Genomic DNA, 71151 nt, shown 5'->3' on the forward strand with positions numbered 1-71151 from the left:
TTGTTCAACAGGCTAAAAGAGTTATTAAAACATACACATATTTAAAATATATAGGCATAGTTAGTAAAATTGGGAAAATTAATGATTGTGGTATTGCTTTTATTGGGTCTGTGACCACATAATAAAAATCTATCAAAAAATCTATCTAACATAGAGCCATTTCAGGTTTACCAAACCTGAAAACTGCATTTTACACCCTATATTGTTTAACACAGAAGATCCAGATTGAGCAAACAGGAGCAACAAACACAGAGTTTTAAATGGAAGTGCTGCCATGTGCTCTAAAGCAAAGGTGGGCAAAAAGTAGATTGCTAGATGTTTTGGACTTCAGTTCCCAGGATTCCTGACCACTTGCCAGATTGGCAGGGGATCCCTGCTCTAAAAAATCTAGTAGCTAACACAAGGAGCTTTTTGATGCACACAGAATTCAAAGGACATGTATGTAGGAAATGGAAGGAGGGGACCTCTACTGAGAATGAATAGGAGGAGGGTTAAAGCTCAGAATGAGCTTAAGCGGGCAAGGAATGTTAAAAATAACAAAAGGAGCTGGGCTAAGCTTAGAGGAAAAGGAAGAACAATGAAATGAATGAATTCACTTTCGGGGCCTGATGAATTACATCCTAGTGTATTAAAGGAACTTGTAGATATAATCTCAGAGCCTCCATGAAAACATTTGGAAATTCACGGAGAACTGATGAAGTACCACAGCACTACCGGCAGGCAAATGTTGCTTTCCTCTTCAAAGAGGGGGTGGGGAAGGCAAGGACCTAGGCAACTACTTATTTAGCTTGAAATTGATACCTGGAAAGGATCTAGAATGAATTAAACAATCAGGCTGTGATCATTTAGAGGGAAATGCTGTGAACACAAAGAACTAGCAAGGCTTTCCTCAAGAACAAGCCATTCCAGTCTAGCTGTATAGAATTATTATTATTATTCTAGACGAACATGATGGGCTTTGCCAAATCATGCTGTCTTTTAAAGATTCAGGAATTTCCTGACAATTGAGCATATTTTAAGTATGACTGCTTTCTGGATGTTGGTGTGAATATATTTTGGTAGGTCCAGTTTTTGAAGGTTTTCTTTATAGTTTTTTGATGTGATGCCGGTAACTGATATGACTAACAGAATAATTGTGCCATTTTCCTATTACCATACTTCTTTGACTTCCATGGCCAGTGGTCTATATTTTCCTCTCTTTTCCTCTTCCTTTTCAACAACATTTTTGTCATTCGGTATTTCTATGTGTCAATGAGGTATGTGTTCTTTTCTTCTTCTTTTTGTCTATTACCGTTATGTGTGGTCTGTTGCAAGGTATTGTTTTGTCAGAATGAATTGTTCTGTCCCAGTATATTTTATGATCTGCATTTTCCAAGATTGTTTTGGGTGAGTATAGTATGGTGTAGGTTGTTTGATAAGCTTGAATTTGATGTCCAGTTGTTGGTGAATTATTTTTGCAGCTGTATTGTGTCTGTCCATACAGTCCATTCCTGCCAGAATTTTACATCCTCCTGTTACATGGTTTATTGTTTCTTGAAATTGGTGGCATTTCCTGCATAGGACTGTTGTTACATTGTTATCTTTTATGATGTATTTTTGGTAGTTCTTGGTTGCTATAACTTGATCCTATATAGCTATTAGGAATCCTTCTGTTTCTGGAAATAGCTCACCCTTCCTGAGCCATTTGTACAATTGTTCTTTGTTTATTTGTGGGTTCTATATAATCTTGTAGTACTTCCCATGGAGTACTTTTTGTGCCCATTGTTGTTATTATTTTATAGAAATACTAGCCTTCTAGATCAGGGGAAAGATGTAGATGTGGTATATATTGATTTCAGCAAGGCTTTTGACACAATTCCCCATGATATTCTTGCTGACATAGTGGTAAAATGTGGGCTAGATGATGCTACTGTTAGGTGGATTTGTGGGGGCTGATGGCCCAGTCCTGAAAATTGCTCATCAAAGCCACCTCATCAATCTGGAGGGAAGTGACAAGTGGGCCCCCGCAGGGTTCTGTCCTTGACCCAGTGTTAATATCTTCATTAATGACTTGGACAAAGGAGTAGAAGGGATGCTCATCAAATTAGCAGATGACACCAAACTGTGTGGCGTCGCCAGTACCTTAGAAGACAGAAACAGGATTCAAAATGATCTTGGCAGGATGGAGAACTGCCCCCAAAAGAATAGAATCTCTATTTATTTCAATAGAGATAAATGTAAAGTTCTGTATTTAGGTAGGAAGAATTAGATACACATATATAGGATGGTTCCACACAGTACATGTGAAAAGGATCTAGTTGTTTTTGGTGATCACTAGCTAAACATGAACCAGTAGTGCAATGCAGCAACTAAAATGGTTAATGTAGTGCTAAGTTGCGTCAACAGAAAGCGTGTCCAGATTGTAAGAAGTAATGGTACTTCTTTATTCTGCTTTGCTCAGACCTCATGTACTATGCACCACAATTTAAGAAGAGTAACCCACAAAGTGGAATGTGTCCAGAGGAGGGTGATGAAGATGACGAGGGGTCTGGAGACCAATGCTATGAGGAAAGGTTGAAGGAGTTGGGCATGTTTAGATTGGAGAAGAGGCAAGAGAAGATGTGCTAGCCGTCCTCAAATATTTGAAGGGCTGTCACATAGATACTGGAGCAAAAATTGTTTTATGCTGCTCACACAACTATCAGTTGCTGGGGTCCATGGGTGGGAGGGTGCTGTTGTACTCATGTCATTTGTGGGTTCCCTGTGGGCAGCTGGTTGGCCACCGTGTAAACAGAGTGCTGGGCTAGATGGGCCCTTGGTCTGATCCAATACACCTCTTATTGTCCTTGAGGCAATCTCCCTTTGCTCTAAAATTATGCCTCCTTGACTTATATTCATGCCTTCACAGCTTAGCCGCTACCTTTTCACATAAGGCCTTTGCATTATAGTAATAAATGACAGCATCTACTTTAAAAACCTGGTTGTTTTTATGCCTTTGCATTTGGTTTCTGTACGCTTTTACATTTTTACCATTTAAAACTGTGTGTTGATCTCATGAACTGCTTTAGGAGGCTGTATTGAACACTACATAAAACTAGTGACATAATTAGTGATAACCTATCCATACTATTTCATGAATTTAGGACATATTTATTGCTTTACAATTCAGAAAAATATATAGAGGTTAAGTCCTCCTTTACTTTAGTACTCAAATCATTTATATAGCACCTTTTCCATGTTCAGTGTGCTTCACATTCACTATTCCACATAGTCCTTGGAAAAGGGAGGCATATACAACAGCATCCCATTATTTCATGGCTCCCCCACCGTTTACCTCTCTGAATAATGTGTGCTGCTCTTCTCCAGCATTTGTTTAATGGATGGGAGAAGACAGCAATATGTTATTTCCCCACACTATGACTCTCCTTCCTTACCCCTCTGGCCAACAAGAAAGCTACTTCTATCCATCTATTGAATAGGATACTATGCAGCAGAACAAGCCTGGGACTAGTGCAGAGTTAGGACGGAAATCTGTTCCAGGGGCCAGGGAAGGCAGAGGTCATACGCCATGATATAGACTATACTGACCTAGGTCACATTGTAGCTTTGACTTCCTATAAAACTTGCATTAAAATTTATTTATTTTATTTATTACATTTTTATACCGCCCAATAGCCGAAGCTCTCTGGGCGGTTCACAATGTTTAAATGTTTAATGTGCTTTACAAGCTCCAGCAAGGCTAAGCATCCACAGGCTGTTAGTCACAGTAAGTTGGGCAGCTGAACTTTTATGCATTTTGCATACACACCCACCCCATGGCGAAGTTACGTTTTAAGATAGATGAAGGTACGATATAAGAACCATGATACAGCTGCAGCTCAGTGCAACATCATATACACTGGAAGACTCAAGTTAATTATTTTCTTCAATGAGTAATGTCTGGTCTGTAATACATTTATGCTTCCATGCAATTTAAGACACAGATGCCAGTGGCAAAAGTACATCTTGAGGTATACTCACAAACATATTTATAAACTATATTGTAATTATGAATGTGGCACACAACAGTGATTTTGAAGGAGGTCCTTTTATTCCTGGAATTCCATTTGCAGGAAAGGCAGAAGAGAGAAACAGTTCCAGAAACACTCTTGAGTAGGCAATGAATGTTGATAGTAACATGCCCAATTTCCAACTCTTCTAGTGGGTATATCTGCATTGTACATCTCATACTATCACCATTATAGATAATCTTTCTTCATGCATCTGTTCACTGCTGCTAAGCAGAGACAAATGAACAGGGGTTTGACTGCAGAAGCTGGAAAGAGTACAGAGCTCCTCATAAGTGCTAATAGAGAGCAGAACAGACCCATTAAGGCAGCAGAAACTTAAGAATAGATATAAGATTAAACAGGGAGGAGGCGAAATAAGCACAGGAAAAAGACTGGGATAAAAAGGGGAAGAAGAAAAAAGAGTCAAGACAGGAATGTAGGCCCAAGTCCTCAAGAGGCAGGGAGAACAAAGAAGTGACCCAGGTCAACAAATCAGGCAGGAGTTTGGGCAACTGCAAAGGAAAAACCTGGCAGAGAACACAGAACAGAATCCAAATGCTCCTTAGAAGCACACTGCTCCAACCATAGTTTTGGCAAGGCAGGAAATGGCAGAAATCATAAAGAGAGAGGAACCCTCTCTCTCAGCTCTCAAATATTTAAACCAGAGTTTAACTGAGTAGGCTTTTCAAGGTCAGATAAATATTTGGTTCCAAATTCATTGGAGAGGGGCTGCCAACAAGGGGCCTTAGGTCATTGGCAGCACATGCAGAAGGTCCCACCTTCAATCCCTGGCATCTCTAGCTAAAAAGATACAGTCATAAGTGATGGGAAAGACCTCTGCCTAAGACACTGGGAAGGTACTGCCACTCAGCGTGAACAATAATGGGCAAGGCGGACAAACAGGAAACTGCCTTACAACAGCTGAGACCAAGTTCCTACCAAGGACCTATCACCAGACAGGTCACAGCGACACAATGAATGCCCTGCTCCAGTTTTGATGAAAAAATGTTTCCAGTTTATATTCAAAGCTAAAAAAAAACCAAAATTTGTCACTTAGGGCAACTTTACTGTGCTTTTCTGTCTAACACTTGGAATGACACTTAAAGATTTATTTCTAAAACGTCTGTAGTACTGATGGAACTTTTTTTTTATAAAATAATACTAATACTAATCTGTTTTGATTATGAGATCGGAATATTCCAAATTCCAAAATTTGATGGAAGTATAAATAAAAATGGCATTTCTTTCTAGCAACAAGTGGTAGATTTTATTAAACGCTCCCTTTCACTGGTGTGTTTGCAGTATGTACATTTAACAAATCTTAGGGATAAAAATACAGAAGGGACTTGAGTTTAAATGGCAAAATCACAGGTATCACTGTCAAGTCTGAGATTCCTTCCATATCACACTGAACTGGGACCTACAACCATGTTACAAGTAAACTGACCATACTCTATTCGGAGTTGCAGTGGGTTCTCCATTTTTAAACGGTACTTTTCAAACTGGGTCTACAGCTCTGAATCAGCTCTAGGACATTGTTTGGGACCAGGTCACCTTAATTCATACATGGTATATTTTCAGCCAAGTTTTTAGCCTTGGATGACCAGAATTTTGTTTTTAAGTCTTTGGAAGAGGAACTGAGTTAAATTAAAAATTAAAAAAGGGGAAAAGGCACACATATCGAGGAAGTCTGTAAATAGCATATCATGTTCAACTAGAATCCCCAAGGAAAGAAAGGGTAAGAAAGGTACACTGAAGTATGATGGAGAAGTTGAATGACAGTTTGGCAGAAGCATGAGAAGGTGCAGCGACCAGCCAAGGGTGGAAGGCAGTAACAAACTCTCTATCAGCCACATGGAAAGCAGTGAAGAGGAGCTGCTCTTTCTAATTTGGGGCAGGCTGGCTGATGCCCTCCACTCAGCTAGAGCATTGGCATGAAACTGCTCAGGACCTGGCGATGTCTGCACTGCATCAAGTTCTGCACTACAGCAGTGACTAGTCAGTACTTTCAATTAAGAACCGAATTCAAAAGTGTTTCAGTATTACCAAGAGCAGTGCAATACTAACATGAGGTACCACAGTTGAACTGAGAAATGAGGTTAACTGTTCTGCAGCAAGGCAGCACCCCAAACACACACACACACGCACGCGCACACACACGCACATGCACACACAGAGCACATGAGTTTGGAAATAACTGCTGGGAGACTGAAGACATGCATATTAGACATGGAATGAGGGAAAGGATAACACTGGAAAGCATTAGTCCAGGCAGTGAGTAGAACTGGAAGAGGTCTGCTCAGCAGAGCGTCATGAAGGCATCAGTGCAGCTCTGGGCGGGCCGTGGGCTCCTCGCCATGGAGGTCCATAGAAGAGGGAACCAGGGCCTTGGACCAAGCCACATGGGATGTCAGGAATATGGGGCAAAATTGTCCCATGGTCTCACTTCTACTATGCGCTTTATCAACAAGCGGCACTAATTTGGTCCCCCCCCTCCCCAAAGCTGCTATTTGCCTCATTAAAAATTCAGGTACTCACATTGTCCCCACCCCCTCCATTGGGGAACTAATAGCACCTTCAGGGCACAATTTAGATTGGGAAAATTGTGCAAGGGGAAAAGGTTGACCCCATGCCTTCAGTGCTGCCACTCCAAATTCAGAGGCCCAGCAGCTGCTTTACAATAAAAATGAAGATTTGACGCCAGATCTTCCCACTTCTCATGTGGTTTGACCCTTGGCCAAGAACGCAGAGGGCTCCTCATCCCAGACTTGAGTGGTGGGCCTGCTCCCACATGAGCACTGCTGGCAGGTGATCCCTTTGCAAAACATTCCTTGGACAGTCAACAGCATTACTTTGTTACTTGAGAGGCATAGTGGTAGACAGAAGGGAAGAAGATGCTCAGTTCCTTATAGGGGCTCCCAACAGAAGACATAAACACCTCCAGTTCTCCTAGTCAATTCATATCATAAGAAAAATTAAAGCTAGAAAACAGTGTGCTACCACCAGCAGTAATGGAACTGCCTTTGCTACTGCAGCGTTCCAGGACTTCCTTAATTCCCATTAAGTCTTGTCCCAAAAAAAGCCCACAGCCTGCCATCCCAGAAAAACCAGTGGGTGTTGCCTAGACATAGTCTACAAGTCTAGCGGGAGTCTTGAATTGTTGCCATCACTGTTACAGTGCATTGGGGGTAACACTGCAAGTCAACTGGGGTGGGATGGTTAGCAAAGAGATGGGCAGGCACAGGGTGCCCTGAAAGTTTCCTATGGACTAGCGACAGCTGCTCTTGCATTTCAGCTGCCACACCTTAGCTTCTCCCAGCCCCCATCTCCACTAGCAGACTGGACGGATATTTCACAGGGGGCTGGGATCCACTGCTTGGGGCGGGATGGGAAGGGGGAGAGCTGCTTGCTTGTTTCTTCACTAGGTTGGAGCAAGGATGTTGGAGTATGGAAGAGAGAGGAGAAAAATGCAGAAGGACCCCGCTCCTCAACCATTAAAAATGTACATATGCTATATACATACATTCATAGATATATCGTTATAAATATATAAAACAAACTCCAGTAGGTGAGCAGATGGGAGGGCCAAAGGCCGGGGCCAGGGCCAGCCCTGGAATGTTCCACTAGCTCCCGGCATCCACTTTCTGCTTTGGCAGAGGTGTGGCAGGAAGGATGATCCTTCGGCAGTACACTGAAGGTCTTTGCAGAGTCGCCTCCTGTCCCTGTTCCTGGAGCACTTCCTCTGTAGGGTGGGAGTCTGCTGCTTCCCTGAAATGACGAGCCCATCCACATACAGACAGCGTGTGCAGCAAGACTGTGAGCCAAGCCAGGGCTAGGCCTGTCCCATCTCTTTTGTTGAGTCAGCTCACGGCTTGGCCAGGCTTATAGAAAGAATGGATTGGCTGGACCTAGAGGCGAGTGGGCTCCTCTTCACTTTCACTGCAGTTCCCACAACAGTCCTAGAAAGTGAAGGGAGGGAAGGAGGGAGGAAGGGGGGGGAGTAAAGCAGAGGGAAAAGGGGAGCACACAGCAAGCAGAGAGTGAGTACAGTTATTATTTCAACACGCAGGCAGGCATAGGATTCTATTCCCACCCACCCCCTTAGAAAAAGGACACCATCGCTCAGAAATAAACTCTTGGGCCCAGCACCAAACATGTTAGTCTGCTAGTAGAATTGTTCCCAAGATAGGCCAAACTACATGAACGGAGAGAGCATCCTGCTGGATCTTCTACCACGCTTCCTATTCACAGCCAGGCTGTCCGTTTTTTTCCACACCCTTTCAATGCATACTTCTGGACAGTGGCCAGGAGTGGCCCAGTGCACAGCCAGGAGCTGGTAGTTACTCCACAAAGGTGGGATCTTATGTAGGTCTAACAAAACCACAGCAGGAAGAAGGTGCACAACATGGAACTATGAGCCATGGAACATCTGCAGTATGACAGGCCTAACGCTACAAAGCAGGAAGCGCCCATAACGTGAGCAAGCTCAGAAAGTGCTTAGGGTCTTTAGGTGCAGGATGAAGAGGGGCGGGGAACACCCTTTGGCTTATCAATAGGAGGGCCACATAAAAGAGGCTTGGCAGCAGGACAAGAGGTGTGTTTTAAAAGATCCTACGGCCGCCATGCCAGAAGCAGGTGGCAGGGAGTTGGATTAGTGGCTTGAGGGACTTATTAATGCACACAAGCAGCATATTCTTGAGGGGGGAGGGAGGAGGGGGAGGGAGGCACTGAAGAGGTAGAGTCCTCATCCCCATATCTTGCCATGTCCGCAGGGGAGTTTGGGGCACCAGGTAGTCATGTTCCTGAGCAGAGCAGCCGGGAGGAAAGAGGTTTGCTCACCTCTGGAAAGAGAAAACATGCTGTGAGAGCCCCAGCCAGAGATAGCCAAGGTTCTCTCGAACGGCTTCTCCTGACCTACAGAGATAGCTACTGTCACGAGTGCAAAGAGCATCTTCCTCCGTGGCCATAAGCCCCAATGAGGAACCAAGGGTGTGAAACCCCTGTGCTCTGTTTGCTCTGGAGGTCTGTGGCATTTTTCTTGGATAGGTCCAGGTGCACCTGAGAACACCACCTCCATCCAAACGTTTTCCGGCGTAGGCTCCCTCTTTGGCCAAGAGGGGAGTTAACTGAAGACTCGTATGTTGTGGGTGAATTTTGAAGGTGGAATTCATCATCAGGGGCAAAGATCGGGTGGGCCGACTTGCTTCTGTCATATTGCACAATTGTTATACTGGTCTATACATCCAGTTGAGGGACAAGGGGAGTGCCAATCTTTTGGCGTGAATTCTCCCCCCTCCGGGTGGGCAGGATCCAGAGGGGCACTGTCCTGAGACTCATCTGGCAGAGACTGCATACACCAACAGAGGCAACTGTATAAAACAGTGGCATGGTAACCAGGAGCCAAGAAGCTCCTTAGGAGCCACGCTACCAGCTGAGGGGCAAGGAGGGGGCTGTTTCTGGCATGAATCTCTTCTTGACCACTGAAAGCAAGAGGCGGTCCAGGAAGCTCATTGGTGCGACTCAATGGGGTTGTGCTACTGATCAGAAGGAGAGTGAGAGGGGCGTCTCTGGTGTGACTCACTTCCTTGCCCATTGAAAACAAGAGGTGATCCAATGAGCTCTGTTTCCCACTTCCTGATTGGCTGGGCTTGCACAATAGCGTTCTTGCCCTCAGAGGGTTCGTGTGTAACCCTGTGAGTGTTGAAACTAAGATTTCTTTGACCAGAGGGGGTGTGAGACTCTCTGTAAAATACTTGTGCTTGCTTTTCGTGTAATGTTATATTCATTGCTATTCCCCTTCCCCCATTCCCCTGAATAAATCCTTTTGCTTGCTTCACAAACTGTCTGTGTTCTTGCTTGTTTCACAAACTGGTTACGTTTCCTGTCTCCCTCTCATAAGATCCAAGCTGTTCCAGCCTGATCAACCGGACAGCTTAGGGGGGTTATTCAAATCCACCAAACAGAGCCATCAGGGCAGGGCCCAGGGGAACTATGGAAGTGAGCGATGTTGGAAAGTGACGGGCCCAGCTAGAGGGGGACGATGCTATTTCAGACGGGCTGTCATTGCTATGCAGAAATATTGCAAACATAAACAAATAATGCACACAGGATTCAGGTAGAAGGGGAATAACGCTTCTTCCTAAAAGACCCTGGGGGTAATGATGCCTCTTCCTAAATGATCCTGCACCAAGCACAGGTGCTGTGCCCAGGTTACACTTTACAATCATAGAGACAAGAGTGAGAGTGACAAGCTTCAGAAAAGAGCAAATCAAACTTCCCCAAACATTCCCAGCTCTTGTCTCACTGCTGGTGTAGAGCTTCCCAAAGCCAAACAGACAGTCTGGTCATGATAAGAGGCCTTTGGGCAGGTGGGGGATGGCCTTTTCCTTACATGCCCAGAGCCACAGGACTAGTACAACCAGAAAAAAAGGGCTCTGCTGCCAGCCATTACACTCCGCTGCCAGTGCAACACAAACAACTTCCAAGTATCAGACACCCAAGATTGGGACCTGTTGGGTAAAAGAACTCCAAGACGAGCCTCTGAGGATGCAGGGTGTGTGGATTTGCTTTGGATATTAGGTTCTCACATCTGGAGCACTTATGGAGCTTGTTAGTTGACTGAACTACCTGAGCTCTGGTAGGATGCTATAGTAGAGGCTATCCTTCCAGGCAATTTACCTGTCGGCTGAAGAGACGTTGGAGTAGGCCCTTTTTGGGCACGGCAGGCAGCTGTCCCTTCCAGTCAAGGTCAGGAGGTACGGCTCCATCTGGACCAAAGACATTCAGCTCCTTGAAACACTCCGTATCTATCATCTAGGGGGAAAAGAAAAACATGGAGGACTCACCACTGGCCTTCTCTGCAGAGAGACCCTACAGGCACGATGCCCCTATGGCACTAATCCCAAATTAGCTGTTTACGCAACACCTCAGCCAACCAGTTGTGGGACCCATTTGCACCCGCCCTCAGGAAAGTATATATTCTCCTAGGGTGACCATATGAAAAGACGGACCGGGCTCCTGTATCTTTAACAGCTGAATAGAAGAAGGAATTTCAGCAGGTGTCAAGTGTATGCATGCACCACCTGGCGGAATTCCCTCTTCAACACAACAGTTAAAGCTGCAGGAGCCCTGCCCACTTAACCAGATACAAAAGAGGACAGGGCTCCTGCAGCTTTAACTGCTGTGATAAAAAGGGAATTTCACCAGGTGCTGCATGCATACACTTGACACCTGCTGAAATCTTCACTATACAGCTGTTAAAGATACAGGAACCCAGTCCTCCTTTCCATAAGGTCACCCTAGAATTATTCTCCTTTCTGAACCACCAGTCCCCCTGGAGCACAACAGAACACCTACCTCATTTTGCCAGGGAATAGGGACGCTTCCTGTCGCAAACTTGAGGTAGAAGTCGTGGTCCGTGGGCTCCAGTTCTACCCCCTTGACTGTGCTGAACTGCTCAATGTCCAAGACGTCCTTGCAATAAATAGCCTGGGGCTAAGCAGAATGAAGAAAAGAGCACGATAAAGGGCTGATCCTCCTACACTTGAGCACAAGGCGCATACACAAGACATGCATTCTGAACTCACGTCGGGTTTGAATGGCGGATCGAGCATCCCTGCTTCCAAGCGCTTGAAATTCAAGTGTTTAAAGAGTGGGTGCTCCTTCACCTCCTGGGCACCAGCACCTCGGCATCCCAGCCGTTCCAGTGGGTCTTTGCACAGGAGCTAGAACACAGCACAGTAAGTCAAAGGGAGGACTCTGTACTCCTATGTGGCTGCAGCTACAACGGGCAACAGAGGGACGAACAGAACCTAAGCTGAAAAACACGTCAAAGGAAGGGGCTCTCGGGCAGTGGGAAAGCACCTGCTTGGCATACAGGAAGCCCTAGGTTCAATCTCCAGGATTTCCAGGGAGGGCTAGGAAAGAACCTTGCCTGAAACTTGTTGTCAGTCAGTGCTGACAATACTGACCTAAATGGATCAATAGTTTGATGGAGGCAGCTTCTTATGTCCCGTTTTTAAACAAAGAAAAAAAAGAAAAGAAAAACCTAGCACAGAATTTGAACCATTATTTGTTTTGTTCTGGGCTAAAACCAAAACAGAGTTTAGATTACTGGTTCAGAGCGACTGTTAGACTAAAATCAAACAGTCGTGTGGATTTGGAAAGGCTCTATGTGCTTCCAATCACCACAACCGTCAACCAAAGTACCTTGGAAATTCAGGGACAAAATAAAGCCACTGATGCTGAAGAGTTGGGAAAGAGTCCAGTAAAGACAGCTATAGGCTGCAGCATCCTTAATATTGCATGCAGACAGGCTATGGTGTGCAACTACTTGGATGGGGACGGGACATCTGGGTTCCTTACACATCAGCTAGCAACCTTCCTCTCAACGGCTGCTTATTCAATTCTGGTTCAGGCAGAGCGAAAACCTCGACATACCAAAGACCAGTGTAACTGTGGAACAATTACATTGACTGGGGGGCAGGAGAAAAAGAGGGAAACGAAGCCTGCTAATTCTTTCCAATGTTTGAGATTGTTACGTACACATCAAGGCCTATGAGTGGGACTGGAACACAAGCAGCACTCACGTGATTTTACATTCCACCCTTAATTCTCCCACCAGTCCCTGCCTTTTCTCAAAAATGTAGAGAAGGAATTCTTAAAACTATTGCTATGCATTTACTGGTCAATTAACAATCCAGAGACCAAGATGCCTCCTATCCAAATGAAAGCCTCTGCGCTGTAGATTCATGAGGCTCTTTTCAATTGCCTTAGCCCTAGTAATCTAACAGAATACACCAGTTAACAAGGTGAGACAATGCAGGACTTAACAGTATTTGTTATCTACTTAATGCCAGGTATATATTCTAGGTGGGAATATTGAAGCTTATGGAAGAGCTGCATCTGGGCCTTACTGTTCATGGGATTGCCTTGAATTGATTTTACAACTGGGTTTGCAATGGCGTACTGGTTTGATTCCCTGGCTTTGGAGAAGGCCCTGCATACAAAACCAGCTCCAGAAGCATAGCAAGAGTTGGGAGGTGTTGCTCCTCCTGAACGTGAGTTTCCAGGGAGAAGCTTTCCCCTCGGGGCACCCACACCCCACTCTGAAGACGGCACCCTCCCTTTGTAATGGGAAAAGGAGAGCGACTGGCCTAAAGCCAAGGAGGCAGCCTGTGTACCATGGAGCAGAGGGAGCGTGAAGCGGGTGAGAACTTCTCAGAGTACTCCTCCTGCACTTCCTTCACCAGGCGCTCCACTTCTTCACGCTTGATCTTCTTCCTGCGCTGCTGGAATGGAGACTGGCCCTCAATCATCTCATAGAGCAGGCATCCTAAGGCCCACCAATCCGGGCTGAACATATACCGCTCATTCTTCACCACTTCAGGAGCTGCAAGAAGGACCATTTAAAGAAGACTGTGCATATTCTTCAAATACACAAAACTGAGCATTAGGGGAAGGTGTTTAGATCAGTGACAGAGCATAGGTTTTGCATGCAAAAAGTCCCAGGTTCAATCCCTGGCATGTCCTGGTACAGCTGGTAAAGACTCCTGCCTGAAAACTTGGAGAGTCAGTGTAAACAATACTGAACTAGATAGATCAATGGTCTGGCACAGCTTAAAACAGCTTCCAGCAACCTATTGGTCAGAATTATGCTGGCTTCCCAGCTTTGTGTTTACTGTGGTGGAAGATGGGGTATGTGCAATTCCCTTAGGAAGCAGCAGCAGAGGGAACGCTTGCCACCTTCCCCCTAGCTAGGGTGCAAAGATGGGCCACTTCACTGCAGACCTGTGCAAAGACGGACGCCTGTCTTTCGTACACGTTGCCTATCAGTGTCACATAATCCTGTTCTTTCTTCCCCTCCACCCAAACAGCACAAGGCAGAGACCCATGTTTATAGAACATCTAGCAAAATACAATGAATCAGGCCAATGTGCACCATCTGATTATTTTGATCCAATCACAATCAGATTTTCAGATAGCAGAACCCAGATGGTGTTAGCACAGAAGGTGCCGTCACACATCAACAGCAAAACAGAAATACACTGGCTTTTGCCAATTCTAGCGAATTCCATTTATCTCAGATTTGACCTTGTGGTCTTTCAAAGAAAAGGGTGCAAACAAAATGGTTGGGCATTGGAAAAATGCTCATCCAAGGCCTCTCCAGCATGGAGCAGCAAGCTACATCTTCACAGAAATATTAGGGATATTTATTTCCTTTATAAGCCATTAGCTCATCTTCATCTAACACCCCAGAAAGCAAAAAGTGCTTGAGACACAAGTTTAATACCAGAGGGGAAAAAGTTTTGGATCCAATAAGGTATTGCCAAAATAGAAGCAAATGAAGTAGGCTGCATAGCAGCAAAGACAAATGCAGTTTCTTAGTCTTTCACTTTTTACCAGTGTGCTAAACCTAAGCCTAGGGTTTAATTTTCACTGGATTCCCTGCCCGTTACAATGGCATTAATTTCTGTTCTGAACTGCAAGCTTTGACCACAAATTGCTTTTACTCTGTCCTGGGTTTGATGTGCTTCATGGTCTCCATGCTGACCCCAGTCAACCCACCGGGGCACTTCTTGGATACTCACCCATGTAGCCAACTGTTCCCACCCGACCTTTTATCGTCTGTCCCTCCGGAACATAAACAGCGAGCCCCAGGTCAGAAATGCGGATGTGACCTTATCAAAGGAAAGTGAGTCATGCGAGTGTCCAGTTTGCCGCTTCCCCTCAACCCAGAACAAAGCCTGTTATAAAAACTGGAGAGGCATCGACTCGTCCATGAATGGAGCCAGAGCATCTAGAGCAGACATTTTACTCACCATGGTCATCCAGCAAGATATTTTCTGGCTTCAAGTCCCTGCAGAAGAAGGTGATAGATTTTGTCAGGCACAAACCTCATTGGGTTGCTCCTTCAGGACTACAACAAGAGGAGCAGCAGAAACCCTTAAAACAAAGTTTAGATAGGCCAAGAGAATTCACTCTACATCCAATCTCCCTACTCCATGGAAAGATATGAGCTACGGACATATCGTGCATCAACAGGCAATTTATCAGGCAGGACCAGTTTCCTAGCCTTCACCAGCCGTTTATCTCCGTTCCCTCCAACCCAAGCATTGAAAGGTGCAAGACTTTCTCCAGCTACTGACCAATTTACTTTTACAATGCAGTAGCAGCACTTAAGGCATTGCACAGATCAATGCTGGAACAGAATCCCAGCCTGAGCCCCAGCTATGCCTAGGAGAAAACTCCATTCTCACCTGTACACTATCCTCTCGTGGTGGAGGTCTTGCAAGCCACAGCAGATTTCAGCAGCGTAGAAAACAGCCCGGGGCTCCTCAAAGCCTGCTTCTCCCATGTGATAGATGTGGAACTTTAAGTCCCCGCCATTCATGAGAGTCAAGACCAAGCACAGGGCATCTTTAGTCTCATATGCGTAGGCCAAACTCACCTACAACAACAAGCAGGCCAGTCAGCCCCTCGGAAAGAAGCCGAATAGCCTCACCCAGCACAGTACCCACACGCAGCATGGTGCTGACCTATACAAAAACAGCAGGGATGCACAGGACAGAAAGGACACTCAAAGCAAGATGCTGCTCAAGCAATGATAACTAAAACTTTGTGTTATCATGTGCAGGAAGAGTTGTCATGTGAGCTATCAAGCTTCACTTCATATTAAGTGGTGGGGAGGAGCTGAGAGGGCTGGAGGACGTAGGGGCAAAAGAGAAGGGACTAGACACGATGGGGTGTTGCTAATGCAGAAAGGGATGGAGGAAAGGTCAGAGTACAGCGGTCAGAGCAGCGCCACAAAACAGAACAACCCGGTATGGTTTTCAGTACTATCAAGACTGTGCCAATATAGCTACACAGTTGGAGTCACGAGCAGAGGAAGCAAGTGCCTCGCTCTCACTGGCATGTTCAGCCTGTCAGATCTTTCCCAGCTACAAAGACCCCCCTTGCTCCTTTGCCTTGTGAAAGCAAAGTCACAGATAAGGGGACAGACATGTAAGTTACTCTTGGCTGGACTGAGAAGTTCAAAAGACCCCCCCCCCAAACAGAGCACACACTCAAGCACAGCTTGTGCTATCTCCAGTATTCGCCGCAGTAAGCCTAAGTGCACCAGTTGATGGGGAACATGGGTGGGAGGGTGCTGTTGCGCCGTGTCCTGCTTTGTTGGTCCCTGGTTGACAGCTGGTTGGCCACTGTGTGAACAGAGTGCTGGACTAGATGGACCCTTGGGTCTGATCCAGCAGGGCTCCTCTTATGTTCTTCTTATTCATTGTTTTTGAAATAGCAAAAATGACCATACTGCCTCATTTCCAATGTACATCCCACCCAATCTCAGAAAGACTCTGAAGTACACAGACAGTCCCTTCCTTTAGCCCCACTGAACTGAGACAAGAAACCAAGTGTTATCCTTCTCCTTCTCTTGTGCTCTGTGGAAGTAAATCCCTGTCTTGCAGCCCTGTCCAGAATGGGGCAGAGACACAGTTTCACCAGGGGGCAGGGGAGGGGGAGAGCCTCGGGCACTACGCCCTGCGTCAACCCTAATGCAGAAGTAAAGCAGTTCCTATGTACTTACTACAAACCTACTGTTCACTTTCTCCAGTATCTGCTTCTCGTTCAAGGCCATCGCTTCCCCTTTCCGCTTTTTAATCCGCTTCTTCTCAAGCTTCTTGCATGCGTACATCTTCCCAGTGGCCCGCACCTGGCAAGCGCACACCTGGGGGGCAGCGGGGAGAGAAGGAAGAATGAAGTATTATAGGCTTGGCAGCTCACAGGTTTTTTATTAGCTCTCTATCAGTGAAGGGGGCTTATTGGATCCTGAAATCATTACTCTTACTTTGATACCTTGAAGGCAAAACTATACCCTAGAGATTTTTTAAAAAAGTTTTATTGCAGTATACTGTGGAAGCTTCAGCTTTCAATGGAAAAAATGGTGCACAGCTCTGTTACTGTGAAAAGAAAAATGCGACAAACCCAGAGCTCAGAATCAAACAAAAAATGAATGGTTTAAGATCAAACTCCTGCTGAGCCCCTTCATGTTTCTGCAGCCCAAGCATCTCCCTTTATTATTATTATTATTATTATTATTATTATTATTATTATTTCTTACTCGCCTCTCCATTTGATCGAGGCGGGGAACAACAGTAAATATAAAATATATAAAACTGAATTAAGAACATACGTTGTTAAAACATCCTAAAAACATCCTAAAATAAAGTTGTGCATGTCTGTGTGACGCACACACACACACACACACATGGAGAGAAATGTAGGGAGCAGCAAGAAAAGAGCTTCCAAATGCTCAGCGCAAGAGTAAGCAGAATGCCACTGAAGATTCAAGGTACATTTGGGCATCAGCATCTCAGGTAAGCAGGAGTCCCTTTTTGTAGGGCTCCTATTCTGAAACAGAGAAATACTCTGTGCTATCGGCCCTCGAAAGCAGGCAGGGGAGCGACCTCCTCAGGCAGGCAGGGGTTGCTCAGGCCACATACCTCTCCAAAGCCCCCCTTTCCTAGTACACGATACTGGCGGAAAGTGTTCTTGGTCACATGCTGCCTAAGAAAAGAACAGAGGAAACGAGAGTGAACTGGAAGTCATCCACTAAAACAGTGAAATGGTTCTCCTGATGGTTTTCCGTGCATCCAGAGAACGGAAAACACTTTTGTTCTGCAATTGAAGCAAGCAACATCACGTACATGAGCCTGATCAACTGGAAGCAACGTTATGTGCATTGAGCCTGATCAGCAGGGACCAGGATCTCATAGTTAGCACGTTTCAAGGCTAGGCTAGTGATAGCAAAAGCCAAAACGCATCCTGAAGAGAACTTATTTTCACTCCGACCTTGGGACTCATCACTAGCCAGCATCTTTCCTCCCACGTGACAGACAGCAAGAGTGTTCAGGGCATGAAATAGGCTCTTTACATCAAGCGTAAGGGCTCTACGGCCAATAAAACGGAGCCGCCCACACCGCTGAGCCCATAGCAAAATGGAGTTACCTTTCCAAATATTTCCACTGCAGGAAGCGATTGAAGTAAATGCTATCAAGGTAGTCAGCAAAAGGAGCCACACTAAGGTAGTCATGGATGAGCCTAGGGAAGGAAGCAGGGACTATCAGAGGTAGTGAGGTCTTCCGATGCAGGAAAATAAAAGAGGGCCCAGCCCAAGGCTCCTCTGAACAAACGGCTGAATGCACATCAAGCCTGAAACTCTTCAAGGGCTTTGAAGAGCTCTTGGCTCATGAGGCCAGGACAGCGCCAAGGACAGCAGGCATTGTGGAGAGTCCAGGCGACATAATATCCAATCTGGAGAGCAACACATGGAGGAGTATGATGGCAACTTCCCTTTTCAGCGTTGGCCAGAGAAAGCAGGGCTCCAGACCAGAGGCTCTTTGTTCACACACCACCAACTAATCACACTACCAGAGCTCTTTGTACCACTGCAGCAGCAAGACCTGGGACCAGAAACCTCAATTATACCGGCCAATACAGCACGATGAAGAGCACAGAGGCAGGGCACTCTAAGCCCAGGGTGGGCAGACGTCAGGCTTGTGGGATCTACTTTGTTTTTTGCTGGACTCCAAGTCCACCAACTGGAGCCAGTTGCAAAATAGTGGCTCAGGATGGAGGTGGGGGAGAAAAGAGAAGGGGATGAAGTCTCAGAATTTAGAAACAAGGGTGTCTTTTAGTACATCCTCAACCCAGGAATTTGTTTTCACTACCAGAATTGAGCACACAGTCCTGTCACACAAGAATCTATTCCTGGTTCTCCCCCAGTCCCACTTTCTTCCATTTCAGCACCCTAATTTGGAAGGGGAGGGAGAAGCCTTCTTGTTATGGCTGCTGTGAGTCAGAAACCCTCACCGATCTACTGCAAATCTATCAGAAGATCTCAGTCTATCTCCTGCCCACCTCTGCTCCAGCGAGGCTTGCTTTGAAGAAGACTTCTTTTAATTCCGCCACGGCTTCAAGGGCAACCACTACCACCAGTGGCAAGGACCAACACAGTCTTTGCCTGCAGCCATCCAAACAGTCCTTTCTTGACTTGCTTGCACAAATATTTGCTGCCAAAGTAATGTAAGAAGTTTGACAAATCGGCCCTTCTTACTTCGTTATTTATATTCTGCCTTTCATCCACTGAAATCAAACTGGCCTATCTATGGCCCCCAAGCAGTCTCTCATCCAGGCCCTGAGCAGACGGAGCCCCGCTTAGCTTCAGCAAAGGCTGCTGCATCATGCGCCTTTGGACCGCAGGCTCGGACTTCTGATGAAGGCACACTGTACCCGGGAGTACAAGTCAAAAGGGCCCTTATTGCTCTGGAGAATCTGAACAGGTTGGGATGTCCGTTTTTCCACTCACCATTCAGAGTTGTTTAAGCCAACTAGCAACCTAAACATCATGACCATGATGATGATGATGATTTATGAAGCAAACGGATACGCTGACTTCCCACCTCCCGGCACCCACTGGGAAATAAATAATACCTATGCAACTAGTTTCAACACCTGCTAGGCACAAACTGTCCAATTACACATGACCTGGGTGAACAGCAAAGTTAGGGCCCTACTGGGTAACCAGCGACTACTGTCCTGGGGGATGTGCATGTCATGAAACAAATCCCTCGCAATCCCCCCCACTCACTTGGTAGATTCCTTAAAGAGCTCTTTACCCGGTTCCTGCTCCAGTCGCTCAGAACACAGGCTGACTAGCTCCGGGGGCACTTCGGGCACATGGTCCACACCCTGAGGACAAAGGGTCAGGGTCAGACAGGGAGAACCACAGTTCCGCAGGTCCTATGAACTGGCACGGTCAGGCCTGGTGACAGGTTTTTTTTGGGGGGGGGGGCTAGGCAAAGTGTCCTCCAGATCCCCCCTGAAGCCTCACCCTGGTGGGCCCCCAATCCCACTTACCAGATGATAGGGCCAAGTGGCAGGGAGGGCCGCCTCCTGCAGCCCAACCCCTCTCCACCGGGCAGTGGGCGCCTAAAAGAAAGCCTTGCTAGGCTTGCCAGGTTGCACTTTGGGGAGGCAGCAGCAGCACCGGCACAACTCCCCACACCCCAGCTGAAAGGAGGAGCGCTGGAATGAGTGGCTGCAGCTGCCGCCGCCACCATCTTCTTGCTCCCAATTCAGCACTACAATGTTGGGGGGCAAAAAAAAAATGTGGCACCTGCCCAACCCAGCGCTTCCCCTTTTAGCTCCAGGCCCTTCAGTTTTATATAATTAAATAATCTTGGAGTCAGTCCTGATGAGCCTTTTGGGGCTCTGGCAGTTGCCCACTATGCCAGGCACTGACACCAGGCCTGGGCACAGGTGTTTGCCCCAGGTTAGTAATGTTCGGGCACCTGCATTAGGGTAACTGCTGCTCTCACTAAGGGCATGTCTAGACGAGGGGGTTGGAGGGGTATGATCTCGCGGTTTTATCCCCCTCGTCTACACACGGCATCCCAGGAGGAAGAGGACATTGCGGCTGCCATTTTGTTTTGTGTTTTCAATCAGAGAGCAGCGCAGGAGCGTTCCTGCACAAAATGTGAGTGTATTTTAAAAACAACAACCCTCCTGCTGCCCCCACCTCACCCTCGATGGGCACAGAGCTCCTGAAGAGCTCCATGCCTGGGTCTTCACGGTTACTCGCGAGGAGTCGGGATGGAAACGGGACGGAGGGCCACACATTCCGTGGTCTCGGGATCATCCCGAGACCACTGAAAAATCAGAATTTATTGGTAGGGCGATATCCCGGGCCAAGGGAGGGATCGTCCCTCCCTGCTCCTGGGATGCCCTGTGCATCATGTGAACACACTGGGACGATCCCCAGGATATCGCCCCACCTAGCCATGCCCTAAGGCAACTTTTCTGTACCAAAAGTGTACAGTAACCTGAACCTAGCCATTCAGCTCATTTGCTTGGCTACTGCATACTGAGAAGATTCTCACCTTAGGGGTTAAATACGTCTCAATCAGGCACTGCCCACACTCTTTCCGTTTTTCATCTGGGGTCACGTCATACTCTGCCTGTACAGAACGAGGAGGAGAAAGCAACACCGTGTAACTTACTCTGCAGACCTATACTGGGAATAAACGATGAGGAAGGATCCAAAGGAAACACATTTTTCTTGTACGGCAAAAAAGAACAGAGAAATCCATCATCTCCCTCAGTATCCCTTGTGGGGAATTCAACATCACAATTCATTTCAGAGATTTAAGCACATAACACATTTTTATTTATTTAATTTAAAATATTTCTAGGTTGCCTAGAAGCCCCCCTTTTTTTAATTATTCCCTGCCTTTCTCCCAGGAAATGACACTCAAGGCAGCTAATAACAAGGCTAAGACAAGACTCTGCTCTGAGTAGAATAAAAATACTGGGAAAGTAACAGAGCTGTACACTCTGCTTTATGAGAGGCCGTATGTCAGGGACCCCTAGTCCAAAACCTGCAGGTAGCTACTGCCCATGCATAACTCCAGGAGGTGATCCTCATGCGGTTGCGCTTACCACAGCATCCAAGAATTTGACACAGCGCATGAGCTCAAGTCGTGTTTCACAAAACTGACGGAAGAGCAGGCGGCCAATGGGCTGCTTCTCGCACAAACTGTGGTAGTCCCGCTCTAGAAAGAAAAAAGCTATTAGTCTACTAACATGGCACCACAATTAAGGAATATTCACAAAAGCTCTCTTCCAGAGAATTCACTTGGTTCCACTTTACTGCAAGGTTCTGGACTCCAAAGAGTCCAGAGCCTTGCAGGTAATCCTTCCAACATTAGAGGTAAAAAAAATCCGTTCTTGCCTTGAAAAAGTTATTTTCTTGAGCAGATAACCTCTGCTTAATCAGCTTAATTCATTGCTCCCAAGGAAGTTGTTTTTAAAACTTCACACTTGGGCTACTGAACACTTCCTAAAGGAGGGTGGGGGAGGGTTTTATCAGACTCCAACTTGAGAGTCTTTTCATGGTGTTGATTTTGGGGGGTTTCCCCCTTTTTTTGCTTCTACACTAAAGACAGGCCAACTTACCTCCATCACAGCCGTTGCTTGGCAAAACTACAAGTCCAGCAGAGCAAGCCCCCACATTTAGGTTAATTTCTCAGTGGTTGCTTTTCTGCCCTCAACCTGACATCTATACACCAGAGGTTTCATTCCTCTCCCGATTAAGTCTGAAGGACAACCTCTTTCCCAACTCCACCATAATTGCAAATCTTAGGGAGGAGAAGAGAAATGACATTCAGCTTTCTTATTAAACTGCATTGCCAAGGTCTTTGTTTCTGCATGACTCACTGAACTGGCACGTCTCCCAAATGGGAGAGGGCAAGACCTGAGCAGTGACTTCTACAGAGATGCATCCGGGCAACCTCCTCAGAATAGAGGATTCTGCTGCATTAGGAGTAATTGAATGATCCAAATAATACGAGACATCGCAGAATTACTTGCCCTCTCAGTGGAACCTAAGAAAAGGTCAGCAAGGCCAGAGTCGTGGCATCATGCTGAGAAGCAGCAGACAGCCTCATCTGTAGGTGGGCACTTCCGCCTCATGGGAACTTTTAATTTTTAATTTCTTACAGCACACAAGTGTGCCTCAGTATGTGGCTGGAAATTACTGATGCAGAAAAACCACAATGGTGACAAGAGAGGCGGGGGTGGGGGGAGACCCTCTGTTCAGATGACCTGCCAAGCCATGGTGGTTAAGCATTTTGAGCTAAACATTATGGCTTAGTGAGTTGTGTGAACCATGATTGTGTGTGAACCATTCCTAACCATGGTGGCTACATAACACACTCACTATTGGCTGCAAAAACAGCCTAACCATGGCTTAGTGTGTGGTCTGATGAGGCCCAGTGAGAGAAAGGTTTCAGGTAATCCAGGGACAGGCATTGACTTGTGTAATCCCTCTGCAGTTCTCCTCCCATTCAGGAGACACGCCCAGATCATATGACTTGAGCAGAAACACGGGGGGGGGGGGTCTTGAAGCTTAGCAAAAAGAAAGCCAGCCATCATTATGTGAGCTTTAGCGGGGCCAAAAACCTCATTTTACGATGCACAGTACTTTACAAGCTTTTCTACATAAAGCTGTTAATCCGCTGTATCTACTTTTGGTTTCGTCACAGAATTGAGAGCCGAAGGAGAGCTTTTCCTTTCCTGCTTTTCTGCAACATATCCTCTAGGTGGCACTGGGCTATGGTGGAATACTGCAATTACACAAGCAGGAAAATACATTTTCTTTCAGTTTCGCAAATAATACTCCATTTTCCCCACTCTAGAAGAAATGCTGGAGGGTCACGACCTAGTCTAAAGAACTCATAAAATAACCATGAGTAAGGAATGACAAACACACATGTAGAAAAGCTCTACATCCACGCTTTACTCTTCTAACCCAGCAGTCAATATTCATATCCTCTGTTACACTAGCAAAGATGTACTTTATTTTGCATCACCAAATGAAAACAAAAAAGAAGTCAAAACAAAATTTGGCTGAACACGAATTGAGCTCCCCCCTACTGCACCACCCAGTATCATCTCCATTTCATCAGTAATTATGACTTCGTTTCTAGGTCCTAGCCTCAGGGACAGATACACCAAAGCTTAAGGGGGGCATTTGTTTATGGGGTATATCTGCACCAACCCAGCTATGGAAGAGACATAGTTTCGGAGCACAGTTCTAAGCTGGGGTCTTAAGGGGAGAATGAGCAATCCCATTCTGCTAAAACAACAACAACATAAATCAGGCAGACGGTCGTGTGCCCATTTCCTAAAATTTAATGGTTTTGCTATAAAGTATTTGGAAAGGAACACGGATACTGGTTGCTATTTATGGATTTTTATGTCTTCCATAGCATCCCATATCTCCAACGAACCTAAGGTCGCACCTCATAGCCTGACCCACCTTACCGGAATCAGTTTAGTCATCATTTCCCAGGAAGCTTCTCTTCTCTAAACCACCCCACCCCAACTCACTCATGGAGTGTGTTGTAAGCACTCCCCTGCTCTGTGCAGCAGCCTCTCTAAGGAAGCTGTGGTTTCCTGATTTGCGAATACACTCGAAGAAAACAACGCCAACCCAGAAAGGCGTGGGGGGGGGAGGGGAAAAGGGGCCCTATGCAAGCACCACCATTTCCTTTTCTAGCAGGAAATGTGCGTGTTGAATGAAGGAAGGTGAAGGTCTCAGTGCCTGGCAAGATTACAGGATTCTTCATTGCACTACTGGATCGAGGGCACCGCTACTGTAGCAGAGAAACACTTGTTCTGGAGTCAACAGCTTTGCACTAGGCAGACAGCGTCATGACAGGCAAGCCTGGCCCAAGACCTCTATGATGGGGCAGAGGGAAATTAACAGCGCAAAAGTTAAAAGTAAGAGTTGCCAGAAGAGGGGAAACCTCAGATTTTCCCCAATTCCTTGAATCCAGGGAAATGCCCCACAGATTGCTGCTCACAAGAGAAAGCATGCCTACATCGCACATCCCAGGAGGCAACGGTGCATTTCTAAAGATGGACACAGCATATCCTGACCAGCTAGAGGCTCCTCAACCATTGTATCCATCGTACAAACATTTGCTTCCCTTGCACATCAGTTTTAGCTTGTGTATCACCCATACAAACAAGAGATAGTGACCAAAGCAGCATTAACTGTGTCAGCAGTGGATTTTGGCGAGCTGCAAACTGGGAATGATAAAGAGATGGAAGTAGAAGAGCCACATCACAGGACAGGGAGATCAGAGGGACCATTCTAATAGTAAAGATGGTAAAAGAAAAAAATGTTATCCAAACTAAATCGGGCTGCTTTAACTTCCAAGAGGTCAAATGGCGAGGCTATGCAGAAAACATCTGAGTTTCAAGAGTCAGCACTGGAATACTGGCAGAGCACCAGGAGTGAATTTTCATCTTCCATCAAACACAGGATAATGCACATCGGAAGGAATAATTAAGTGAAACCACTCAAGGAAAAAGCCTGGGCGTCTTTGTGGGCAGCACAAGGAAACCCAAGCTTAGTCCATAGTTGGGACTTGTGAGGAACACAAACACACACACACACACACACGACTAGAGGAGAAATGGAACTGAACACTGAGCTGAAGGGTCACATTCAGCCCAGGTAGGGTTGGGAATAGACCCCTGTCTGAAACCCCAGTGAGCCACTGCTAATGTAAAGTAGAAAATACTGAGCTAGACGGACCAATGGTCTGAGTCTAAATAAAGATTTTTCCTAAGAGGCTAGACTGGTCGGTAGAATCGAGTGTTCAGAGTGTCAAATAGTAACACCAAAGTCTGCATAACTGAAGTCTACAGCAAATCGCCAAGTTTATATGGGGTGAGCTTCTCACCCTCAACTCAATAACATTTTAATGCTAAAAGCCTAGTTATGTCAGCTTGAAATGATCAATATTAATACTGAATGCTGATCAAAACCACACATCTCTCAGTTTCACCACTTCCCAGAGGTTTGATTGCCCCTTTCAAAGCCATTTGCAAGAGACATCCACCCCACCCACCAAACCTCTGGGAAGCAAGACACCCAGCACCTCAAACACCCCTAACCCAGGATCCCATTTCCTCTGCCATTTTCACACAGGTAAGAAACAGTCGGATTTCTCAGCTGAGCAGCTGCAGAGACCCCCACCTTTCTTACCCTCTCTATAGGCTGCACAAATGAGAAGCCCCTGCCTCACTCCCAAACCCTCTGTGAGGAGAGGGGATTGGGGGCAACCACAAATAATGGCCAGACAACATTGGTGGACCCCTGCTCTGCTCATCGACGTTGCTGGCATTTCCAGATCTCCCTTAATGCAGTGATAGTGCTAGAAAACGCTTTGAAACGATTATTCCAGGGTGGGGTGGGGTGAATACACCCCCACCGGAATAAATCTGAATCTCAAACTAAATAGGTTTCACTGCAGGAATCTGGTTTCACTGTAGAAAGAGTGGAATTCAAGTGAAATGTAAAAGACTTCCTGTTTTAAAAATCAACGCTCTTTTCAGTATCAAGGCACATGATCCTGGGGGAAAGAATCACCTTTACCAGCTGTGAGGAAGCTTGTATTTCTGTCATACGTTAATAAGGGCAGAGGTTCTAAGGGAGGCCTGGCGGAGCAAGTCCTGCAAGTGACAAGAACTTCTGAGCCGTTCTGTGAAGCATCCTTTTCTGCACCTGAGACTCTTTGAATAAGCTGGTCATCCCAACAATTCCTGTCAATGACTTAAAAGGAAAGGTCTAGAGAGAAAATCAACGTTTATTTATTTTTTACCTTGGCAGATCCTTGGGGGAGCACCCTGACTGCAAAAGAGACCCTAACGAGCTCATAAGAATAAATTGCTACAATTACAATTTAGGAATTAAACTTAGACTTGATGGCTGCATGATTTCATCTCACTGGGAAATAGTTCCATTTTCCCCTGACCTCATCCAGCTGCCCACTGTCTTCTCAATATATTAATTATCATTAGAGGGGAAGAACTGCATAGTTAACAGGTGGAGGGGGAGAAGGCAAGCAGGTCTATTTACAGGAGGAGGAATGCAAGCTCTAAAGCAGGAGTGGGCAACTTGCGGCTCTCCAAGTGTTTTGGCCTACAACTTCCACCAGCCCTAGTCATCACAGCCAATGGTGAAGTATGATGGGAGTTGTAGGCCAAAACATCGGGAGGGGGACACAAGTCACTCAACCGTGATTCAAAGAGACAAAGCACCTTTTCTAATGCTACTCAAGCACCAGAAAGGACTGGGATCATGGAAGACACATTGGGTGTTCCCCAGGAAGGGTCGGGCTAGTAGAAAGGGGAAGAGAAACAGCTGGATCCAAAAGACGGATGCCCAGAAGAGAGCAAGTGGAAGCTTACTGAGACAAGTTTGGAGAACACCAGGTCTTTCAAATGAGGTCAGGTAATCTTTGCAAGGGGAAAGGGGCATTACTGAATACATGAAGATGCCTCGTATCAAGGGATGCCAAGCTGTGGCCTGGAATCTACATGTGGTTGACAGTTGTTGCAGCTCTTGAGTCAACCAAGGTGTCCATGCATTTTGCAGCCCCCAGCATCTTCCATGAGATGCTGATAGATTGGGCCATCCCTGCCCTCTGCAGCCACTTGGGCTGCAGGCATCACTGATGGCAGAGAAAGAAGTAAAAAATAATTGAAGAGGCACAGAAAGAGAAGAGATGGACAGGGATAGACAGAATGTGGATAGGGAGATATTTTTCTCCCTTTCCTAGGCCTCAGCTAGACCTATGGGTTTAGTGTGATGGAGGAGTGAGGATCTCACGATGTTATGATCGCAAGATCATCCCCCTCTGTTTACATGTGGTGTGTGACGTCCAGGAAGAAAGAGGATGTTGCGCCCGCCATTTTTTTTTAACGAGACGAAGCGCACAAGCGCTGAAAGGTAAGGTTTTTTTTTTTTTTTTTTTAAAAAAAACACTTTCCCCGCTCCCCCACCCCCGATGGGCACAGAGCTCCTCAGGTTACTCGCGAGGAGACAGGACAAACCGCGACGGTGGGCCACACTTTCCGTGGTGTCGGGATCATCCCAAGACTGCGGAAAAAGTGGGACTAAAGGGTAGGGTGATATTCTGGGGAAAGGGAGGGTCCGGCTTTGTTGGTCCCTGGTCGACAGCTGGTTGGCCACTGTGTGAACAGAGTGCTGGACTAGATGGACCCTTGGTCTGATCCAACATGGTACTTCTTATGTTCTTAAGAGGGAAGAGATTGCTGAAAAAAGGAGACAGAGGCAGCTGCCTAGGAGGTGTAGACAGTGTGAAAAAGAGAGCTACCACCTTCCAAAGACTGCTGCGAGGTGTGAACAGCAGGGAGAACAGAAGGAGCAGGCTCAGCTAAAAAGAAACAAACACAAGCTGAGAGCAGGCAGAAAAGAGAAGCAACTCAGGCCTGGAGAAGGGCAAGAGGCCAGTCAGTGTTCTCCCCTTTTATGTATCCATGGTTACATTGCAGGTTAGGCCCAGGCTACAGGACCCCTTCCCACCCATGCTCTGCAGGGTTTATCTAGGAAGCAAAGGGTTTAATTGGCCTCCTCCAAGGCCTTGTCCCTTATCAACTGGAATTTAAAAGACTTACAGCCAGCACAGAGACTCAAAGCCCCCCACTCTAATTAGTTGCGACATGGCAAGAACACTGGTATTGTTTTACATTATTCATATAAAAATGAACGTGTGTGTGTTAGGGGTTGTGTGCATCTTGTGGCTCTTGAACATTTGAAGCCTGTGGCTCAGAGAGATTGCAACTTTGGCCAAGTCCCGGCTTCACACTAAGACAGAGAACTAGGTTAATAGCGCCTACTTCAATCGGCAGCTGTTCTCCAAGAACTCAAGCGGGGACCTTTCCCAGCCTTGTTACCCAATCTGGGACGTAATGCATGCAAAGCACGTGCTCTACAACTGGGCTACATCCCCTCATAAAGTTGCCAGCATCAGGGCCGGGCAAAGATGGTAATAGGCCCGGGCAAGATGGGAAATGTAGGCTCCATTTCAAACTGCTCACTAAGTATTTTTTAATCACTTCTAAATACATATGAACTAGAATGATTTATTAAAAAGGTAATGGCAAGCACTTTTATTCAAGATGCATATAAGACATCTTTGCCTCTACCAGGGGGACTCGGAGGAGGCCCCCTCAAAATCGTAGGCCCATGCCAACTGGCCCCCCCTCTGCCCAGCCCTGTCCAGCATGGCATGGTGGGATGATGCAGCATGTAGCAACGTGTGTTGTAGTTACAAAGGACTCCCAACACAGGGAAGAGAAGGCAGCATTCAACAACCTGCCATCGCAGGCAAGCTCCTCACCCAATGTATGCCGAAGATCTTCACACTGGCTGATGTGCGGGAACTGCAGCATTTGGCGCCATTTTTTACTCTTGCCCTTTCGATTCCCTCCTCCACCTGCAAGAGACATAGAATGAAAGTGAGAAATCCCAAGGACCAGAATAAACACACTACAAAGTCTTGTTATCCACGTTTGCCCTCCATCAGAACTCAGTTTAAAGGTGGTTAAAAGAGAGCTGCCCAGATCTACTCCAAGCCTCTTCTTTAGCATTGTCTCCATCTGTATCTCAGAAGAAAGTGCCTCTGGCAATCACAGATGACAAAAGTAAAGTTCAAAATGGGGGCGAAGCGCTTGCTTAAGGTCACGGACTGTTTCCCTGTAACTAACCTTCACTGGCTGAATACACAATGGATTGAAATATAATCTTCAGGATTTTCTTCCGTATCACATTTAAGGTACGCGCTACAGTCTACTCACTTAAGGCCAAGTCTGTGTATATATTAAAAGAATGAACCTGCTCTAGAAAAATAAGTGTTAAGAGGCAGACATTCCTAAGCTCCTATTTAGTGCTGAAACCAATTCATAGGGCAGCCTTAAGTTCATCCTTTGTGTTTGAGACATCGTTTCCCTTCCCTCCAAAGCATGGAGGGACAGTTAATTAGCCTTCTGAAAGCAAAAGGCCAGGAGTATTACAGAGTTTACTAAGAGGACATTAAGGTTAATTGCCCAATCCCAATCCTTCCAGCCTGCCCTCAGGTGCCATTATGGCCAGTAAGAATGAAAGATTTTAAATACTACAGATTCTATACATACCACCTACTCCTCATACTAGGGGCTCATCTACACCAAGCAGGATATTCCACTATGAAAGCAGTATGGAAGTGGCATATCAAAGGCAGGAGCCACACTCCTGCTTGAGAGCGGTATTGAACTGTTGGGGCCCATTGACATGTACCATTTACTGCTTTCATACCACTTTCATAGTGTTATATCCTTGCTTGGTGTAGATGTGTCATGGGCCCCAACAGTTGTCAGTGCACTTCAGTACCACTATAAAGCAGTAGTGTAGATCCTGCAGTGCACTTCAATACCGCTATAAAGCAGTAGTGTGGCTCCTGCCTTTTATATACTGCTTTCATAGTGGAATATCCTGCTTGGTGTAGATAGATGAGCCCTAGGTCAGAAGAAGGAAACCTTACAGAGCAGATACCTCCTTCCCATCCAAAGAAGTCACATAACTTTGCCTTTTACCTCCCTGAGTAAAACCTTTCAGACTGCACCAGACTGCTCAGATCCTTCGTGGGAAAACATCTATTCCTTTCCCACAAAATAAAAAGGAAACAGAGCAGTTAAAGTCTTAATATCCTCACAGCAAATGGGCTAGAGGCTGAAAAACAGTGACATGCAAGACCACCGAATGAGTTTCATGACTAAATAAGGATTCTACACTGGGATTCCCACTTCTTATCCTAACAGCCAGTTATTCATGCCACACTCACTCCTCACATGTAAGCAGGAGTGGCGTTTGTCAATCTATTGTTAAGAAATATCTGTCAGCAGCACAAGATAACTGAAACAATTCAGCCCTCAGCAAAGAACCAATGTGGTTAAACTGTACTTTGGCAGATAAACTTCCTGTGTAACCTTTCACAACAGGCTAGTCAGATGAGTGTGCGGGATGGGTGGGGAGCAAGTAGCCAGCTGCATACAAGGTGGCCACCCAGCCTCATCTACTCAGCATTACACAGACTGAAGAACCTTGGGTGGGGAATCGGCTCACTTTCTCCAGTCTCTACAGGAAACCAATTTTCCACACACCTAGGATTCAATCCAGCTCCACTATAATCAACGCATGTGAGCAGTACTTCTAGAAAACAAATTTTCAGAGACACTGCAGCGTAGATAACATGATTATATTTAAACTAAGAGCCCAAATCAGAGTCTTCATCACTGAAGACTGAAGGCACAATGGCTTTGTGACAAGTTTTACTGTAAAATATTTTAAACAGGCAACTTGACCATGGGGTAGAGAGAATGGGGGGGGGGAAGAGAAATAATATATAAACATAGTGCATAATAAGCTCTTGCCTATGGGATACTCCCCCCCCCCCGCATTAGAAAACAGGCATTGCCTAAACAGGCAAACTGTTGCGCCATATAACTGTACTGTACAAACCTAGGAAGGAAGTGAATCAAGGCAGTGGGCAGCTAGCTGCACAATGCTCCCAACTTTAGCTAGATGAAGGGAGGAGCCCATTGGTGAAGGAGGAGGGTATGTCAGAGATTGCTGCTCCAAAGAGGCTTCAATCATGGGAATCTACCAGCTTCACTTCTCACCAAGGTCAGAGCCAACTGTTTGCTTTTTCTTTCTCCAAGAGAGGAATCACAAAGAGAAAGACTGACAGAAGCTCGGCCATTTTTTTGGCAACCTTCTCTCTGCTGAACACAGCTATGAAAGCAGAAGCTTCTGTAAAAGGAAAAGGGGTGGGGGGGATATTCTCCTACACTTCTCCTCACCATTGCCCCAATAAAATCACAACCAATCCCTTTCACAAGTATAATTTGAAATTGTGATTCACTATGTACACAACTCAACATCCTAAAAAAAACCTCAGCTTTTAAAATAAGAAATAAAATTAATGAAGTGTTAGACTTCTATGTCACTCTATGTACACATGCTGTGAAGCAACAGCCAATTGCAGGGTGCATGGTGGGGTAAGTGTTCTATTTGTATATTCTGTACAGCACCAAGTACATTGTTGGTGCTATATAAATAAATAATAATAAATGCACGTACTAAAATATGTATTAAATGGGACAGCCCTACAGGCACTGTGCACACATTTTTCCTGACATAGCTGTTATTTCTGTGTAGGAAATTTGTCACATTTGAAGCAGCTCTTAGAGGCCATCTTGGAAATTTATGATAAGCCCAAGGGCTCCACCTCATTTACATAGCTACTTAAGCTCAATTACAACACAGTGCATAAAAAATGCATGGAAATGGCGGATCTCAGTGGCTAGCTACTGGACATAAAGCACTTATTCTAGAATGCTACTGTAGCAATTCCAAAACAGTACAAGTAGTAGTTGCACTTGTACAAGATAGCACAACAATCTATACATCGCAAGCTAATGTTATGAGCCTACTTTAAAATTAAATAGCACTTCTTCCTGAAATTCGCCTCCATATACTCAGTATTCCTGAGTCTGTACATTCAGAAAATAAGAATTCCTGACAGGCTAGAAGGGGGGAAAAGTGATAAAGTTTTGCACATAATTTCTAGCCCTCTGAGGTTATCAAAAAACTGTGATCTGTTTTGCCTCACACGTTCATAATTATAAGCAAGCCCATCCCTCAAGAAATGGGTTTAGGATAATAAAACATGAAATAACAGTATCTTATTGCTCATGCCTTGAGGACTCACTGCCATCACACTTTCAGGAGGAACAGAAACAATTAAGGCTGCAATTCTATATACTTACCCAGATCTTGGCAAGGGCTTATGCACAGCACACCAGTGTCTGGAGAGTCACAGACATCTTATATTTACCAGCCTAATGTGGAACATTTAATGGGCAGAGTATACATTGTACCCAGTTCCATTTGGACAATGATTGAATAAGAGCAGTAGAGGAATCCTAAACTCCTGCCTGAAAAGTCTTTCAGATCTCATAGACTGGTAGCTGCTCTAAAGAAAAGGTCAGTACTTTATGGCAAGAAATTCCTAGGCTACCATTTCAAGCATAGCTTTAAATAACTCCTTCCTTCTTTATAACAGCTGTATGTTTATCAATGCTGAATTCCATTTCCATCCCTTATCAAGAAAGCCATTCCTCAATGGTTAAGAGGTTCTCTCATCCCAACTCAATTGCTTTAGATACCTTTGAACTGTTTACATTTTTCTCTTCATTACTCACCCATTTATCAAACACCACAGGACTCATCTTGAATCAAAAAACATAAATCTTTCACCACTTTAGTGTATTCTTACTCTTTGCTTCTCATGATTCATATGTGTTTTCATCTATAGTAATGCTCGTACTTGTGAATGAAGTTCTTGATACCTGCTTCTAGTAATTCTAGATTTGAAGCATTTTACGAGCCCTTTAACAAGGCCTTGTAATTGGAAATCCTAACTTTTAAACAGTTTCTGTCCATCAACATAGCTACCAAATGATCAAGAAACACCTGTTTCTCTGGATGAAAGAAACCCAAGTTTCTTGCCAAATAGCCAGATAGGGCAAAGCTCTTAAAAGCTCTCTTTTGGTTGTCACTACATGGCAGCTCTTTCATGTTTGGGCCACTTCCTCCATACAAAGCTTCTAAATTTAAGAGACTTAGGCTGCAATCCTATACACAATTACCTGGGGTAAGCCTTATTGAACTCAATGGGGCTCACTTCTGAGTAGGCATGAATAGGATTGCATTGTTAAACTTACCTGAGAGCAAACCCCATGGAACACAATGGCACTTACTTCTGAGTAAAGATGCACAGAAATGGGTTGTTACTCAAGTTTGGATGGTTTCCTCATTCCATACACATGATGCATTTAGACAAAGAAAACTCAGAAAAACAAAAGAGCTTTTAGGAGTACAGGTCATAAGGCTGGATAAGCATAGATGGCAAGTGAAGAAAATAGGGTGATGGTCTATTTATGCTCTTCTTAGAATGGGATGCCAGGACACTCTAGGCAGCTAATTCAGAATCAGAACTTCTAACATCACTTCAGCCTACTTCATACCATGCCACCTACATTCATACATACTGACAGAAGAGCATCTTCCTTGCAATCAGCAATAGCCTCAGAAGAAAACATCTCATGCACAGCCTTTAATGCAAAGTCATTGCCCTAGCAGAAATTAATCAAACACCCATGGCTGCCTGCATTCTGTTCTTCTGCCATCACACTATATGGAATTTGATGCTGGGTTCAGAATTCATCATCCTCAGATTCCTAAGCTTTCATTTACAGGTGCTCAATGCCAGTGAAATCTCAGGAACTGAACCAGAGGGGGATTAGGACCTCCATGAGTCCAGTAGTGTGGCTTCAGTGCTCTGTAAAGTCCCTTGCCCCTTCTTCATGACTAGCAGAAGCGGATCTGCAGATACATATGCAACTATACACAGCCCTATCAAACCCCTTTACAGAGGACAGACATTTTCACAAGGGCCACAAAGCACACTCAAAGACAGTGGCAGGTTTGCAGTGGCAAGTACCTAGGCTTTAAGTGACACTGACTACAAGAAGGTGTCTCAGGGCACAATCCTATTGCATATTTAGACAGAAACGGCCATATTGGCTGGGGAATGCTGGCTGTTGTAGGGGATTTGTCTGTTTAAACATGTTCTAGGATTGCACCCTTACTTGCTGGAATCTGCAGCTCTTTTAAAAGAGTTAAAATAAGATTAAAAACATCATTGTGGAGATGGGGGCAAAGTAAACTTGCACCTCTGCTCTCAGATGGCATCAAATGCTGTGAAAAAGAAACACAATCAGCAGTGTCAGAAAATATTGCTTCATCTCCCACCTCATTAATTTTGCTCTCCATGTGCAGATGATCAAAGAAAAGACGACAGGAGACCCTCTTTTCAAATCTTTCACCTATCTCCGCCAGGAATCCTACTGTTTTGCAGACTCTCAACAAGTATAAGCCAGTGTTAGAGCATGCACAAAAATTACCAACTACCACAAAATAAAGCCTGGCAATTGAAGGATAAAATAAGATTCCAGAACCTTTCAGCACCCAGCCCTACCCCGTTTGACACACCAGCCCATTATGGACAGACACTCAAGATGAGCCAAAAGCCAATTCCGTAATATCTCTGCTACTGTATGGCAAGAAAACACCATTCCTATAGGAAAACCCACACCAGACACTCTACAATGTAAACAAACTTCCGAGTTTGTTGGATGATGCATAACAAGTTTCTCCTACTAGAATTAGCGTCCAGAATCATAGATTAGTAGAATTGGAAGGCGCCTACAAGGCCACCGAGTCCAACCCCCTGCTCAATGCAGGAATCCACCTTAAAGCATCCCTGACGCTTGAAGGCCTCCAGGGTGGGAGACTCTTCTTGTCATTTCCTAGTTTCTCTCAAGCTAGAGAAGAAGTTAGATCACACCCTTGAGTTTGGGTTAAATCTTGTTTGTTTTTTGAAAAAATGCAAGCTCCATCTGATCTCCAGATGGGTACCAGAGTCCAAGAAGGGTGCAAAAACTTCAAGAAGAAGCCACCCCACTGCAGGATCAAAACAACTGTGTCTCCCTCCAACATGTGCTATTCAGGCAACACGCTCCATTTCTGTTATTTGTGGGCTCACCTGCACCACTTGGTGGACAGCTCCTTTACCAGACCTCCCTGCCTGCCTGCTTGCTGGTTTGTGATCCAGAAGCTCTGCACTTTTATACTTTCACTATTATACACGGGATGTGGGAAACAGCTTGCTGGCCGGGTCAGAACAACCCCTCTTCGATTCTCACCCACGACTCGCTCATGGCTTGGTCACGGAGGCCCCACGAGGAAGTGGCACCCCGCATCCGCCCGCAGAGAGACACTCATGCCGGTCTCCCGGCCTCACTCTCGGGGAGCGCCGCACAGCTTGTAGGTCTCTTCCTTGTACCCGTACCTCGCCGAGCACCGCCCCAGCCAGGGCACCGCCAAACCGGCCCCGCTCCGCTCCTGCGATGCATTCGACAGGCAGTCACCTTCCCTGGCGGGGCCGGGAGAGACGTCGCCCTCGGCCAAGCCCGGGAATAGCCAACCGTGCGGGGAGCCAAGGGAGCCCCTCACCCGCCTGGCCTTTCGTAACCCACCGAGCCCGGAGCCGCCACCGACCAGGTTCTCACCCTCGCGCGCCTTGATGAGCACAGTGTTGGCCACGATGTTCTCGAGCTCCATGGAGGCTCGCCCGAGGCGGCGGCGGCGCCGGGGCTGCTGCTGCTGCTGCTGCTGCTGCTGCTGCTCCCGTCACCTCCTCCAACCCGGCCGCGCTCGCTCTCTTGCGCGCTCACCGTCACCTCCGCCCGCTTAGTCCGGCACCTCAGCTACCTCCATTCTAACCCCGCCCTATTCTAGCGCCGCGACCAATCCCCGCGCGACCACGGCCCGCATCGATTGTTGATTGGCCCTAGGAGCTCCCCGCCTCTTCTCTGTCCTTCATTTTCACTGGCCCCCCAAAAAGAAAAAAGAGGAATGGAAGGGGCGGGCTGCGAGTGTCCAGGGTCCTTCTCGCGGGCTGATTGGTTAAAAATGCCTTTTGGTAGTGGGGGAGGGGGAACTATTGAAAAGAGAGCTGCCAATCGGATAAACGCAGTAAGGAATTGGACAGAGTCGAGCGGAGATGCCGGCCTTATTTCTTCCTCCCTCCCTCGCCTTAGTTGGAAACCTCGCCCATGCAAATATGTGATAGGACGAGAAGTTGCTAGTAGACAGTAACGATGGGAGACGTGATAGGCAGCTTCGGAGGGCATGAAGCAAGACTCCTACACGTGATTCGTGAAGAGAGGAATCAGAGTGGGTCCCCACAAGGAGCTGGGATAATAAGAGGACGAGTAAAGTTTTTGGATAGGTCAGGAGCAGGCCGATAGATATGCTTACTCGGAAGTAAAAGCCTCGTTGAGTTCGATAAGAATTACTTTGGTCAAAATTACTGCGCATAGGGTTGTGTAGCCCAAACCTCCAAAAGAGCAGAAATTCAAAAAACATTTTTTTCTCGGGCCAGATCTACACCAAGCAGGATATAGCACTATGGAAGTGGTATGAAAGCAGTTTATAAGAGGCAGGAGCCACACCAAGCAGGATATAGTTCTCTGAAAGTGGTATGAAAGCAGTGTATGGTATGTGTCAATGTGCCCCAACAGTTGTCAGTGCACTTCAATACCTCTATAAAGCTGTAGTGTGGCGCCTGTCTCTTATATACTGCTTTCATACTGCTTTCATAGTGCAATATCCTCCTTGGTGTAGATCTGGCCTCGGACTCTAAACTAGCCCTATTTAAACTGTTAGGCATTAAACCTAATCTCGCACAGGGTAGATTATTTTCTTGCAGCTCCTGGGATCCTACACATCTTCTAATGCATCAATTGCTAGCTGCTGTTTTTATAGGACACTCCTAGTAACTTCTCCCAGCTTCAGATGTGGCGTGCCTTTGCTGTAATTGCACATGCATCCTTCTTCAGGTCCAACTTTTAAACTGTGTTGGGCTGGGCTCATACAAGACAGATAAATAAATCCTTGCACACAGGAAATGAACTGTCAGGGAGAAAGATTTCAGCCTAACCTTCTTCCCTGCCATGCTACTTTTCTAGGTGCAGTTAATTTAAAATGGTAGACAATTCAAATATGTGAGTGCCACTTGCAGTCTGAAGTGGTACAGTCTTGCCTTGCTTTTTCTACCAGTTTCTCACATAGTTTTCCCCATCACCACCAGTGATATAATAAAGAGGAGGAAGAAACAAGTATGCATGTCCATAATGTGAAATTATAAAAGTGGGCTGCTTTCCTCCATTCTGGGATTCAATTGACCCATGGAAGCTGCAATCCTATACCCACTTACTCTGGCAGTAAGTCCAATTGAACTCATTGGGACATACTTCTGAGAAAACATGTACCAGATGGGTTATTATTATGGTTTAAAGTTTGTGAGGAGTCAGGACAATTGAAAGCTTGTTTGGGAGCGGAATGGGGTGGGTTCTTCAACATTTTTATTTGAAAATAGGGGAAGTTTCCATTTATAAAATGGGCTCCATTACAGCATTCTAACACACTAATAGCCTACAGTGTCTGACTTGACAAATGTCATGATATGGGAGGAACTCAGAATTCCTGTGGGTGAGACTTCAAGAGATGGATGACCTTTTGACAGTTCAATCAGCCTGAACCTACGGAAGAAGCAGAATGTGACAAATGGGAAGGAGAACAGAAGAATGGTGGCTGATGGTCCAGTAAAGTGGAGAGTTGCATAAGGAATTCTGGGATTCCTTTGACCCTCACACACACACGCAAATGTGAGGACTGGTTCATATGTTATGATTTTAATGTATATATGCAAAACATTTCATATATGTGAAAAATTAATATGTCATCACATGTTTACTACCAGGCATGATATATATGTTATCATAAATGTGTATTGTATGTTAAAGTACATGAGCAGGGAAATGGAGCTGCACTTGAGTGTCCAGGATTACTCTCAAACTGAAAAGATCCAAAAAGCACCCTCAATCTAAAAAGGAGAAGTATGATCCCATCCTGAACAGGCAAGTCTGTTCCAAGGTTAATTGGATCCTACATCATCAACACCTCTCTCTTATCTGAGTTCAGTTTAAGGCTAACTCTGTGTTCATGCTTACACGGGAGTAAGTTCTACTGATAATCACTGAGATGCATTTCTAAGCAGGGATGCCATCAAAGGTTGAAAATACTGCACTCACAATGTGAATTTTCCCCAGCTCACAATATTCAAATATCTTTCTAAGCAAACTCCTTTGCGCCTGAAAATGGCCTTCTACTTGTAATTTGAACGGCAGATGACGAGTTTATGTGCCTGCACAATATGTATTCCTTGTACTAAGTTGCTCAATAAAGCAGTTGCTGTGTTGGCAATTGGTGCAATGTTAAATACACTTCTGATTTGCAGAACAATAGCCTGGCTCCGAGGCTCTTGAGCAATTACCATGCCCCAAGGGTAGGGCACGCATCAAATAAATGTAAACTTTACAAAGGAAATCACAAGTCTAGTTCTTGATAAAACAAAAACCTCTGACTCTGACCATTGTGGAGGGGAGGAAATTTACATAATTAACAATAACTCAACCCACCAATGTTAAGCAGCATGGAAGACAAGATGGAAACCTGGGGCACTCCATAGGATCATTTCTGTGGGGATGAGCAACAGTCTTCCAGCACTACTATTTGATACCTCCCTGTGAGGCAAGGAAAAAATCCAAACCACTGCATAGCCTCCAATCCACTCCAGAAGACTGATGCTATTCAAGAGTCACTGAAAGGCCCAGAAAAATGAGTATAGTTGCACTTCCCCTAGCCTTTCTCCTGGTGCAGGACATCATCCAGGATAACCAAAGAAATTTCAGTCCCAAAAGCCAAGTTGAAATGAATCTAGAATAGCCTTCCCCAACCTGGTGCCCTCCAGATGTTTTGGACTACATCGCCCAGCATTCCTGAACATTGGTCGTGCTGACTTGGGCCAATGGGGATTAAAGTTTAAAACATCTGGGGTCACCAGGTTTGGAAAGGCTGACCTAGATCAGTGATGGTGAATCACTGGAAGTTCCCCATCTGACCAGCCCTCCCATGAGACAGCATGAATCCTCCACCTCAGGCAGTGGAGCAGGAGGAGCAATGAATTGAGTGCTCACCCCCTTGCCAACTGCCAGGAAGGCCTGTGGGTGCTGCTACGTGGGTAGGTGCTCCAGAGCCAGGATAGCAGAGCCAACAGAAGTCTCCAGAGCTGCCACCTGTCCTGTGGCACTACAGAGAGTGCTCCAGAGAGGCCTGCTGGCCACATTCTCCCACTGTGGCAAATATCTGTCCTCTGGCTCACTCTGAAGTTTCTCTGAGTGTGAGCAGCTAGGCAAACACTCTGAAGAACTGCGTTGGCCAGAAAAATCAGCTGGCATAGCTCTCCAGAGAGCTGGTCGGGCCAAATATCTGGCTCTGAGGGGGTCTTTCCTCAGAGCCACGGGTTGTGAGAGGGGTGTCCCTGGAGATAGGTAGTGGCGCGTGCGTCCTCTCCCACCTCAGGCACCAGAAGAGCTTGCACCAGCCCTGCCATGAAGCCTTCATAGATTTCTATGACTCATTCAAGGAGCTTCACCTGCATGGCACCTTCCCTTTGCACGAGCAAAGCATTTTCAACTGAGCTGATGTCTGGAGCACTCCAACAAGGGATGCTGGTACACAGCAAAGCAAGATGCACCAAGTGAATAATCCACCTGGCACATTAACCAGGAACCAAATAACACCATGCCCTTTGGCATCGTTTGGCCTGGGGAGAACTGGGGGTGGTGGCCGCTAAGCAACTACTACACAGCAAGGCCACAGGCCTAATCAAATACATTATAGCCTCTCAGAGACCACACAAAGTGAACATTACAGAACAATAACACTTATTGACTAAGGTATATAATTACATTTTGGGGTCCAGACCTGTAATGATGAGACTTGGTGAGCATCTATAGGAACAACATTCCAGAAATAGGAGACCGCTACCAAGAAGGTCTTTTTTGACCATGCTATGCCTGCCTGCAAAGGCTTCCAGTCTATTTCTGGGCCTAATTTTAACCTTTAGCATGCAATCCTATGGGATGTGCCCTGGCTATTTGGAAGATTACGAGTATCCTATGCATTTTAACTAGATAAGCAAATTCACCCGTCTAACAGAGGCTTCAGGGTGGGGGAGAGAAGGAGAATGGGGACAGCTGGGGATACCTTGTAGGAGCAGGGAATGAGGTTTCCTGGCTCCCAGCTCCCAGCTCAGAGCCCTGTCTATGAGCTCAGAGCCAAGAAACTGAACAATCCTACGTTCCCCCACTGTCTAGGGGACATAGGATTGCTCCCTTAACTCCCTAAACAGCTTGGGAGCAGGTTACCTGAAAGACCACTTTCTCCTGCATCTACCCAAACCTTAAGATATTCTACAGAGGCTCTGCTCTGAGTTCCCCTGACAAATGAGATGGGGCAGGTAGCCACCAGGGAGAGGGACTTTTGGTGATGGCATCTTGGTTATGGAGCAGCCTCCCCAGAGAGGTTCACATCACCTGACACCATCTTTGTGGTCTTTTTGCCCCCCCCCCCAATCCTTTTCTATTCACGCAGGCCTTTTAAATAATTCCTGTAGTTTGGTCCTCTCAGTTTTAAAATATGTATTTCTGGAGTTGTAGCAAGGTGTTTTGGGGTGGGGTGGTTCCCCCCTTTCCTTTCCTTTTTTCTTGTTTTGTATTTATGTTGCTTTTGATTTGATGTTGGGAGGCCACTTATGCATTGCCAAAAAAGAGGACACAGATTTGCATCCAAATGTGCATATACTAATTATATGAATAGATGCACAAATACTAAAATGTAAATAGGAATACGGTACATCTCACTGTAGTGGAGAAGACTGTGACCACTGTTTGACTAAGAGTGGGGATTAACCCTTGTCCCAGTGAAAATCAGCCCCCTGAAGCTGCTATTTACTCCATGAGTGTTTGGGGGGGGGCAACCATGTGCAACTCAAGTATGTTTTCCTAAAGCAAATAGCAACCTAAGGGGGTGATTTCCATTGGGAAAACCACAGTGAGGAAGGACTAAACTCCCTTCCCCTCAACACACACACTGCACTGCAGTGTAGATCCCTACCACTCCCACAGCTGCTTTTGTAAAATCCTTTGAAAGTCTGAGAAGCACCAAAGTATCTCTCCGTCACCACATCTAGCTTGGCCCATCGCGTCAGGAATTTCACAAAGAGACTTGCCAGGGACTGCAAGAAAAGTCAATGAACTGCAGCGTTGTTTCATGCTATGACATAACCAGAGCACCAGGTGGCACTGCAGGCAAGCAAAAAGAAAGGGCGGCTAAGTGGCCAGTCTTTTTTCTTGCAACTCCAGTGCCTGCTGCCTGCTCCATTTTTAGTTCCCATGTAGACAGCTGTTAGCACACAGTTATTTGCTACAGTGAGCTTAGCATGATTATTTGCGGTCTATCAGAGACTTCCCAGAAGGGTTGATGTGGCAGGAAAAGGAAGTGTTCCCTTTTTAGACAGGAGTTCCTCTCCAGAGATAAGACCGTTTCCCAGAGGTGCTGGCGAGAGGGAAGAAGATGATAAGGGGTTATTATAATAATTTTGGCATCCCTAGCAGGAGTAGAGAGACAGGCAAAGCAAAGTAATATAACCATGTCATGTTTTGGTAGGCAAATAGAAACATTGAGTCAACATGTCAGGATGTAATGATAGCAACGCTGCAAATAGAACCCCACTATCTTGCTGCTAGCTGTAGTTTAGGGCTGAAACTTTTATACACACTTGTCTGGGAATAAGATTCAATAATAAACTTATTTCTTAGTTGAGATCTATATAGATTTGCACTATCTATGTCTAACAATGTATAGGATTGCACCTTGACAGAAATAAGTCATTCAACTCCCAGCGTCTCCCAGCCTTTTCTGAACATGCAAAGTATTGTGCCCTTAGTCATTAAAACAGACTGGAACTGCAAGGCTGTGACTGTGTACTTTTGCAATGCCCTTCCAGGTTTTATCCACAGTGGGGTAGGCTTTTGTTCCCTATACCTTCCTCATCTTTTTTACTTAATTTCCCCCCACTGCTACTCCTGCAAGCAGACTCAGGCAATGGAACTTGGATGACTGTGATAAAAATGGACGTGGTTCTGTGCCTAAATCTAACAAAGAATTTAGCTGCTTCAGCCCTGTTGATTTCTTGGTAAAGTCTGAGCATCATCAGACGAGTGTTTTATCACACGCTCACTACTGCCCACTTGCGGATGTTCGAACATCTGCCTCCCATGCGCCTCCCACTCCTTCAGCTCATTTTTCCGTCGCAAAATAGACTGCATTTAATCTGTCTCTTTTTTAAAAAACAGAATGTGCTGCCATTTCCTGCTGTGTGCAGGAAAAGCAGCATGATATAAACGGCCCCCAAATGGGCCACATGGTCGTTGCTGATTCCTCTTTAAGCTTCATCCCACGTACCTGCTTCCCTTGGATTATCCCTGTAGCGCTAAGCTTTCATGGTTGTTGTTGTTTTTGCTACCGGGCGACAGCAATCCTTTGCATACCAGAAAGTGAGTTTAAAGGGGGAAATGTAAAAAATCATAAAAAATCAACGGATGACCCAATTCAGTTCAAATTTGGTATGCTTAAAGCGCTCCCTAATATCTATTACTGTGCCAATTTTGGTGTCTTTATCTTTACAGCTTATGCAGATGTAAGCATTTCTTGAAAATTCTGCTCCTATGCCCCAGCAGCGGCTCGGAAGATATGCTCAAAATGTAGGGGCTAAATACAGCAAATCTTTTTGCTTTATTGCACAATTAAGGCAGGATGCATGGGAGTACTTCACAATCAAAGCAGATTATAAGGTGGAAAACTTCTGAGTCCTTTGCATGCAATTCACAGTGATTGCACAGTATAACACTGGTGTGATAAAGCTCTTTCTCTCCCCATGTAAAGAGACTGTTTGCTATTGTGGGACAGCAGCAGGAGGCCATAGCAATGGTAGGGAAATATGAAAAACTACCCATCTGATGACACTCTCTGTGTTGGACTTAAATCTTTGTGGATTATTTATTTATTTAGTATACTTTTTTATCACCCCCTCTATTTAATGAGTGCTCAAGGGGTGATGTACAAATGAAAACAATAAAGGAAAAAAGAAAAAAAAAAGAAAAATGGGATTATTTTCTTATCCTAAAAGGTCCGTGCTCTTAATTTATGGTTGCTGCTGCCAAAGGAATAGGTTTGAGTAGTAGAATGGTGTAGGCATTGGCAGTGGCCATCTTGCACGGAAATGGTACACATGAGCAAACAGGCACACAAATCATGTAGGGTTATCAACTTTTCTATTAGCAGGGTGTGAAGAAATGACCTCTATTTAATGGTTATTGTTCTGTAATGTTTACCTTGTGTGGACTCTGAGAGGCTATAATGTATCTGAGTAGGCCTGAGGCCTCGCTGTGTACTAATTGCTTAGTGACATTCTGAAGGTGAGGGGCGAGGAGGGAGACAATCGCTTTGAATATTTATAGATTGGGCCTGGATCAGGTAAATTTATAGATGGGGCCTGGATCTGTCAGGGATGCTTTAGGGTGGATTCCTGCATTGAGCAGGGGGTTGGACTAGATGGCCTTGTAGGCCCCTTCCAACTCTGCTATTCTATGATTCTATGATTCTAAATCCACTTTTGATTGGCTGGGGGATTCTAGCTAGGTGGAAAAGAGCAGTTGGAAAAGAGAGGAAAAAGGTCTGACTGTTCGTGTGTGGTATTTTAGAAGGACTAGGAAAAAGTTGAGGAGAAATGAATAGCTACGGCCTGAATATTAAGCTATTCCTTCTCTGTGGAATATGTGGCTGGTAAAAAACAGGAGTAGAGAGCAGGTGGCTGTATTATGCCAGGAGGCTTCTCTAAGATCTTGACCGAAGTTAAATGCAAGCACACATTAAAACCCAGATCAATGGTCCAAGCAGCCAGAAATACAAGAGAAGGAGCTTTGGGAGTCAGAGGAAGACTGTACCCAAGAGCTGGACTTGGTTGTGAGTGTATTTAGCTGGGGTGGAAGTTTAAGGAATTTAGCCTGAAGTAAAAGAAGCCATTAAGAGGCTTGTAGTAGCAACAAGGACTCCAGAGACAAGCCTCGTAATGACTTCTTGTCTCTAAGCAGGCTTTTGAAAATCCCAAAGTAAATATTAGCAATCCCTTACATACAAAATATCTCTATAATAAATTAACTGTTTAAATAGTTCATCTTGCCTCTTGTGTTGGTGCTAATCTCACACCTAAACCTCTTATACCAAACTACTAGGAGGTTTTAAAGCATTCTAAAAGAATTGGTGGCAGCGGGAAAGAGTTAGCTTGTGGAACTCTTAGTAGCAGAGAGTTCCTGAGGCCCAGAAATTTAACCACTTGCTAAAAGTAAGAAACCCCTTAGGTGGGATTGCCCAGTGAAGGTGGCAGTTTCCCCATCAGTGGTGGCAATGCTGGGGGGAGAAAAATCTCCCATTCAGGGCTTTTGTGCCTTTAGCAGCTGCATCACAAGCTTTCCCCATCACTGCATCTACACCCGGGGAAAACTTTGCCTGCTGAAATTCTGCTTGTTACACAGTTCTGACTGAAATGCACAGAGAGGCCCTGGCAGAAAAAAAGAAAACATTGCAGACTCTACTATTCAGCATCATGAAACCAAAAGAGAGTCCCAAGTTGATGGTCCCAAGTCAGATCTGGGGGCCTGAGGAAATCTAGCTCAGCCAGGGAAGAGGTTCACGGCAATAGGCCATGCTCTGGGTGCATGTCGTCACATGCCAGGGTGCAAGATACACTTTGAGAATTGGTGATACTTTTGCCGGGAAGCTGAGGTAATTCCAGGGAAGGCTTGTGAGAGCACTTGTCACATGGCTCTGCTGAGTCCAGAAGTCACATGCCCAAGTAATTATCAGTTTTGTGGCAGGACTGGCAGACAGTATTATAGCCTGGATCCCAGAAAGAAAATCACTGTGATGCTCAAATTCTTTATGTTTGTCCATGAGCCAAATTTCCTCCTCCAGTATCACCACTACCATGGCCATGTGTCCCCACTCATTTCTTTTTTTTGACAGAGGATGGTTCTCTATTTGAAGTATTGCCAGAGAAATGTCCTCTATATTGAAGTTGTCCTCTGTTGATGGGTTGCTTAGTCCAAGTCAGGTTTTAAGATAAAGAACGAAAGCTGGGCCTTGAAGCTGCCCATTAACAGGACTGTCTTATTCACAGGATCTGGGCAGCAGATGGAGCAAAGCGGGGCTGTCTTGACGTCGTCTTTGCCCTGGGGTGGCTCCGAATCTGCACGGTGTCAGTTAGATGACATAACTGCAGATTTGAAGCTACCCCGGGGCAAAGAGCCGAAAATGTGTGGCAGAAAAGTTGGTGACTTACCCCGACTTTGCCAGCCAGAGCGAGGGCACCCGGGTCTTTCTCTGATCTGTCCTCACTTGAGAGCCACTCTGGAGCCACTCCAGGGGCATTTCCAGCAGATGGCAACCCCTAACTGGTCGCCGCCTGCTCAGGCAGAGGGCAGGGGGACAGCTGGTGAATGGAACGGACACCGGAACACCCCACGTTGCCTTGCTGTGAGAAGAGTTTATTTTCTCCCCTCAAGCTGTCACCATGTCCTACTACTACAACTAAAATAAATTATTCTCTTCCCCCAACTGCTGCTGCTGCTGCCACCTCCTCCTCTTCCTCACTGTAGTCTCAGGGATGGACAAGGGAGAGGGGGGATGACCGCCATAAATCCCGCACTTGCTCCTTGGCATGGGGATTATCTGGCACAACCCTACAGGAGCGAAAGTATGGGTTTGGGGAGGAATACAGCATCAACTTGGCACCGTCAAGACAGCCCCCTGGTCACCTGGTCACTCTTCCACTATACTGTATTGCGACTTAAATCTGAGAAATTATTTCTAAATTTGCATCTATACATATAGGGTAAAATCCATCATAATTCCTATTTAGATTAGATCCATTGCAATGAATGAGACTTAAGTTAATCAAGACTAACTTAAGTCCCATTCATGGCAATGTATCGACTCTGTTTAGGTCTTATGTTGGATTTTACCCATAAATTAGCATATGCAAATCCTCTTTTTTACCCTTTCTGGTGACACATTTCTTCTTCTTCTTCTTCTTCTTCTTCTTCTTCTTCTTCTTCTTCTTCTTCTTCTTCTTCTTCTTCTTCTTCTTCTTCTTCTTGTGATTTGTATGTAGCCACCCTAACCATCATTAATGGAAGTATCTTGATAGTAAGAGTAGTGACAATATAAAAAATTATCTAGGGTGGGGTGGGCAGAAAGTAGTTCTCCAGATGTTCTGGACTTCAACTCCAAGCTTTCCTGACCATTGGCCATTCTAGCAGGAGCTTCTGGGAGTTGAAGTCCAAAACATCTGGAAATCTATCTTCCGTCCATCCCTGATCTAGTGGACTGGTGAACTTCGTTTCGCTGAAGGACTTCAAGCAGATGCTGGATTGCCATCAATTGAGCATGCTCTAGCATGGGATTTCCCATACTGAAGAAGGGGGTTAGACTAGATGGCCAACAAACCTCCCAAACTGCTACCTCTACTACAATTATGAGATGGTGGCTACTACTATGACTACTAAACTGTTGTTGCTATTTTTAAGGCAAAAGGATTTAGTGACAGTGATTTCCAATTACAAGGGCCAAAACGAGGTTGGTTGTGAACTCTTGACCAAGATCTGGTTCTTTTTAATACAGGATAGGGTGAAAGAGGAAATAAGTATTAAAGGTAAACAGCCCTGAAAGTCCAATCTGAGTCTGAGGGGCTGTCTTCATGGCGCCAAGTATCACTGGTGTGGGGTGGCAGTGAGTAGTCCTCATGAAGGGAGGCAGCGCAGTTTTTCCGGCAACCATTAGGCTTGCTGGGCCCACCCCCTGCCTGGGTGGACGGCGACCAATCAGGGGTCACCATCCACCCAGCCACGCCTCCGCCGCAGCTCCAGAGCGAGGATAGACTGTGGATGTGCCCTACTCGCCACGCTCCAGAGAAAAAAGTCAAGGGTAAGTCCCCAACTTTTTTTCTCTGCAGCTTCACTGGAAAGCCCTGGGGTGGGTGCGCAAGGGCTGCTTCATCATATAATTGATGCAGCGCCACTGTGCACCCACCCTGGGGCTTTCCGTATGTTTAGACAGCCCCTTAGACAATGGGGGAAACAATATCCTATACACAGCAGTCACAAAACTTACCATAGCGAGCACCAAAAATAAAATGGAATTCTAAAAGTGCGCAAGTGCAGGACAAAAACAGGAAACAGGGACAGGCTGATATGGGTGTCTATATCAGCCTTTCCAAGTAATTCCCACTCGCCACTTCATCTCTCCCAAGCCCACAGAACTAGCAGAGGAGGAGGCACGTCTTTCTGCGATTGAGACATACAAGGTATGGATGCCACAGGTTTCTCAGGTTCGCCATATTAGGGGTTGAAAAAGTTGATAGGGCTGCTGGCCAGCGGCAGGGCAAGGAGAGCATCCAGCAAAGGAAACGCCCCTGCATCCATCGCAAATGGATCCTGAAATCTGCAAAGCCCCCAGTCCTACCTAGAAAGGGATGCGGGTTGGTTTTTTGTTTGTTTGCATTTTTGAGCTCATGCAACCACTCAACACGTCCTTGTTAGAGGCAACAGCAGGATGGCGGACTGATGCTCATCCTCTGCTAAGAAATGCTGCAGATTCCCCTTCAGCCAATGAATGTTTCCCTGGGGTATACTTAGGATGGAAGGATCCCTTTTGGTGACTGAAGTTAGGGGCATGGGAAATGTCTGGCCGGGAAGTGTGGCAAGGAAGAGAGGAAATGCTCTGTCAAGGGTACTTGGGGGAGGGTGGGATATCTTTTGCGTGAGGAGGAGGAAGCCTACAGCAGGGAGGGAAGGGAGAAGGGCAGACAGGCCCCCAAAGGGATCAGAGGGTTCCTCTGATACTGGACCAGGGGGTTCTGCTTGAAAAAAAGCTCCATGCGATTCCAAAGCTAGCTCCCATCGATTGATGCTGACGGACCCATAAAATGTATCATTTGAATCTTTGGAATGTGAATTTCTTTGGAGCCATGCTGGCCAGCAGGAGCATGGTGCTGCGCACTGGGCACAATTGTACCCTGCTCTTGCAGATGGCGCGTTCTTTCCTATCAATGGCTAGTAGTCCTGATGGCTAAGTGCAACCTCCAGTATTGGAGGCAATAAGCCTATATACACTAGTTTCTGGGGAACATGGGTGGGAAGGTGCTGTTGCGTCATGTCCTTCTTGTGGGTCCCTGGCCGACAGCTGGTTGGCTACTGTGTGAGCAGAGTGCTGGACTAGATGGACCCTTCGTCTGATCCAGCAGGGCTCTGCTTATGTTCTTATGTTCCTCTGTGACCCAAGTCTAGGTCCCAGAGGGTTCTAAGAATAGTCCATGCGCTGGGTTAATCTGACATGCAGCTTTGCTCTTTGTTCTGCAGATGGGGGGAAATGGCACACACGCTTCAGGGGAGACACCAAGCTCCCACCCAAACCGTTCAGCCCCTTTACAGTGCGCGGCTGAGGCACAGTTCCAGCACCTGCTCCTGCCAATCACGTACAGCCTGGTTTGTGCCCTGAGCTTGGCTTCCAACGGCGTGGCCTTGTGGAGCTGCTGGGCCAGCCGGGCCCAGGCCCCGCCTGTCATGATCTTCATCTACAATCTCATGGTCATCGACCTGCTCTTTGCCTTGTCGCTGCCACTGCAGGCTGTGTATCACGCTCGGCGCAATGACTGGCCCTTTGGCGAGGGCTTGTGCAAGGCCACCAATGCCCTCTTCCTAGCCAACATGTTCAGCTGCACCCTTTTCCTGGCCTGCATCTGCCTGGAGCGTTACCTGGCTGTCATCCACCCTGTCCGCTACCTGCGCCTGAGGTGGCCTCTCTACCGTGTGCTGCTCTCCATGGCGATCTGGTCCTTGGTAGGGATTGGGCTGCTGATCTTCTTCTCCAGAAGCACTGTGACCCGGCGCTTCCCAAATGGGAATACAGCCTGCATGGAGAATTTTCCAGCTCAGGTCTGGACTGGTGGACTGGCAGCCGTGGTCCTGGTCTCCTCCGCGTTGGGCTTCTTTGTACCTTTCTTCACCATTGTCATCTGCTCCGTTGTGATTGCCCGGCGCATTATGAGCCTGGCCCATGGTTCAGCCCAAGCATCTTCCTTGCGCAGGCACTCTCTCTACACCCTCCTGATGGTGACCGGCCTGCTCACCCTCTGCTTCTTACCTTTCCACACCATCTACACACTGCACACACTTGGCCGGATTGGCGTCTTGTCAGTTCCACGGCTGCTGCACTTCACTTGTTCAGCCCAGCGTGCAGCCATGGCCCTTGCGAGCATCAACAGCGCTCTTGACCCTCTCGTGTACTACTTCAACATGAAGCCAGCCAACTGGAAACTGCCTTGCTGTGGCACAGTTAGTGAGGTCCTCATGGATTCAGGCGAGGCTGCTAGCCCAACTGTGGAGGGCCTCAGGAGCATGGCCTATGGAGGCATTGAAACTCTTTCAGCCCAAGGGCCAAATTCAATTCCAGGGGTGGCAGGGGCTGATAAATACAAAAAATATACCAGCATATTGTAGCCTAAAACTCTTGTTGACATTTACTAAGGCTTAGGAGAGGCATTTTAACCTCTTGCACATGCAAAATCCAGCAGCCAAATCATAGGTTAATCTTGGATAAGGCAACAACCTATGGGTTAATTAAACTATGGGTTGACATTACATGTGAAGCAGGTCATAGGGGTTGTTGAATCGTGGGTTGCCATGTTAACCTGGAATGATGAGTTGACTATGGGTTGTTAACCATGAACAACCCACAAAGGGAGCCCATGGTTTGTTGTTGGGTTGTGAACTCTGGGTTGCTTAAATCATAGGTTGTTGTTATGTGCAAAACAGGCCATGCTTAAGAACAAATTGTTAAGAATGACTTGTTGACATAATTATAGGGCATGGCTTAGATGGCCTTCTTGTTATGTGATGTTTATTATATTATGTTAATGTTCCATGAAGTGCAATGATAAGGAAATAGCGTTCCCACTTCCCCAACACTAACTGTTGGATTGAATGTTTAAAAGGGGGCACATCCACTAGTCAGTTTTATGGGTGGAGCCTTGACAACCTGCCAGGATCAAAACTCCCAGACATAAGAGTTCTGAGTTTTCTGTCTTGTCAATGGAATAAGTACTATATTCTTGCCTACAGTAATTTAGGCTGTAATCTTATCTGGGAGTAAGCCCCATTGAACTCAGTGAGACTTATTTCTCAGTAGACAAGCATTGGATTCCACTGTCACGGTGGGATTTAGGGACTGGGCAAAAGAAGCAGACACTCTGGATGTTTCTGGAATGGTCAATTCACTTGCAGGGATGGGGTCTGAAATGAGTGCTTGGCAGATTGTGTGTATGAGAAGCAGGAATTTGGAATCAGAGGGAGTGAGTCGAGAAATGGCTGAAGGTGAAGCACTACTGGTAACAGGGGAGCTGCCTTCATGGTGCTGGGTTGGCACTGCCTTTCCCTCTCCCTCCTCAGTGTCGACTAATCCCGACATGGAGGAGGGAGTGTAGGGTTTCTGGCTGGCCATCCAAGAACCAGAGCTGCCCCCGCCCTCTTCCTGGTAGAAGGCAACCAATCGCTGGTCGCCTTCCACCAGGCACCACCCCCGGATTGACCCCGGATTGGCCTTGGAGCGACATCTGACAACGGATGTGCCATATTGACATCGCTCCATTTGAAAAAGTCGGGGTAAATCCCTGACGTTTTCATATCGCAGCATCGCAGGAAAGCCCCACGGTGGCTGCGAAGCTGTGCTTGCATCGCCTAACCGATGCAGCACAGATCCACAGCCACCGTGGGGCTTTCCCTGCATACAGGCAGCCGAGTTTCTCTCTTTTGGAGGTTCTGATGTGGATGGTGGATCTGCTGCTACATAAGAGTGTCTCTTTGTCACCACTTAGGCTCTACTTCTATATTTGTAAATAAAGCAAATATTACAAAGACCAGAGTCTCCCATGTTTATTCTCTGCCCCTGGAATGTCTCACGGCTTGGAAAAATGAAGATTGCATAACAGTACCGACAAAAAACCTCTAAATATACACACCTATTTTGAACCTCCATATTGCTGTTTCCTCTCTTGCATATGTCCTCTTCTTGTTCTGTACATAATTTTTCTCTTTCATTCTTTCTTTTTCCCCCTTTCTCACACTCCCATATAGCTATGAACAAATATACTACAAAACTACCTTTTGTGCATATGCCTCCTCTAAGCCTGGGTGCAGAAAGATAATGATCGCTGAAGGGTTGGATGAAAGAACAGGATAGAACTGCTTCACACTTTGGATAAGAGCTAAACAAAGAATGTTGGTTTATAAAAACATAAAGGGGGGGAACCAAGAGTGCAAAACTAGCCTGTGAGATCCAGGTGTGCAGGTGGCCTGCAGACAAGGATACAACCCTTCTAGGAAACAGATTTTATAGAATACAATTTAATTTGTTTTTCAGTAATAATAAAGAGGTCTGTCAGTCTGCCACTACAAATTCTTTCTAAAACTTAACTTTTGTTTGTATAACATAGTGATCCCGTGCACATTTACGAGGGAGTAAGTATCACTGAATTCAATCAGACTTAGGCCTAATCTACACCAGCCGTTTATTCCAGAATAATATTGAGGTCGTCCCTACCACCGCACATGATGCTCACCTACTCCTGTAGTGATCTAGGGACGACCCCTCAGTTATTCAGGAATATCACCTATTGCTTTTGCCATGTTTTTTTTCTGCTCTCTTGCTATGATCCCGAAGTCCACAGCTGGTGTACCTCCCCCTTCCCGAAGCTGTTGCTGTTCAGCGTGAGCTCCTGGCTTGGCAAACAGCCAACCCGCTGTCAAGGGCATGTCTGCGGTGTCGGATGTGTGTGGGAGTGGGCGGCCGCCATTTTTGGCAATTTTTGATTGGCTATCGGCATGTTTTGACACTGACCATGTGTATTCTTTTTAAAACACAACCATATTGATGCACAGGAGTGCATCTTTGACACAGTACCTATCCCCCCCCCCCAGCATTTCTGTGTATTCGTGCTGGTGTGCATCTCAGATGAGTTATTAAAAAAATAATAATCTGTGCCCTTTACCCATTTGTCCAGTTCCACCCACTTCTCCCGATATACCTTCGGAAGCACCATCATGGGGCTCACATACTCCTGCAACGGATGTCCTTTACTCATGGGAAACTTCCTTTGCGTGTGCCCATGAGGGACGATTGTGGAAGTGGGAAACCTCACAATTATCCCTCCTCCACTGTGAAACAGGCCTTACTCTCAAGTATGTGTATACAAAAATTGCATTTTAACAATGGTGCAGCTATCTTTTTAAATAAACAAAGACAAACAGATCACTTGGGACAAGCCACTAGGAGTGGTGTGTGGAAGTTTGGATACTCCAAAGGAAGTGGAGTGAGTGGCAGACTGTAGGGTCCTGAGACAACTCTTGAGTAAATCTCCTGTCTGATTATGGGCAGATGTATCTCATACCCATGCACATAGGTATCTCCTGGTGAACACTTATGGAGGAGATGCATGTTTCTAAATGTAGCACAAGGTGGTTACAAGTTCTTTTTGTACTGTTCAATATGGCAAACACTTACTTTCACGTGTCTGCTTTCATGTGTCTGCTTCACAAAGTACACATTTCTGTTAGTTAACTTGGGATTTTTTCTGCACCAGCCTTTGTACATGAGATACGGGCCTGGGCTTTCTATTAGGCAGTGTGAAGCAGTCACCTCAGGCAGCAGATGCTGAGAGGTAGCAGCAAGGGGCAGGCCCACCTTGCATGGTGGGCCTGCCCCTGCACCCCCTAAGCTAGCCGATGCCTTCAGGTGCGGTGGAGGATGCTGTCCCATTGCTAGTGCTGAAGAAAGATTCAACAGTCCATTTGGTATTTGTACATGGAATGGGAGGGAGTGCCATCTTCTCCTTGCCTCAGGCAGTAAAATCTCTTGGACCAGCCCTGGTGAGATAGTAGTTATCACTGACTTCATGAGAAGACACAACACAGTTTGCACTATGCCTGAGCTTGAACCCAAGCCAGAGCATCTTGGCCCACAGCTTGTGTGATTATTAATATATTCATGCTCCATGGAAGTACATTTTGTCCTCCCTTTATTTTTCTTCTTCTTTTCTTTCCTTCTTTGTATTATTTCCCCCCTAAAATTGTATTAACTAATTTTATATAACAGTTGCTTAGACATCAATTGTTAGGGGACTGATCACTTGTTGGTTACATTAACATAAAAATTATTTAAAAATAAATAAATATTCACTGGCTGACAGAGCCCAGTCTGTCATAGGAAAAAACTAAAAGAACTGGTTCATACATAGTAGATTTCCTACATGGATATCACTTTCACATAGAAAACAGCACATGCCCTGTGCATGCACTGTCACATGTGATAAATGCACATGTCTATTTTGCAACAAGTAGATGCATCAGGAATTAAAACACCTGTCCCATGCAGGGCAGGACAGACCATAAGAGATGCCTACTCCATAATAAGCCTCAGGGACCAGGGTGCTTCAAGGTGTTCCTCAAGTGCGTTGCCAGCCTACCTACTCTAGACAGTCTCCTGCACCTTTGCATGCTCCATGAATAAGACAGTATGCAACAGGCAAATATATGTTTCTACTCTGAAGTAATTCCCACTGAGTTCAATGGGTCTTACTCCCAGGTAAAAGTTCATAGGTTTGCAGCCTAAAGCTACAGTCATATATGTAACTACTAGGGAGTAAGTTCTACTGAACCAGGTGAGCCTGACTTCTGAACAAAACCTGCACAGGGTCAGACTATAAACAGCTTTGGCTTGCCAGTCTCAAAACATATAGGACAGCCTTCCTCAACCTGGTTGCCCTCCAGATGTGTCAGACTACAATTCCCAGCATGCCCCCCTACTAGACAGGCTGACTGACATATCTGGAGAGTACCAGGTTGGGGAAGGCTGATAAATGTGATTCTAGCCAGCTAGATTGTATAAATCATGAAGAATCACCCCTAGGAAGTAACAACAAATAATCAGAAGGTTTGCTGCTTTCAGCGGGCATCAAACCTTTGGCAAGAACAGAGTAAACAGAAGGAGCATGGGCTTAATCACATGATCCTAAATATTATGCATGCCTGATATATGTCTGGCTGAATTACAAAGCCCAGAAATCAGTGGAGAGCAAGATCCTTTGGGGGCTGGTATTGTTTTTGCAGCAAACAAAGCATCCATGTTGTTTGGTGAAAGAGCACAGAGGGCTGAAGTCTTTGCTCTCTGATTGCAACACCATCATTTGTATCCAAAACAGTCACAGCCAGAGTGAACTTGTTAGACTTAACCTGTCCTCCTCATTCCACTGCTCATTGTTGTACAAAGGCCCATTATGTCTGACCGGTCATACAAAAAACCAAAACAAAGGTAGTCCTGTGTTGGCCATAAGAAAAGCCAGCCTCCCCCCCCACCCAACCATTCTCACACACCCCAACGTGCTTTTTGTAACGTCTTGCCTGATTAAGAGATCTAAAGATCTCGAAAGTTTGTAGATTTTTTATTTTTGTGATCCTTGTGTTGGCCTAATAAGGGCCTAAACACTATAGTGATTTTACAAGTTTGACAGGTAGCTTAGGTAGCTAAAGGCCCATTATATTTGGCAAGTGAGGGGGGTGGGTGAGGGGAGTATAGGGAGTCCCTTTCTGTTCTTTTCCCTAAACCCAATTAACATTTTTGCGCCACTTACTTGATTAGAAGCATCTAGTGGAAGGATGCTGTGGACACCCAAGAAATACATGTTGTGAGTGCCCTTAAACGTTTCCATTTCTACCTCCCAGACTCTCCAGTTCGGTCCAGTGTTTGTCCAGGTGCTGCAATCCCCATACTGCTGATTAACTCCCACCCAAAGACCTTTGCTTTATGCTGTATCGATTGGAGAGTGTTTGCTTTGCTTGAAGCAGAGCACAAACCTCACCATCTCATCCTTGTCCAGCCACCGCCATGACATCTCTGCTGCTGCTGCTGCTGCCGCTCTTTGCACTTCTTCTGAGCCCAGGGGAGCCGTTCCCGGTGAGATCCCAGCACATCCATTTAACATCCTTTTTCTCTCTCCGTTTCTGCTTAGGTTACCCCTAGGTCCATTATAATTTATACCCAGATCCCAGCCCCCATGAAAACATTCACAGCTGAGACCTGCAAGCTTGCTCACTAGATAGATGAGACATTTGTCCCTGGTGTGGGCATCAAGGGCAGAAGGAGGCCATAGTGGTTGGAAAGGTATGTAAAGGGGAGAAGGAGGAAGGAAAGGCCCAAAGTCATGGTGAATGAGATGCAAAGCTTGCAGCCTGCCCCCAAAATGCACCCTAATAGTTCAGGCCCATTCTAATGGCTTAGGATTCGCACACAGGCCCAATGGCCCAAGTGCAGGTCTAAGAACCAGGATGCATGATTCTCAGCAGACTTTCTTTCTAGTCAATTGTTATTATTATTTATTTATTTATTTATATAGCGCCATCAATGTACATGGTGCTGTACAGAGTAAAACAAAAAATAGCAAGACCCTCACACAAGGAATATGTAGCTGTTTCTCAGGTCCTTCCTACACCTAAGGGCCTTCGGGGATGGAGGGGGGATGATCCCAGACTTACCTGCTTGCAGGATCATCCCAGGGCATCCAAACAGAAATGCAACATCCTGGAAGGGAAGAGGGATGTTGCGCCCATCATGCCCGCCATTTTTAAAGCAACAACAACCAGGAGCCGGGAATGTAGTTGCGCTCCAGCACAAAAATAAGTTTTAAAAAATCCCCCAACCCTGCTCCCCCCACCACACTCCCAATGTCCCTGGACTCCCCCCCCCACCTGCCTCCTTGCCTCTGCTGATCCCTGCTACTCGTGGGGAGGAGGGAAGAAGCTGGGACGGGCGCCCACACCGCCCACGGCCCTCGGGATCATCCCAGGACCATGGATAAAATGGGGATAACCAAGGTCTTGGTTATACTGGGAAAATGGTGGGATCATCCCTGCCTGCCCCTGGGCTCCACTGTGCATCACTTGGACACACAGGGACGAGCCAGGCACAATCCTGGGGGGAAAGACAGGTGTAGAAAGGGCCTCAGTTGTCCCAGGGAACCCAAACATCCACTGAGGAGAAATTGCATAATATGGATCATTCCCCTGCACTTCCATTGCTGAATGAGGTACTGTATGAAACTGCTCTGTGGGTTAATGCCCTTGACATTGCTGGAGACTGGCAGCACATCCCTATCCCCATCCTGAGGCCTAGGCAATTCCGAAAAGGGTTTTAAAAGTTGTTATATTTAGATTTCTGGTTGCAGAAGCTGAGCATTCTGCTCCGTCCTGCTACTATGGAAGCCCTCGTGCAGCCTTTTAAAATGTTAACCTTCCCACTCCACAAAAAGCCCCCCACATAGACACACAATCCCAAATAAACATCTGCAGGGCTACCTCCTCCCCCGCAATATTATTGCCTCACCATTTTGTGAACTCTTTTTTTTAAAAATGGTATCATTCTAAGATACGTATTACCCTCTCCTGCACAGGAGAGACATCTGTTGTGTTACTTTAAAAGCAAACAAGCTATCCTACTGCTGTAAGGGCACAACCTACCTGTCCCCCTATATGTTTTATGGGCCGTATCATATTGGGATGGGGGCTCCTCAGTCTGGTACTCATTCATGTGTGCGTATCCCTAAGAGCCAGAGCCTCCCACCTCACTCCTGGCCACCATGCTGCAGGCTTCTCCTTTTTTGTTCTGTCATTGTCACTTCCCGTCCTTCAGGCTCCCCTTTCCAGTTGTTTTCCAGCTCAGCTGGGGTCCTGGCCTTCAGCTGCAGAACGGAAGGAACATTCTACTGCCCTGTAAGCTTTCTGTATAGCATAGGTGTGCACAGCACATTTTATTAGGGTATGCACCTGGATTATTATTATTATTATTATTATTATTATTATTATTATTATTATTAGAACATTTATTGAATACTCAATCATAAAGGACATTATTTGTATTCATTTATTTATTAAACACTGTAGACACTGATGCCCCCCTCCATGTTCAGTTTGCCTGACCACGAGAGGGCTGTTGCAAGTGGGGGGGGGGGGAGAATGAAGAGATGCTCCTCAAGCCCCAGCATTGGTGGGGCTTAGGGTGACCAGATGACCCGGAATACCCCAGAGTCCTCCAGAGAAACGGCGATCTCCAGGGCAACCAGGACCGGCCCTCAATTTACCGGGAAAGGACTGGCCTCCAGCCCCGCCCGTCGCCTTGCATTGCACATCCGGGGCTGTTCTTTGCCAGTGCACTGGCGCCGACAAAGAAAAGCCTCGGATCAATGCGAGGCGAGGGGCAGGGCTGGAGGCCACATTCTGGGAAGTGCGGGAACGCAGCCTCCAGCCCCGCCCATCGCCTCACGTCGCACATCCGAGGCGAGGTGACAGGCAGGGCTGGGGCTTTGTAGTGACACTAGTTGGAGGAGGGGCTTACGAGGTGATATTAGTCTTTGGGGGCTCCTCCTCCTGCCCTCTTTGAAGCGTGGCTCCTGGCAGAGAGGCTCCTGGCAGAGCCATTCCTTTTTGCACCTGCTGCCAAGAGCAAAGGCGTGCTGTCAGGAGTTGCTGTTCCAGAGACTCTGGAGGGCAGCCAAAGGTCCGTTCCGCTGCATGGGGTGTGGGCCCTCAGCAGGTGCTCAAGCATGTCCCTTCACATTGTCCCTGGTTTCATTCATATTCAAATTTAAGTGATTTATAAGCTAAAAAACAATTCAAGGGAAACCACGTTTGCTTACCATTGCTTTGCTTCCTGCTTCTCTTCTGCATTTGAAACAAGCATGGGAGGGGAGCAGTGACCACGTAGTCATAGGCGTGCACAGCACATTTCATTAAGGTGTGCACCCAGGGTTTTTTTTTTCAAAAAAATGTAAACATTTATTGAAGGACTATTTTTATTCATTTATTTATTAATTAAACACTGTAGACACTGATGCCCTACTCCGCATACAGCTTGCCTGACCACGGGAGTGCCATTGCAGGTGTGGGGGGGAGGAATGAGGAGACGCTCCTCCAGCCCCAGCATTGGTGGGGCTTTATAGTGTCAGTGGCTGGAGAAAAGTCTCACAAGCTGATATTAGCCTTCCGAGGCCCTCCTCCTGGCCTCTTTGAAATGGGGTCCCAGCAGACTGATTGCTTTTTGCTCCAGCTTCTGGGAGTAATGGCGTGCTGTTGGGGGACAGTAACAGCAGAGTAGCTAGAGGGCCGTTTGCACTGGGCACACTCGGCACACCCCTTGCACACACCTATGCATTTAGTCTGTAATTTAAAACTTATGCCATGTTATGCCATGTTAATTTATGCCATGTTTCTCGCCTGCCCAAGGGCCTCTACTTCCCTTGCTCGGCTCCGTCCATTTTCTTCTGCTGCCCCTTACGCCTGGAACGCTCTTCCAGAACATTTGAGAACTACAAGTTCAATCGCAGCTTTTAAAGCTCAACTAAAAACTTTTCTTTTTCCTAAAGCTTTTAAAACTTGATGTTGTGCAGACTTTATACTGTTAGTTTTACCCTACCCTGTGCCTGTTTGCATTCTCTTCCCCTCCTTATTGTTTTACTATGATTTTATTAGATTGTAAGCCTATGCGGCAGAGTCTTGCTATTTACTGTTTTACTCTGTACAGCACCATGTACATTGATGGTGCTATATAAATAAATAAATAAATAAATAAATAAATAAATAAATAAATAATAATAATAACTTCCAAGCTCATGCAGTTGAATGGGGCAGCGCCCTCTAGTGGGTATTTTATAGTGCAACTTCGACAGCATGCAACAGGAAATCCTGAAGTCTTTCAGAAGAATGGGGTTTTCCAAGGTTTATCTATAAGTGGAATAACCTAGGGAAGGACCAGGAGACATTCAGGAGGCTCATGATGCCAAAATGACCTGCAAACCTCCGTGAGTGGCCAGTTGCCACAGTGTTATAAATAGCTTGTTTAAAGAAGCCCTAATAAAACATCTCTAATGGGGGGGGGGGAACCACTAACAGAAATTGATAATGAGATTATATCTACCCCCTTACAATTTAGATGTCTTATAGACAATTGATAATTAGTTTATATTGCTTTTAGGGGGTGGAATTAGACTGAAATTTTTTAAAAGATGTATAGGTAGATAGTCCTGCAGAGCTCACTGCAGCCTTTGATGAGGTATTTGTGCTTTTTGAGGCCATTGAAATGCAAGCTCATTAGCGGCCTTCAAGGTGTTTTATGTCCCTTGAAGCCTTCTCTTCAGAACGGAGGTTGGTTTGGAAAGAATGGGAAAGGAAAAGATGCCTGAGCTGGTAGGTGTGGACCGCGCTGCAAAAAGAGGCCCATGCTGCTATAACACAGCCATTGCTCTTTGTTTCTCTGGCAGGACCCCCATCACAAGCCACCCAGGAGGGAGCATGAAGGTAAAGTATCAACTCTCTGTGTTGGTACCAGACAAGGAACAGTTGCCACAAGATGAGCTCCTAGGGCAACCTCCTTCCGCCTTTGGATGTGTTGGACTATAACTCCCAGAATCCTACAGTTAGCTGACTGGGGGTTCTGGGAGTTGTAGTCCAACACAACAGTCGGGGGAGGCTGTGCTAGGTTTTCCAAAGCTGGGACCTTGCCAGGCCTTGCCCGATGACCAAAGAAAGTGGGTTTTCTCCCACTTACGCATCGCCAAAAGAAGGACAAAAAATGTGCATATGCTAGTTTACATGTATAGATGCAAACCTAGAAGTAATTACTATAATTTAGGTAGAAATGCAATACGTCTCACCATAGTAGGGAAGGCCGTGACCACCAGGGGAGTTGTGCGCCTTGCTCAGTCTGCTGTCCAGGTGCTACCTGGTGATGGCCAACTTCCAGGCCCCTTCTCTCTTTTCTCATGGTTCTTTATCTTGGAACTGAACGGCCCTTCAAACTGAGGATGCCTTCATGTAGAGGACTGTTCTCTGTAAAGTGACATATCGTCCCCTAGTTCCCCCACCCCCATGGCAGCTCCTGATTTGAAGCCCCCCTGGAAAAACAGCCCTCCTCTTGTGGCAGCAGCAACAACAGGAACGATAGTCCTCAGAGCAGCACCAGGCAGCTAGGTTTAAGTTTCAGGTTAATTTCTCACTATACCCCCAATTTAGTGTTGTTTGGGAGCATTGTGGGAAATTATCACTTGGTGCTAATCAGTGGTACCTTCTCAAACTGGGGGGAGGTAATGAGCAGGATACTGCAGGGCTCAGTCCTGGGCCCAGTGCTGTTCAACATTTTTATTAATGATCTGGAGGAGGAGGTGCAGGGAACGCTTACCAAATTTGCAGATGACACAAAATTGGGTGGGAAGCTAATACCCTGGAAGACAGAAACAAACTTCAAAGTGATCTTGATAGGCTGGAGCGCTGGGCTGAAAACAACAGAATGAAATTTAATAAGGATAAATGCCAAGTTCTACATCTAGGAAATAGAAACCAAATGCAGTTACAAAATGGGGCATGCTTGGCTCAGCGATGCTACAAACGAGAAGGATCTTGGAATTGTTGTAGATCACAAGATGAATATGAGCCAACAGTGTGATGTGGCTGCAAAAAATGCAAATGCTGTTTTTGGATGCATTAATAGAAGTATAGCTTCCAGATCATGCAAGGGACTGGTTCCCCTCTATTCAGCATTGGTTAGGCCTCTAGTATTGTGTCCAGTTCTGGGCACCACACTTCAAGAAGGATGCAGACAAGCTGGAGCGTGTTCAGAGGAGGGCAACGAGTATGATCAGGGGTCTGGAAACAAAGCCCTATGAGGAGAAACTGAAAGGACTAGGCATGTTTAACCTTGAGAAGAGAAGATGGAGGGGAGACATGATAGCACTCTTCAAATACTTGAAAGGTTGTCACACAGAGGAGGGCCAGTATCTCTTCTCAATCATCTCAGAGTGCAGGACACGGAATAATGGGCTCAACTTACAGGAAGCCAGATTCCGGCTGGACATCAGGAAAAACTTCCTGACTGTTAGAGCAGCATGACAATGGAACCAATTGCCTAGGAAGATTGTGGGCTCTCCCACACTAGAGGCCTCCAAGAGGCAGCTGGACAACCATCTGTCAGGGATGCTTTAAGGTGGATTCCTGCATTGAGCAGGGGGTTGGACTCAGTAGCTTTATAGGCCCCTTCCAACTCTGCTATTCTATGATTCTATGATTATTATGTTAGCTGGACACCACTACTCAGTGACTGCTTGCAGTGCCAGGCCAAAAAATAATAACAAGGTGGGCCTGGGGCAGGATTGAGCAGTAGGCTGAGATGCTGGAGCCCTGAAACCTGCCCAGGAATGACAGAAGCTGATGCTAGTCTTGTTTCTACACACTCTCTCTCTCACACATAGTTCAATAGCTGCAATAGCCTTTTGCCAATCAAAGATGTGAGGGAATGGGAATCCTGTCACTGCGGGATTAATACTGTAGGGAGAATGGCCTATTTACCACTTTTTTCATTCTAAACTGGGTCGATGCGCACTTGAGCATCGGAGAGATGAGCTCACATTTTAGAACTGAAGTGGGCGGCATGGGGTTGGGTGGGGAGAGTTTCATACAATGGCAAAGGCTTGCTGTAGGGAAAGGAGTATTCTGTTGGTATTTGACAGTTTTTGTCTTCAATGTAACAGGGCTACAAAGTTCTCCCGCTGCGGTAGAACAGAGTAGACCACTGGCACACTCAGCATCTGGTGGGGGTTGGCATGGGGCGTAAACAAACACCTTCCTAAAGAGAACAAGTACGACCTGCCATGAAACGTTGCAGCGTAGAAGGTTCCAGCCAGCCAACATACTTCATTTCATTCCCCCTCCCCAGAGTTTTCTCTGCACCCCCACCCCAGCATCAGTCTACACTGGGCCCACTTGGCATGTTCAGTTCTCACTGGTCTCTTTAAACTTCTGCAAACCTTGGGGTTCCTCCAAGCCTGCTGATTCCTTTCTGTTGTGCATGAATAATGCTATTTAGGCTCCATAAGGATTGGCATTCAGCTATTAGTACATAGGATGACAGGGTACGGCATGTGAAAGAGGAGCGTGTCACTGTTGCCATGGATTCCACCCTGGGTGCCTATGACTCTCCCACAACCACATTGCACTGCAACTTGCAATGGCTGCCCTGGCTTAGGCAGAGAGAGGGAATCTCATATACGGAGAGCAAAATGCTTAAACTGTTGCTGGGGAAATGTAATCGCTCTTTGCAACAGAAGTGTTCCTTTGAGGAAAGAAGTCTGGGCCCCCACGAAACAATGATGCAAGAATTGCATGAAAAATGTAAGGCCCTGAGAGTCTTCTGTCACTTTCAAAGGTATATGAAGGTGACCAGAAGCAGGACAGTCCTGCTAGGTGCCCAGGAGGAAAAGTGGAGAGCTATATGTCAGCCTTCATATTTCTTGAGCCTGTATGCAATAGAAGCAGCCCGTCCACTTTTGCCTTGCAGAGCATGCATCCCATGAGGAGCCCTGCCATTTCCCATTCCGCTATGAGCGCATAATGCACCATTCCTGCATCCAGAGTAGAGCTCGTCATCAGCCCTGGTAAGCACCTCTTCACCCGAAAGAGCTGGGGCCATATGGAGAGTGAGAGCTATGGAGCATGCTGGGAGGCAAGAGGGGGTCACGTTGGGCCTTGATGGACCTTCACACTGAGATGTGCACAGGAAGTCATGCCTTGCAACTTCTCATTTTGGCTTCGGCCTAGCTTCCATGTATTCCTTCTATGACACGAGACTCTTCCCTATCAGGTGTGCTACCACAGAGAACTACGACCGAGATGACAAATGGAGGTACTGTGGCAAACAGGAGAGGCGAATAGGTGAGTCAATGGTGGGAAGTGGAGAAGTCAACCAGTTTTCAGATGAATTGGAGTGATGGGACTATCACCACCAGGATGTGTATATTGTCCCCCAGGTCCAATGAGCTGGTCTCCCCCCAAAAAAGTCTTAAAATGTTTCGGCTACTTGCCAGGCTTGATGGCCAATGGCATGGGTTGCCCAGACCGTACTGTGGGGTCTATATAGCCCAAGGCCTGAAACTTCTAGCCAAGCACGGCTGACTCTTGGCTTCTTTTTGCAGGACACTGTGTCCCTAACCCATGCCAGAATGGTGGTGCCTGTGAAGCCTGGCGAACTGGGTTCCATTGCATCTGTACAGCTGGTTTCCATGGGAGACACTGCGAGAAAGGTACCAGAGATTGAGCCCTGAAGCTATAGACCTGGTCTGGCTCCTTAATGGCCTAATCCCAGCCATGGAGAGATGCCCCTGCTTGGCACCATGGCCAACTAAAAAGCCTTTATATACTGGAGCAAACAAGTTCTCATCACTCTCCTCCATGAAGCCAAGAGCCTAGCCTGTAATGCATTGGGTCAAATGGATGGAAGCCATGCCTCCATTATAAAAGGGGCTATTGAACTTCCAGGAGGTCACACCATTGGCCAGAGTTGGTAACTCAACTCCTTATCCTTCTGGTATCAAGTCACTCAAAATTGGCATGGGGATTTTTGTGATGTGGTACTGGGATGTGTAAGGACCGTAAGGACCATTTTCTAAGGTATGACTTGTCCTAATCATGGCCATGGGGGCCTCCTATAAATGGAGGGTTGTAGCTGCTGCCTTTTTGGTCCCATTTTGCAAAAGGCAGGCAGGCAGGCAGGCAGGCTGCACCAAGTACTTTGGGGGTCCAGAGTCACCCCCTGCCCTTGCTTTGCAGAAGGCTGCTTTGGAGCACGAAGACAGCTACACATTGGCAGGAAGGACACCTGGCTGCGCTACCATCCGCCGACCGGACTGGAGGAGTGCCATTGCAGTAGAAAGAAGATGCTCTGCAAGCACATTCATGGAAAGGGTCAGAGCTGGGCAGAAGCAGGCAACAAACAGCGTCGGAACAAAGGGGAGGGATTGATCCACTTGTACAGTCCTCGCCAACCCGGTGCCCTCCAGATGTGTTGATTTCATGCTGGCTGGGAATGATGGGACTTGAAGTCCAACACATCTGGAGGGCACTAGGTTGGCGAGGGCTGTATTACAGGGTGGGAAAAACTAAAGCAGGTATGGTTTCTGTTGGATGAGGTCATGCGGTCAAGAGATTGCCTGCACTTCATTGGAAGCAGCTGCCGACCCTGCCGATAAAAGGTCGTTTCCAATTCATCCTCCTACCTAAGTCTGACGACACAACGTTTCTTTGCTGAGTATCATCCGCTACTTCGTATTTATATTTCTGATTATTTTCAGGACCTAACTAAACATTGCACAGAAATGCATGTCATTGTAACGGCTTTTTAAAAAAAGAAAAAAAGGCTATGGGGGAGTGTTTGATTTGGAGTGCAGATGTCTGTATGGGGAGGGGCTTAACCCTTTCCCTGCCTGCCTCCACCTCTGCGCTCCAGCTGCCCCACCCACCCCAAAGCAGCTTTTCTCTTTAATTTTTTTTTAAAAAAGCTGGTAGAATTGTGTAACATGCAATTGCATGAAAGGTCTAGTTAGACCCTCACTATCCCAATAATATTACTTATAAAATGTTTGAATCTCACTTTTTATCAATGAGTTCATCTAAACAATTTTTCATCAAAAAGGCTTATATTGCAAGAATCCCAATGCATGTAAGTCCTATAGCAATTGATTTAGAATCACCTTTAATAGAAGAACCTATTTTGACCACACTTACCTTTGGTGCTGTTTCTCAGTGTCATGGACCTCCCTTGGTTGTGATCACCATATTTCCAAATGGTTAGAACTCCTGGGATCACTTGAACCTCCCTAAACTCACCCATTCATCAAAACAAAATGTAAATTCTTGCAAGCAGCTATCGCTGGTTAATTGCAATGAAGGTTCTAAGATCCGGCAGTGTAGTGGTACGTTTTGAAGGGCGGGAGCTCATCATGACAGCCTTGCCCCAAGGAAAGTCTGATAAGTGCAGCCAGCTGAGTCAATTTAATATAACAACAATGCCCATTTGATTACAGGCTCAGCTGACAGTCATAGAATAGGCAGCTGGCGTAGGCTGGTGTACTGGTTAGCATGATGGACTTCGGATGGGGAGAACAGGGCTCACATCCCTGATCAGGCATGGGACCTTGGGGCAGTGTGTGTTTGAGCCTAGCCTGCCTGAAAGGGGATAATGTGTCAGGGCAGAATGGTCCTCCAGCCCCTCAAGCTTACAACATTGGCAAATGCTGCTCCAGTGGATGATGTCATTGAGGGGAGGGGAGGGGGAGTGCCAGAGCTCCCTCATGTTCCTGCTCCACTACATCACTGTCATTATCTCCCTTTATTTAGAGCAGGGGTGGGCAGCTTCTGGACCTCCAAATGTTTTGGCCTACAACTCCTATCAGACCTAACCAGTATAGCCAGCACTGAGGGATGATGGGAGTTGCAGGCCAAAACATCTGGAGGGGTTACTTGTTGCCCACCCTGTTCTGGAGTCAATTCAGTTTATAACATAAACACCATCATGACCCCGCAGTTTAATCAGATTTATAACGTGATGGCTTTGTTTGAGGCAGGGCTGACAGACTGTTCTCATTGCCATAATTCAGTCAGTACATCTTGGTCTGCAGATATCAGATATCAGCCTTTATCTTACAGCTTGCTAGTGTTGACTGCAGATGAAGCTGTCAAAGACACAGATGGGACCAAAGGCCTGACAAAATGTTGACAACTCTGTCCTGGCTCCTTGAACTTCAAAGCCAATCTAAAGCAGACTGCTGCAGTGAGAATACATAGGGCATTAACCAAGCCATCTCCCACCAATTGGGGGCAGGACCCCCATGCCAGGAGTGGCTTCCAGGGACTGAGTAGGCTTGCCCCAGTGCCATAAGAGTTGTCTCATTGAACATAAGATGAAAGAGACAAAGTGCAGAGTTTGTCGTCTCCTTTTGGGATGATAAGGCAAGAGGAATGGGGTTGTTATACAATGAGTGGAGCAGAGGAATATATCGTTTTTCCTTAGTTGATGAGTCAGTGGGTTAGGCTAATCATAAATCATGGGTAGGCAACTTGGTGGCCTCCAAACGTTTTTGACTACATCTTCCAAAACTCCCAGCAATCATGGCCAATAGTGGTATTATGGGAGTTGTAGTCCAAAAGGTCTGGATGGAACCAGGGGGCTGCCTATATGCACTGAAAGTCCCAGGGTGGCTGCGCTGTGGCACTGCACTGATTACATGGCACAGCAGCCAACTCAAAGCCATCGCGGGGCTTTCGCATGAAACTCTGAAGAAAAAAATCTGGAGTGAGGCGAGTACAGCGTATGGCCGGGCGAATGGTGACCCCTGATCAGTCACTGTTCGCCTGGGCAGAGGACAGAGGGTAGGCCCAGTGCCGATAAACCCTGCGCTTTTGCTGTGGTATCAGGATTAGCTACTGCCACCCCACAGCAGCGAAAGTGTGGGGTTTCAGCTCATCATGGTGGCAACCCACCAACATATAGGCACCCCCCCCCAGTTGCCTGCCCCTGTCACAGCCCATCAAAGCAGTGAAAGGGGAGTGTTGTGGTTGTCTATTAAGAAGTCACTAGATTGGTGGTTTCTCAGCTGTACCTTGGATTCTTGAGCTAGCCCTCCCTTTGATTTGTCTCTGAGGAACCATAGCTCAGTTTTGTGTGTACATGTTTTATGTGCAGAAGGTGACAGATTCAATCCCTGGCACCAATTAAACAGATCAGATAGTAGATGATGTAAAAGATCCCTGCCTAAAATTGAGCTTTCAGAGAGACTAACCCACCATGGCAGAGTTCTGAGAGGGGTGGCCAAACATGACCACTTCATGGAAATCTGGTTTCCCTTCGATGCGTTTGTTAACAAAGATATGGTGGACTATAAGCCCCAGATAGCTCAACATCGTTTTGGTGGGATCTAATTAAATGAGGGTGTTCTAAGAGCATTCTACTTTAAATCTAACTCAGAGCGCAATCTTAGGGCCTCTAAACAGAATCTGGGGGTAGGGGTGGGGTTGGATAGGATAATTTGGATTCCTGGATGTGAGGTCAGAGTCAGTGCTCTTACCTTGGGCCCAGGAATCCAAGCCCCCTGCCCCTCCCACTCCCCCTTGCAGCCGGCATGGAGAGATCCACAGTAGCAGGTTTCTCCAAGGTTGCAAAGGTGACCTTGGAGGGAAGGGAAAGCGTGTGTGTGCTGGTGGACGGGGAGGGATGGCTTACGCTGCTTCCCCACCCCTCCCCAGCCTCCTTCCCTCCCCCTCCCTGCCACCTTAGGAAGCCATCTAGCCTAGGGTGACCATATGAAAAGGAGGACAGGGCCCTTGTATCTTTAACAGTTGTATTGAAAAGGAAATTTCAGCAGGTGTCATTTGTATATATGGGGAATCTGGGGAAATTTCCTCTTCATCACAGCAGTTAAAGCTGCAGGTACCCTGCCCTCTTTTAAATCTGGTCACTCTAGTATAGTTCCTGCAGCTTTAACTGGTGTGATGAAGAGGAAATTTCATCAGGTTCTCCATATATACAAATGACACCTGCTGAAATTCTCTTTTCTATGCAACTGTTAAAGATACAGGAGCCCTGTCTTCCTTTTCATAGGGTCACCCTAATCTAGCCAAAGCAGAGTAGGGGGAGCACGGAGGCAAAGATCTCCTCCCCCACTTCTCCCACTCTGCATTGGATGGCTGTAAGCCTCCCGGTTCAGATGCTTACGGCTATCCCCATAGGATTGCACTCACAAACAAGAAAGGGAACACAGTTTCTTTTGGTTTGAATACTTGACTTTATTGTATTTGTTGATTATAAGCTCATTGTACTATGCAAATAAAGAAATAAAACCAGACCAAACAAACAAGATCCCTGCTTAAAGGACCTGGATAGAGAGAGGTTGCCAGCCAGAGTAGACAATATTGAGATAGGTGGACAGATAGGTCTGCCTTGGCATAAGGCAGCTTCCTATGATCTATGTCGCTTGCTTTCTCTGACCCACAGCATGCACAACCAATCCCTGCTTGAATGGAGGTCATTGCACAGAGCTGAAGCATAGCAAGGTCTGCGGCTGTCCTGAAGGGTTTTCTGGGCCACTGTGTGACATAGGTATGTTTGTAGATAGCAATTAATGTACACATATACATGCTTACAAGTGCCTAAGTTTGAAGCTGTCCTAAAGAGTGGGTGGTGAAATAGCTAGGTGAAAATCCATTTCTTTTCTTTTTTTTACAAAAAAGAAAAGAAAAAGTGATGCACACTGGGAAAGGTTATTCCAATGTACTGTATTTATGCCCTGGTCTTGAATTCTGAGCAGGGCCCAAGTATTCAAGTTAAGGAATCTACACAGTATAGTTTCCAAAAGGATCTGTTAGCTGTGCTGCCACTGTCGAAATGCAAAGACAATGTTATGGATTGTTAGGAAAAAAAGAGAAAGAAAACAATAAAGAAATCGACACACGAACACCTTGAGTACTATGTACAGTCTTGGTTGCCCCAGTTCCAAAGGGATACACACACACACACACACACACGTGGAGAATGTGTGCGGCGCAATGTATATGGACCCAGGAAACCTGCAGTTAAAGCACTAATATCAGCTACAGCAGGGATGGGGAACGCGTGGCCCTCCAGAGCTTTTTGGTTTGTAATTCCTATAATCCCTCACTTTTTTTAATATATTATTTTTATTTATTTAAGGTGTTACAAAAAAGGAAATAAAAGAAGGGGGAAGATGAATACAAACAATCCCCTAACAATTATTATCAATCCACTGGTTATGTAAATATGTATAATATAAAAACATAAGAAGGAAGGTTGATTAATTCAACTTCTAGGGGAAGGTAGCTTCTAGGGGAACAGCAAAAAACAATAAATGAAGGGAATACAGCACATTTATAAGTTAGTTCAATTGAATATTTATAGGGTGACCATATGTAAAGGGGGACAGTGCTCCTGTATCTTTAACAGTTGTATTGAAAAGGGAATTTCAGCAGGTGTCATTTGTATATATGGGGAACGTGGTGAAATCCCCTCTTCATCACCACAGTTAAAGCTGCAGGTGCCCTGCCCTCTTTTAAATCTGGTCACTCTAGTATAGCCCCTGCAGCTTTAACTGTTGTGATGAAGAGGGGATTTCACCAGGTTCTCCATATATACAAATGTCACCTGCTGAAATTCCCTTTTCTATGCAACTGTTAAAGATACAGGAGCCCTGTCCTCCTTTTCATAGGGTCACCCTAATATTTAGTTACATTTATAGATATTTTTTCTATAATCCCTCACTATTGGCTATGCTGGCTAGGGATGATGGGAATTGCAGTCCAACGACATCTGGAGGGGGCACACCTGAGCTCCAGATTCACTTGACTGGCCCTAAACCAGTCATCTCTCAGTGCCAGTTTCCCATCTGTGAAACAGAACTTGCAGTAATTGAGACACTTTGCACTCTAAGGCCATAGCTAGACCTAAGGTTTATCCCTGGATCATCCAGGGGTCAAACCTGTTCATCTAGGTGACACACAGGGGATCCAGTGCTCAGGCAGGGGCGAACCCTGGATGATCCCAGGATAAACCTTAGGTCTAGCTGTTGCCTAAATAAACTATGTACATGAGAAGTAATGTTGAATATCATAACTGAGCGCACTGAGGGGAAATAAACTACAGACTCCCATTTTGCTGGAGTGAGAAAACATCTGGTGAAATTAAATGTGCAACATGTTTCAAATAAACCAAACGAAATATTTTGTTCACACACAGCACACTCATTACAACAGCATTACTGTGTGAGAGGTTTTTTTTTTTTTAAAAAAAGGAATATATACATTCAGAAATACAGAGAATGATCAAAGCCCAATAGTTAAGATGATGAGGGTGGCATACGGTATTGGGTGAAAGGGACTGCTGCTCTGAATCGGTAAGACTGTATTATTTTTATATTCTTAAACAAATCCATGGACCATGGTGAGGTGGTGAAGAAAAATAAGCCCAGTTTAAAACCAGATAAGAACATAAGAAATGCCCTGTTGGATCAGACCAAGCGTCCATCTAGTCCAACATTCTGTTCACACAGTGGCCGACCAGCTGCCCACCGGAAGCCCACAGGCAGGACACGGGTGCAACATCACCTTTCTCACCCATGTTCCCCAGCAACTAGTGTATATAAGCTTACTGCTTCTGATACTGAAGGTGACACATAGCCATCATGATTAGTAGCCATTGATCACCTTCCCCTCCAGGAATTTATCCACCCACTCCCCTTTTTAAGCCACCCAAATTGGTGGTCATCACTACATCCTGTGGTAGTGAATTCCATAGTTTAACTATATGTTGTGTGAAAAAGGACTTCCTTTTATCTGTCCTGAATCTCCCAGATGTGTAGCAAAATGGACTGCTCAGATCTCCTGCAGTCTCACACTGGAGGCATGAAGTGGTCAAGGAAGCTCTGTTCCGAAGGGCCAGGGATTGTGGGGAAGGGCACAGCAGTATGTGGATATTCATAATCTGTGAGAGAACAGGCACTGGTTTGGTTCCTGGAATTCAACTTTCCCCTTGGGCTGTCTCCAGCCCCCTTTCCCAGTGCAAGCCTCCTTCTTTCAGGAAGGATTTTTGAGGCAGGAAGAAATATAGGGCCGGCCCTGCCCCCTCATGCTGGGGGAAGGAGTGGTGACAAGGTGTTGGAGAACAGAGCTGTGTGCGGCCAGACCTGTGCCCCCTAAGTTAGCCTGGTGTCCTGAGGTGCAGGGGAGGACACTGTCTCTTTACCAGTATTGAAGTCAGATTCAACTGCGTCTAGTCAGAATCAGGGGGAGATGCCATCTTGTCCTTCAGTTCTGGAAGGAAAATGCCTCAGGCCAGCCTTGCGTGCTGCCCAGGAAGCCTGAGCGAAAGCTATGGAAGTTATCAATGGCTACTAGTCATGATGGCTATATATTACTTCCAGTTGCTGAAGAACATGAAAAGGAGGGTGCTGTTCTTCTTCTTCTCATGTCCTGCTTGTGGGCTTTCCAGAGGCATCTGGTTGGCCACTGTGGAAAACAGGATGCTAGACTAAATAGGCTTTTTGTCTGATTCAACTTGGCTCTTCTTACTTTT

General features: G+C 46.1%; 3 protein-coding genes across 4 annotated transcripts in view; 2 read left to right on the plus strand and 1 right to left on the minus strand.

Annotated features, from left to right (window-relative positions):
• Positions 1-4047: 4047 nt before the first annotated feature.
• On the minus strand, positions 4048-35717 carry GRK6 (G protein-coupled receptor kinase 6). 2 transcript variants are annotated; one of them, XM_063120988.1, is made up of 16 exons: positions 35634-35717; positions 28802-28897; positions 21522-21634; positions 20963-21040; positions 19672-19772; positions 18030-18122; positions 17525-17588; positions 16609-16749; positions 15287-15477; positions 14849-14886; positions 14618-14707; positions 13211-13419; positions 11615-11752; positions 11385-11522; positions 10707-10841; positions 4048-7987 (listed from the first exon to the last, which is right to left on the minus strand). In XM_063120988.1, exons 1-16 carry the CDS (start codon positions 35683-35685, stop codon positions 7937-7939), a joined length of 1728 nt encoding a protein of 575 aa, XP_062977058.1. In that variant the 5' UTR covers positions 35686-35717; the 3' UTR covers positions 4048-7936. The 2 variants fall into 2 exon arrangements, with proteins under 2 accessions (XP_062977058.1, XP_062977059.1); XM_063120989.1 differs by lacking the exon at positions 35634-35717 and adding an exon at positions 30600-30773.
• A 12789-nt stretch (positions 35718-48506) lies between these two features.
• On the plus strand, positions 48507-49646 carry LOC134395406 (uracil nucleotide/cysteinyl leukotriene receptor-like). The gene has a single exon (XM_063121568.1). The coding sequence runs from the start codon at positions 48507-48509 to the stop codon at positions 49644-49646; it is 1140 nt and encodes a 379-aa protein (XP_062977638.1).
• Positions 49647-55039: 5393 nt separating this feature from the next.
• The window catches only part of F12 (coagulation factor XII), a 21156-nt gene continuing 5044 nt past the window's right edge, over positions 55040-71151 (plus strand). The window contains exons 1-7 of the mRNA XM_063120990.1: positions 55040-55152; positions 59507-59543; positions 62575-62671; positions 62878-62948; positions 63209-63316; positions 63843-63977; positions 68062-68166. Coding sequence (XP_062977060.1) covers positions 55084-55152; positions 59507-59543; positions 62575-62671; positions 62878-62948; positions 63209-63316; positions 63843-63977; positions 68062-68166 — 622 coding nt within the window. The 5' untranslated portion in view covers positions 55040-55083. The remainder of the gene's footprint in view (positions 55153-59506; positions 59544-62574; positions 62672-62877; positions 62949-63208; positions 63317-63842; positions 63978-68061; positions 68167-71151) is intronic.

The sequence above is a fragment of the Elgaria multicarinata genome, chromosome 3 (assembly GCF_023053635.1).
Source record: "Elgaria multicarinata webbii isolate HBS135686 ecotype San Diego chromosome 3, rElgMul1.1.pri, whole genome shotgun sequence".
Taxonomy (NCBI): Eukaryota; Metazoa; Chordata; class Lepidosauria; order Squamata; family Anguidae; genus Elgaria; species Elgaria multicarinata.

Excerpts from the sequence above, each read along its gene's own strand:
- GRK6 (XM_063120988.1), bottom strand. The coding sequence starts at position 35,685 with ATGGAGCTCGAGAACATCGTGGCCAACACTGTGCTCATCAAGGCGCGC. Across the intron at positions 15,478-16,608 it reads AAGTGAACAGTAGGTTTGTA|GTGAGTTTGGCCTACGCATA; the intron begins GTAAGTACATAG and ends TTGTTGTTGTAG. Across the intron at positions 14,708-14,848 it reads TATCTTGCTGGATGACCATG|GTCACATCCGCATTTCTGAC; the intron begins GTGAGTAAAATG and ends TCCTTTGATAAG.
- LOC134395406 (XM_063121568.1), top strand. The coding sequence starts at position 48,507 with ATGGGGGGAAATGGCACACACGCTTCAGGGGAGACACCAAGCTCCCAC.